The sequence below is a fragment of the Folsomia candida genome, unplaced genomic scaffold (assembly GCF_002217175.1).
Source record: "Folsomia candida strain VU population unplaced genomic scaffold, ASM221717v1 Fcan01_Sc023, whole genome shotgun sequence".
Classification (NCBI taxonomy): Eukaryota; Metazoa; Arthropoda; class Collembola; order Entomobryomorpha; family Isotomidae; genus Folsomia; species Folsomia candida.
The window spans coordinates 2,226,515-2,298,603 of NW_019091215.1; the positions used below are offsets into that span (position 1 = coordinate 2,226,515).

Sequence of the window (72,089 nt, forward strand, 5' to 3'; positions counted from 1 at the left end):
ATGCAACAACTTCCGATACTGCTCCTTATCTGTTTTATCTCTTATAAGTGTAAGAAGGGATTTTACATGTTGCAGATCCCACCACAGCTTATACAAACCGGACTGAGCTAGCTGGCCGATACTAAGGGAAACGACCCAATTCAAAAACCCGCGAGTAATAAATAACGGAATATTAAAAAAAAATATTGGGGACTCTGTATGTCTTACAATGTACGGGTCTCTATGGACCCTAACTCCTGCTAAAACTTGGTCTAAATCTAGTTCCACGTTTATAACCGCAAATGTATCCATAACCTCGTGGAAAGAATTATTCCCAAATTCTACGTGAGAACCCTGAGATATATTAACCCCAGTAACAAACCCAGATAAGGTATTGACTAATCGTGTCCTCGTCTTAAGTTTTGTCAAAATGCGAAACAAATTTGGAGGGCTAACTGAGCGGACGTCCTCTATCATTTTATACTTTAAGACCGACACCAATATTATACCAGAGTCCAAAGGTACCTGAATTTGGCTCGTTGTAATGATTTCAATACTTGAGTCCACAACGTCTTCCAGCGATGAGGGAAGTGCGGGTGGGGTAAGAGATACGAGTGATGAGAACATGGACCCTTGGTAAAACACAGTCCCAAGAAGAAAGAAGGACAAAAGACAAATTACCGCAAATATTGGGAAACTAGATACAACTCGAAAAACATGTGTTCGGTGGTACTGCCCGCAAAGCGAGCATAAAATCCATTGCCAGGATAGGATGAAATATCGAATTGAATGCTTCAAATTTTCCAAATCTCCTCCCGCCATTACTGTAAAAAGGATTGCCACGACTGTGAAAGAAATGCCGAATGCCACCCAGGTATAAGCGTCAAGGGGCATCACAAGACCTTTCAAGCCAACCGAACGAGGCTGTCTAAATGATACCGTAGCCATCCTAAGTTGATACCTCTGCCCGCAGTGAGACAACCATGTAAACTTTGAGGACGCAGGATATAAAAACTGAGGCAGGGATGCAGTCGTGACAGCAAAATTGTAACCGATTGATAAACCAAAATCCCTTGGCTTAGCATTCCGAACACCAGATACGATGATATCACTAAAGTTAAGTTTACCGCCGAGGGCAAGCTGTGCACAAGTTATATATAACGGAAATATTTTCCCAAGTCGCTTTAAGGCGCTGCATGTGTGTATTTTCGGATCAAACATATGACCGTCCCCGCCTGAGTTGCCAACTTTTATACCGAGCAAGTTGAAATTATGAATTTTCCAAGCGGACTCAAGCACCATATGCTCGTTGCCTTCAGACGGCTTTAGTTCAACCAGAGAATGCAACCTGCAGGGAAAACACACCGCAAATATTTGTAGGCTTGAGCTATTCGAACCCCTATGAAGTACGAATAGCCTTGATGTCGAAACTGCTGAGCCATAAATTTGAAACGTTTTAACGTTGATGTCGCTTAAAATGAGCAAAATGTAGGGGGGGTTTCCCCACAGTGACTTAGTCGCCCCCTTGTTTCAGTTAGTCTTCTCTTCTCGAAATGCGTGTCCACCTTCGGAAGAAAGATGACAGAAATTTGAGTTGTAGAGTGACCAAAATATTTGGAAAAAATGTACTGATTAATGCGGCAATTCTTGTAGTATATGCTGGATTTTAGACTATGATTTACAGGAAGGTTGAACACTACTTTGAGAGTGGTTCGACTTCGCAGAAGCAATTTGAGTAGCTTAGATTCCCAAGATTTTAGATGTTCAGGGTTAAAGGTTCCTAATACCTGTAATGTTGATCGTGCTGGGATCAAACGGTCAACTTCTTGCAAATTAAAGTTAGAAGAAATTGTGTGGAACGAAAATAACACAAGGAAAACACAAGTACAAATGTTGCTCGTCATTTTACTGTTGACCTGTCTTGTTGGGTATGAAAGCACGAAAATGATTCTTATATTCCAGAGGCCAACACAGGTTACGGAACATTGAAATCAACCGTATTATTTAAATATGTCTTAGCATTCCTCGCAATTGTGCTGTCCCACACTTAGAGACAAAATGAGTGCATGTAAATTATTAATAACCTGCAACTCTTCGACTTTACTAAACCGAACATGCAACCATATTATTTTTAGAAGTTAAGAATAAATATGAACATGGAAGCTATATCGCGTTAACTTTCTTTCTGAAACATTAGGATTATAATGCTAATATGTATGGTCGGAATTTTATAACTAGATATATTTTTATTATGACTGTATACCAAGAATGTACTAATCATCAAACAGCGACCATAATTCCTAAAGTGAAGATGGTAACACATGCACATGAAGCTTCATTTTGCAACACGGAATTCTGAATTAATATACTGGTCTGCATCAGGTCCCGATCTAGAAATTAATCTGACATCGGCGCCCCGGGCAAAACAAGACCCCGGCGCCCTTAACTCCTCAGGGCGGTTATATCTAGTGTATAGAGGGGCGCCTCGCGGCGCCCCTCTGAGGCCACGCGCCCCGGGCAATTGCCCGTGTTGCCTGCCCCAAAATCGGGGCCTGGTCTGCATTGTAAGATTAAACCCTTTTTTAGAAGTAAATATAGCCCCCCCATACAGGAGGAGCTTTACTAAGTTTACGCTTAATAAAGCCACTGATGAGCCTTATCAAGCTAACAAGGGACACTCACGACCTGTCGTTTGAGTCCAGGGTACCCACTATGTTTTTTAGAATCTACTAGGACCCCTGATGAAGGATTCCTTCATATTTCCGTGTAAAACTCATATTTGGCGCCATGGCGTGGCGCTAAACTTAAAAATTTGCATTTTCGACCAATTTCAAACCCTCATAACTTTTGCAGTTTATGTCGGATTTTTAAAATTTTATGCTTAAAATGATCACAAAAGTCGAAATTTTAGAGAAAAAAATAAAAATAAAAAAATTTTAATTTTTGAGATATTTTTAGCATTTTTTCGACGAACCCAAAATTTCGAAATTTTGCGAAAAGTTAAAAGCGATAATTTTGGAAAAAATTTCAAAGAATACGAAAGTTGAACTCCTTGTCATGATTTTTGCCAAAAATTTTGAAAATCCGTCCAGGATTTCAAAAGTTATGGCGGTTTTAAAATGTAAAACCATCAAATTTGGCGAATTTGGCGCCACGGCACGGCGCCAAATATGAGTTTTACACGGAAATATGAATGAACCCTTCATCTGGGGTCCTAGTAGATTCTAAAAAACATAGTGGGTACCCTGGACTCAGACGAAAGGTCGTGAGTGTCCCTTGTAAGTAACTTTATTCCCCGACAGCTTTACAAAGCTGTCGGGGAATTTTTTAAATTTCGCTAATAAATTTGTTCCTTAACTGTCATAGTTTTCTACCAAGGGATAATGGCCATTTAATAAAGTATCTATTTATCTGTTCTTAAAATTTGGTTGCAGACAATTCTTAACTATTTCCCTTCTTCTACACTTAGATACTTAATTACATACAGCGTGTCTGGTTAAGTATGCAGAAAAATTTTTGGGAAATAATAATTGGGTTAGTAATTTTAAATTCATATATACATAGTTCTACATATATATTTATATGTATATGAACCTATTATGTACGTATGTACATATACATGCATAAGAAAAATGGAGAGGATTTATGCCATTAAGAAGGTCTTGCCTAGCTAAATAGCTTGGGCGTTATTTAATTGTGGTTACCATAATATGTCCTTCTTGATTATTACCTGACGGACAATAAATCAATCCTTAATTCTACTCAGAGTTAAAACTCATTTCGTTGAACAGTGCGAAACTGTTTTTCTCCATAAGTTTTTCCCCTTTGCAAGAACACAGAATCATAGTAAATATATCTACATTCGTAAATCCTTTAAAAGGATCAACGAAAGTTGTTTTCGAATCCAACCAGGGTACAGAATTCTGGAAACTCCTACTCTTAAATATTGACACTTCCAATATTTGACTCAATTTCCAAAGATCTTGTTCATAGATATATGTGGATTTAATATTTATTTAATACGACATGGATTCAAGTATCTATACTGAGGATGTTTTCTAACTGCATGTTCGATTAGGCAGTGAACAGGAGGAGGAAGCTTGAAGGTTCACTGGGTAAATAGATCGAACTTATTTTCTATAATCGAGAATGTTAAGTAGGTTCTAAACTTAATGTATTATGCATTTGAAGGCATTCAACAAAATATTAGTTGCTCAATCTAAACCTTTTGTGTTGATTTTAACTATAGATTCCACACACCTTCCGTAGATATTTTCCAGAACTTTGAATAGGCCGGGCTTTGAGGGACCAACACTTCCTCTCAACCCATGTAACAAATTGTTTGTTATTTAAAATATGCATCTACTGTTTGCACCTTCTCAAAAGCCCGATTTAAGTAATTCAAAAACGTTTATAAGTTGATTACCTGTTCATCTTATAACGAGATTTGGGAAAGATAAATCACTCTTCAGGAAATTCAGTCAGACTAATAAATTATAATGTTCTCCCAAGCATTCAAACGGATTATACGCTCCCTCAAAATTGCAGACTTTTATAACTGTCTATTTCTAACGGTTGACCCTGAGAGTGGTCTCTTCATTCAAACCAAAAAACCGCGACAACTGATAACATATCTCTGGATTGTTTTCCACGCCATCCACCTCTTATGTCAGGCTTTTTACACTTTTTACATTCAAAAATCATGCAGAAGGTGTGCAAAAAAGAACTGTGTAAATGTAGGAATAGTGAGTAGATTAAGAAGACACTTGACACAACATATGTTAACTGTTCTATTAAATGCAGATGTAAATGCAGTGACCGATTATTGTTTGACAGTTTGGGGTCCGAGCAGGAAGTGCGAATTACCACAAATACAATCGAAAGTAAATCAGTCGTTAGCTACTTATTGTTACCCAAAATTATCTAAATATTATACTAAAACATGCTAGAAATGTAAATCTGATAATAATGCTTTGAGCAAAGCTAGAGTAGAGTGCATAAAATTACGCAATGCTATAAATTATGACGATTTGTTAGAAAAATTTAATTTACTTGATTTACTCAACCAATCACTTAATGAGTGATTAGATTATTATACTTTGTGGAATTTATTCAGGATAAAAAAATTCGGAATTAATATTAACGAATTTGATAGTATGTATATATTGAAAGAAACAGGATATGAAATAAGAAGCTCCCAAAACACGCAAATACTCCAACACAATTCCGTTATGTTTACTAATTCAGTTCGATACTATACAATTAAAATCTGGAGTACACTAGAAACAGAAATGATACGACAAATTATTGATAATGATGTGAATATTTCGGGAAATGTACATAGTCGGATCACGAAGTGGTCATGAAAAAGCGAAAAAATAATTTTGTTTGGTTTATCATCGTTTAACTTTAATGTACGGTGTGTCCCAAAAGTCCTTGAGCATCAATATGGCACCTAACAATTCCCATGGAATTTCTACATCTTCTATTTGATTGTAGATATTTTTTGGTCACAATGAGGACAATCATAGGCCATTCTAATGAGTATGCGAAAACCTTAAAACGAGCAATATCCAAGCTAGGTTTACAGGTAACGCAAATTTGGGACATACTCAAACATATCGAGACCATGGAGCAACGAAAAATGTTCTGAAGACCGAATATGGTCACGACGACTTGTAAGACCCCACTTAACAATAAAACATCGAAAAAGTACTAAATTTAATCAAGAAATAATAATTTCCTTCAATAAACTGCGCGACCAAAAAAGTGGTTTTGCGGCAATTCAACAATAATTGATATATCTTCTCCATTAGAGTTCGAAGCCACCCAAAGGTAACAGAATCTTCTAACTAATCGTATTGGGGTCAGACGAAGCTACTTCTTATCTAAAATAACGTTGAAGATGGGTCTAAATACCAATAAATCTTTGGAAAAAACCTGGATTTTCTGCATTTTAGTCAAAATGGTCCCATACCTCGCTAAAAGTTAGGACCATAAATCTGATGGATGGATATTAAAATACACAATATTAGAGATATCGAACGGCAGATAGGATGTCCCTAGCGTGAATTGTAAGGCTGGCAGAAAATTCGAGGTTCAAAATTCAACCAAAGTCTTGGTCAGTTGTTAGTTTTCTGGGGTATGGATGTAGGCCAAGTTGGTGTATCGCAAGGTGAAATTAGAAATCATTCAAAGTATTTAAACGAAAGGCACTTTGGTATACTTTTAAAAAAGTTACATAGTACGAACAATTCTGATTCTGTGTAGCTGAAAGATCGTTGAGATGATTCAGCGTGATACTCAAGGACTTTCGGGACATAGTATATAGATTAAGGTTTCTAATATAAGATAAACGTTATGTAGTTAGTTCTTTACTCAATCGCTTCTTTTAGTGCTAGTTGATGTAAACCAGTCATTAAATTGTACTGATCAAGGAATAATTGTGAATAAATGACTACCAACTAACCAACCAACCTAGTTCATGTACATACATTTGCACATTTGTTCCAGTTTCTACAACTACCATACTATCCAAAACAAAAAAAGCTTACAAAAATAGAACTAATAAAATGTACATAACCAAACATAGTCAATTTAAAATAAAACATATTAGTAAGAATCTACCTCCTGAAACGTATATCGTAATAAATTGTAGACTTTGTAAAGCTATTAATTCATAAATATATACAAACTTACGTAAATATGTATCACATAGTGTCAAAACGAAAAAAAAAATACGGTTAACAAATAATACTTTATTCCATAATTACATTCAGGCAATAAAACAAAATGAAATTGGCAATCAACCGGATCGGGGTTACAATTATTTCAGTTAAACTAGAACAGCCAGATTACAAGACAAGTTTTATACAACCCAAGGTTTTTAACAGTTTTGGAACTAGTCAGTAGCAAAGTTCTAAATCGTCATTACTCATTTATCTTTAAGAAACAAGCTTTTGCTTCAGTTTTATTCCAAATATAAGACAATCCTAACTGAAATATATAATACCATAAAAATAACGCGAACCTACATCTAGCTAAATATTGTCGAATAAATCACATTTAGAGAAAGCTCCTTTAAAGTTTGTAAGCTGCAACAAGACCTTAGCCTAATTGCCAATATTATACCTGAAATCATGTCTATTACAAGGAAATGTACCATAAAAACTTCACTTTCAATATTATTTTTAACCCGCTTTGCACAAGATACTCTTACGTTTGCAGAAGATAATACATCACCATCAGAAGCAACCATTGGTACACGCTCCGAAATTTTGAAAACACTCAAGTATTGCACAACTCAAATACTCTACCACAAGCCTGATTACCCAAACATGGATCTTATTCCAGAACAACTTGAAAATCTAAATTCCCAACTCAGCTTCAATTTTGTCATAGAAAATATCAACAGTCCAACAAACAGATACGTTCTCGCCAATTCTACCAAGTACGATGAGGACGGGATAATTCTAAACTTCCCATACCCAAACTATCTGTTCAATCAGATTTATTCAAATTGCCATCTTGCTCTAATGTTTTCTCCTCCATGGAACCCAATCCTACTGGGAATGTCGGCGTTCAACGAGGATCCTGATTATATTGTAATAATAGGCCGCCAACCTGCACAGTTAGTACAACATTTTAATTATTATTTCTACTATTACCCGTATTTTAAGCTGACCTCAATCATCCTACATTTCAACAAAATTGATTCCGTCATATCTCTCGTATGCCACACTTGTTCCCCACCGAAGGAGATTAGGAGTCCCAAAGATTACAGCACCATTGCAAATAAACTTGTACATATCAAAAAATCCGAGATGCTCAACCTACCCCACTTTTATAAGAGATTGACCAAAGATATGAATCAACATTTCATTAGATTTGCTCCCCTCGGGATTTTTAAGCTCTGGGAAAGCCCTTGCAACTTGAGACATTGTGGTTTGGATACATCACCAGCGACCTGGCCAGTTTCCGATTTAAAAGGTCGACTTAACTTTACCGTGACAAGCTCAATGGGATATTCGGTGGGGTATGTTTACTCTAACAAAATCTTCAATTGGAAAGATATCGAGGAAAAATTTACAGCCAGAGGATTAGTATCTAGATATACTTGGATAAAACATGGAATATATTATGACAACGTTGTGTACAAAGTGTACGCACTGCCAGCAGAAATTAATGCGGACGCGATGCTTAATATTTTTGATATTTTAACCTCTTCACTCTTGTTACTCTTAGGCAGCTTATTGAGCTTGTTCATTTTTTTAAACAAGAAATTTGTTTTTGTCCCGGTTATGTGGACTGTCAGTATGTTTCTCCAACAAAGTACAAATGTTCTTATCAAACCGGAAAAATATAAGGTTACGAAGTTACGAGTCCTTGTCACGCATCTTATCATATTTGTCTGGCTGATTAACGCCTTCATTGCTGGGAGCATGTTTAGTGGAGAATTTTATTCTATCTTCACATCAAATAGAACTCCAGAATTGCCAAGAAGTTTGGCTGAGTTGATCACCTCCAGAAGTGTTAAAGTGAATTCTTTCTCAGGGTTTTTTAGTGCAGATAAAAATAATGACAGGGTGAGTTGCATAAAGGGCTCTGTGCTCGAACAGATGAAAAATGCACCCGGATACTCACCTAGATTTTACAAGCTCATTACCGGACTTCAAAGTAAACTCATATATCGTAAAGATCACAACATATTTGGCATGGCGTATTGTTTCTCACTAAATAAGCCTTTCTATCTTACCAACACAACCACCTATGATTTAGGGGATAATTCTGTATTTGCGGTAGTCGATCCTTCAGAAATGGTTAAAAAATTCGAAACTTTTTTAAGGGTGTTTAAAAAATATTTTATTATCCCTAACAACGAAGCGAACTTGGACACGAATCAGGTACCCTGGGTCACCTGGCGTACCTTGTTTGGAGCTCATTTTGAAACAAATTTAGGTTATTTGGTGGAATCAGGAGTTTTAAACTATTGGGAAACAAATCGAGGTTTATTACGATATATTAACGAAATAAAACGTTATCACAATTTTTACGCGGCCATTGGAAGGCCTCAAGTAAACTATACAAACTATTTTCAAAATATTGTTCTGTCCAAGAAGGAAAAATATTCAGTGGGTCTGTATAAAGAAGGGGAGCCCATTAATGTGGCCCAGATAAAAATGCTTTTCATTCTTTACGCAATTTTCATCTGTCTATCGCTTTGTGCAGGTGTTACAGAGTGCTTTAATAAATTCAAGTTTTTAATGGATTGATGAGAAAACTAGGATTTAAATGGAATTCATCAGTTTTTATAGAAAACCTATTTAGCCACTAGTATTAATTTCGTTTTGTCTAATTAAAACTTAACTTACATAATTCCCTACTCTGATTTACATATTTAGGAAATAAAAATATTTACTTATAGCTGTGGAGATAATAAAATTCTGCATTTATGTATGTAATGACTTGGGTATTATAATTTAGTATTATTATTTATGTATTAACTCACCCGATACAAAAATAAAAATAAAGTAGAAACAAAAAATTGCCTTAGGTGGGACTTATTACTTGTCGTAGAGTTACATAAGTAGTTGAATAAATAATCAAGTCGCTCAAGCTAATTAATCCATCCCTATTTCTCCAGAGTATGAATCCGACGACTGTGTTCAACTAATTGTGCAAATCTAAAGAACCTCTTTCCACAGAAGTAGCATTCACAATTCTTCACCCCGTCGTGCACCCGCCTCACATGAACTGTAAGCTCGTGCTTGCTCCAACTCTTGTATTCGCACTTACCACAAGAATTAGGAGGCGAGGACATGTTTGAGTGTTTCGATATAACGTGACGCTTCAAGTCGTTTGACGCCATGTACACTTTATCGCAGATGTTGCAGGGATAGCGCCGATTTTCATGGGAAGCCTTGACGTGTTTCCACTTCGTGCTGTTGTGCAAGAAGGTACTAGGACAAAATTGGCATCTGAAAGTTGTCCTGATCGATCTCTCCAAGTGGGTACGCTAAGACAATATTTTGAATAGTTGTACATAATGGTCCATATACTTAAGTTAAACCTTGTAATTAGAGTTGCCGATGAGACGAGATGAGATATACCCCATCTCATCTCACCACCATGTGAGGTGAGACGATAGTTAAATGAGATACTGAAAATTTAATCTCATCTTATCTCGTCTCACTTAACTTATGAGATAAGATGAGATGAGATGAGATTAGAGCCGTGCGTAGGGCCGGGTTTACCCTAAAAAAACCCTACCCTACCCTACCCTATAGGGTTTTGGGCGGGCCGGGTTTTTTGCCCAGGAAATTCCAGTCGGGCCGGGCGGGTCGGGCTTTTTCCAGTAGGGTTTTGGGCGGGCCGGGCTTTTTTTGTAGGGCTTCGGGCTTTTTAATTTACCCTAGTGATAAAGTACAATATGGCAATTTGAAACAAAACTTCATAGTTTTATGTAGCCCCAGCTAAAGCAGAATTGTTTATCTGTAATGCTATGGAGTTGTTTTCACTGGTTGGCTGTTTCATTACACGAATCAATTTCATGAATAAATAAATCTCAACTGTAAATCACATCAGTGAGATTAAGACCAAATTATAAATACAGTTCTATTAAATACAAGGGCTTAACTCAATTTTTGTTTAAACTAAAATAACTCAAATTTAGCAAATATTGATAATAATATGCATTGGATTTGTCCACCATTGCATTTTTTATTAATACCTAGTGTGCATGTCTAATCGAGTCTCCGAAAGCCTTAGCAAGTGCTGGTTTTTTAGGATAAATACGTGCAGAACTGCACATGGGTGGGTTTACAGTAAAAAAGCCCTACCCTATAGGGTTTTGGGCGGGCCGGGCTTTTTCTCAGAAAAGCCCTATAGGGCCGGGCGGGCTGGGCTTTTTCCAGTAGGGTTTTGGGCGGGCCGGGCTTTTTTTCCAGAAAAACCCAGTAGGGCCGGGCGGGCCGGGTTTTTTCCAGTAGGGTTCTGGGCGGGCTGGGTTTTTAAAAATCGGGCCCGTGCACAGCTCTAGATGAGATGAAACGAGATGAGACACGTAACAACTAATAGATCTCATCACACGACACTAATCTCATATCATAAATAAGACGTCTCATCTCAGTTTACCGTCATCTTATCTCATCATAGATGTGTCTCATCTCATTTAGGTGCCATCTCATCTCATCTCACTGGCAACTCTACTTGTAATATTATTATTCCTTACCTCATGAGCCCTCAAAGTGGTATGTGACGTACATCTCGACCCACAGGTTTGGCAGGGATAAGGCCTTTCCGTCGTGTGGGTTCCAATATGACGCTCAAGATCACTTCTGGTCTTGAAAACATTTCTACAAAACGTGCACTTGAATCGGACAGGATTTGGGACGTGTTCCATCCTAAACTGATTCAATACTTGCTTCTTGTCCAGGTATGTTTTCCCACAACCAGAAAACCCACAAGGAAACCGTGGCCGTTCCTTCGTACTGTGAACACTCTCAATGTGTCGACGTAGTTCTGATGGTCGTATAAATTCTCGATGGCAAATAACACATTTTTGCTTGGGTCGACCATTGTGGAATGCGAGAAAATGATATCTCTGTCTAGTATTCTTTATGGTTTTTCCACAAATCTGAAAGTATGCAAAATGTTATTTCCGATTTTTTTTATTTTCATACAATCTTCGGAGTCACGCAAAGAATCAATTTCACTAATATTTGTAATGAAAAATATTATACAAAAAATGTTCATTTCCTTCACTTATGAAATCTTTCTGGAATTTTTCAGTTAGATAATTCAAAATTGTTGTTGTGTTGGAAAAATGTTTCTAAGCCAAAAATAAATACGATCACCCCTTCAAGAGATAACTTCTGAATACATACATATAACGCTGTATTAAGTAGTATTCAAATATGTAGACTGTGACAATGGGTTTCTTAACCAACTTACCTCACAGTTGACGGTGACATTCGCCTCCTCAGGTTTCCTCTTGTGTATCCGCTGAGGAAAATTTAGAACAACATTGTTATAACTAGTTTTAGAAATATTATTCCTCGCCTCACCTCATGACGCCTTAGGCAAGTACTCTGGCGAAATCTGGCTCCACAGATTTGACACGCATAGGGTTCCTCTGCGGTGTGTGTGGTCACATGACGAAGATGGTCTGCTCTGCATTTTGACTGCCATCCACAAAGGGCGCAAGGAAATCGGACAGGATTCAGATCCAACAGCTCGGCATTCTCCTCGAACAGTCTGCAATGAAACAGGAAGGGAGAGATTTAAACTCTGATGCTGGGAATTTTGGTCTTATTTGCTCTCCTCTGGCAGTAATAACCCTGATCGTAACATTAAGACACTCAGAGACAGGGTGGACTTTAAGCAGAAAACATAAAAATAACAGTAACTATGAATATCAATGTCACACATCAAGTTCCCAATATGTTATGTCCTTTGTAGAGCTATATGCGTATCTAGAGATGGAATATTTGGCTAAAAAAGGTTACTTTAAATCATTTCATACCAACCATAGGCAATTGTCCAAAAAATTAGAGGACTGCACAAATTCTAGGATTATGTATGCGCTTGCTGTCACCACGAGTAAATAATACTTTGACCATAACTGACAAATTGGTCATCATTTACCATTGCTATTGCCACAATGCTACTATTGCGGGTTCTGAGAAAGTCTGCAATAATTTATGCCATTGTCCACTACGTGTCTCAACTTTCCAGTCGAGATAGTTCATACATGTTACGCGACGCCTCTCTTGATTCAGGGCCGTGTTTCTTAGGACTTTTGACTGTTGGGGGACTTAATGAACCTTTAGGACATTCCATGGTTTTGTCGTAGTTTGACGGATATAGTTTCTAAAATTCTTTGGCCTCTAGACTTGCAGGGAGTGGTTTCAGACCCCACAAAGTATACATATTCTGAATCCCCTCGCCAATACCTTTCCAACGATACCCCATGTATGGGGTAATGTGACCTTTGACATTGTGACCTTTCGATCCCCGAAAAAGGTCACGCATGTCGATTTCGACTTTCTTTGTAATTTAACCTTTATTCTACTACTAATAATTTGCAACGTAGTAAAAATTGGTGAAAAGCTAATGTATGAACATTTCGTCATACTTTTTCGTTATAGCGAAAAATTAATTTCTGAGTCAATTTTGCGTCGCTGTGAAAAGCCCCTCAAAGTCGGAATTCCACCTCAGTTCGAAAAACCTATGGGGGTACTGATCCATAGAGTGTAAAAAAATTTTGTTTTTGAAATTTCATCAACCCATTTCATAGATATGCTGTGCCCTATGTGCACCACATTTATCTCCCATTATTCTCATAACCCCCCAAAGGAAATTTTGGCGCCTGAAAAAATTGCTAAGTTTTAATTCGTTTCATGTGGGGAACATAATCCAATAGAGTATTTGTACTTTTGAAATAGTCGGCGGATCTGCTTGTCGAATCATTTAATTCTTACTCAGAATCAAGCGTTAAAAAATAAATTGAAAAATTATTTTTACATCGTCATCAATTCTGTTATGGGCCTTAGCTCCTTGGCTTGGCGTAGGAATCGACATTTTGAATATTATTTCTGAAAAGAGATGATTCATGATATGTACAATATTTTATTTTTAATGCAAAGCAATTTTAACAATATTATTGGTAAAATAGCCTTTTATTTGAAACTGCTTGTAGGATTAAGCTGCGCATTTCAAACTTATTTAAAACGTCATTAAAGGTGAAAATCTGATGTATGTGTATTTATAAGGAAATTCAACATTTACCAATTTGTACGAGAATATCAAATAAAATTTCATCGAATATCTTAGTAAATAATTACGAAAGCAAAAATTAGTGGAGACAACGGTAGTTGTCAGACTTTCTTAAAATCACCCAATTTTGCGTGGACGATGTATTTACTTCTTTATATACCAGTAAATTTGTAGAATAGTTCCACGGACAATTGGCGACTCGGAATATTAAGTTAAAGTAAGTGCAACATTTCACAATTGATTGGTGTGTTGATTGAATAAAAATAAGTAGTAAATAAAATTTATCTTTTCTTATATCACTTTCAACAAGGAAATTACTTTACCTGGGGTCCAAAATAGTTACAACTATTTTAGAAGTTGAGTTATTAACGTCGATTAATTAATGGGTGTAGATTTCATTTACTTTTGATGAAACTTGAAATTCACAATTTTCCAACCATTCCTCCAGATGTGGATTTAATGTGAAAGTCTCTACCGCTCCATCCAAAAGTTTTGGACCAAAACTTTGTCTCCCTTACTTGTTTTGGCTCCATCCTCTTTATGCGACCAGGCTTGGAAAGCATTTTCATGCAACATAAATTGTAAATACATACCTGCGAGATTTGAGATATCTGTACAATGCGATTTATTTCCTCATAAGTATTTATCTTATTTACTACTAATAATACACTTATCATATTTTTAACTAGTCTTATTTTACAATACGCATTGAGACATTAACATAATAAGGTCTCCAAATAATTATAAGAGGAGCCCTGGAATAAAAAAGGTTTTAAAAGGCTTGATTCATAGGCTGGTAATCTATGTAAACCATCCTTATTTCTTATACATGATTTTTCATTTTATTTTGCAATTTCCAGACCCAACCAATCAAGCATTCAAAAAAATTCCTGATTATTCATCACCAACCACATCACTCTTTAAACGAGAAATCATTAAAATTTATCATAGACGAGAATTCCCCACCGGATTCCCCACCAGTAATGGGGAATAATTGGATATTTACATATGTACGTTAAAAAATTCCCCGCGATGATTCTCTTTCAAACTTTGATAAAATACAGCATGGTCCGTTTCATTTTGAGCATCTGAAATTACAAAAGTTTGAGGGTTATCATCTCCATGAATAATATATATTAAGATTTGAAATTTTTATGGGTTATACCCTAGTATCTGGTGTGTCCACCACCGTTGTCTAATATTTCCTCAACCCGATTCTTAAAAGATTGTGACAGTTTTGGCGGAAACGAGCCTCCAGCATCTCCAGATTCCTAGATTGTGGATCTTCATAGGCAGAATTCTTGAGAATAGACCACAAATTTTCAATTGGATTTATATCCGGACTATTTCCGGGCCACACCCCCTCCCCCATGTGGTACAAGGCAGACTATCCAAAGCCTGTTTTGTTGCCTTTGCCGTGTGGCTGAGGGTTCCATCTTTTTGAAAAATTATTTTTTTCTTAATTGGAAACATTAGAGAAGAGTCCATAGCATCAGAATATGCAGCCAAATTGACTCCCTGTAGTCCTGTCCTGTAATGGTTTCCCCCTTTGGTACTGTATGCAGGTCGCTCACCCCTCTTGCACAAAATCCTCTAGCAACCATCAGTCTTGGGATGTGCTTCGGTCTTAAAACGGGCGGAACGTCATTTTTTCTTCTGTCCTATTCAGGGGGGTCCTTCCGAATAATTCTATCCATGGTTCATCCCCAAAAATAATTCCAGCTCGTCTTTGTTGACCACGTCATCAGAGGTCCAGGAAACCTTGATCTCGCACCATTTCGCCGAATTTTTTTCTATCTCTTATAATTTTTCACTGAGTAAAGGTTTTTTTGGTCTTCTACATGCCTTCCGTCCCCATTTTGTTTTGCTCAGAACACTTTGAACAGTTGTCTTGCTGATTTTCTCGCCTTTATTCCGATACCGTTTTGGATAATTTAGACGCTTTACACACTTATGCAGGCAAGTACTAGATTTCCGGTACATATGGGACTTAATTGATATTTTTGTTGAAGGGGACAACTCTACCGACTTTTCTGGCTTCAAATTGCCCATGAAATTTTTGTTGTTCTTCCAGACACGAACGGTTTCTCGAGAACATCCTATTTCTGACGCTATTTGTATATCAGTCGACCCTGCGGCACTGAACGCTTTCCTACGAGCACGAATTATCTCACAACTTTGCATAACCTTTGTCTTCATTGTGCAAAAAATTTGAAGACTGCAAGTTACTTGTAAAAAAAGATATAAACAATTTTTTCGTTGCCCACGAGAAAAAATCAGATGCTCAAAATGAAACGGACCATGGTGTATTTGGGAGGTATTGCTGATTATTTTGCATTAATAAAGTCGCTCCCGAAATCGTCAATATATAGTTACCAAACCGGTAAGAATCTTCGACATATGGGGGAAAATATGACGCTAATGTAATTATAAAAAGTTCCCCGTGCTAGATCTGTCCGAAATTTTGAAGTAATTGGTACACAGATATCCCTTATTATTTATCAACGATGATTTGAAATCGTTAAAACCGAAAAATTTCACAAATACTTAAGAAAATGATAGCCCAAGTCATCCAAACAACATGTTTCAGAAAAAAGTTTGTCATAAAAGAAGTTGATCTCCAAGCGAAATTGTTTATGCGAACGTACCTAAGTAATTAATATTATTGAAAACCACAATCAAACCTCCGTGCTTAACTAGCCTTCGATACAAATTTTAATTGCTTAAGCGTGACAGAACTTTCCTTTTGTTCCATTAATTGGCATCCGTTCTTATTCTATTAAAATTGGGACACAATACAATGAAACCTTCCGTGCATACTTAAACTGAATTTAGCTACAATTGCCAATGTTTTCAATTTTAAGGGACATCCTCTGCAATTATTACAAGTCTGCTCTTACGCTTCGTAAGATGATGTCGTGCATTCTGCTATTGTTCGTCTTTACTCTGCATCTCCAATTTTCTGCGGGATTTCACTCCCACGTTGGACCACCACCTGTTGAGCCAAGCAGCACCTCAATGGGAACAAACTCTGCACCAGAGTAAAATAAAAATGCTGTTGAAATCACCAGAGTTTATAACTTTTTACTTTTGTCAGTTCTGGGAGACAGGGAGGACATAAGGGGGAGTGGATTAAATCAAAACGAACAACAAATTGGGGCGATTGGGGTGACGCGCAATTCTGTCCCAGGGGATCATTCGCCGATGGGATATTCGTAAAATATGAAGATCTTGGGACTCCCGACGACACCGGAATTAATGGAATCGGCCTTCGCTGCATTTTTCGTAACACTTCGAAAGCTTACGTTTTTAAAACTTTCAGCTCTGCAAACTGAATAATTTCATGCACAACACCCGTACGAAAATTTAATCAGATTTTATGCAGCAATTTGGCTCAATTTTCTGCAGGAAACTGGGCTAATTAGGATTTCTGCCTAATTGACATAAAACCTTTATGCAGGACGGATTGTGCAGAATGTGGCCCAAAGTTGTCTACGGAATTGAGCACTGCAAAAATTTGCAAATACCTCCTGTCAAGGTTTTGCAATAGGGTACTTGTCCCATATTCTGCACAATTCGAGACACGGTTTTCAAACGGGCATAATTTGCCATTACCCCCTGCTTAAAGTTAGATTATTGAAAAATCTCTATTTAAACTATTCTATTTAACTCTAACTAATTTAACTCTATTTAAAACTATTTTAAGTCCCCGATCTCCATTTTTTGCAGCTGACGGCCGAATCGTGGCAGACAACCCCACCAGCTCTGCCGGTATCTGGGGAGATTGGATCGATTGTCAATGCCCCAAGCTAAAGGAATTCGCCGATGGGTTTAAACTCTGCACCTTACCGCCACAAGGAGACGGAGATGATGTCTCGGCCTACGGATTTTTCATGTCATGCACAACATCTGGGGTACACACCTGTCTGTACAGGTCAAATTGGAGTCAAAAGTTTTGCAGCGAATTGATCAAATGCCCTAAACAGTATCCTCGTATTTGTGGAATTCAGACGCAAGTTGAGGGCACATTATTTTGTAAGTGTTGAGGCAAAAGACAAGTAATTTGTTTAGGTTTAATGAATCATTTATTTTAGTTGGAGATGATACCTCGCTAAACAATGTGGATTTCTACTGTTGCGAGGCAAAATAATAGAAACATTTGGATTCATAAAAGATTCGTATGTCCATAATTGATTTATTTCTATACCCAATTTTTTTGGTATAATTCAAAAGCACATTGTTTGTACAGCTTAGGTTGCTCTTTCATTTGCGGGGGATCTTTAATCCTCAAAAAACTGTAGCTGTACCCACCTTCGCTTAATTATAATGAATCCATGATGCCTAAATTTAAGTGTTGTCATTTTATTGATAATGATAGCGAATAAACCTTTATTTTTAGAAAATTAAATAGATTTTGGTGGGTTATTGAGTTTGGAACTGCTGTATATGGGAATTATCATTTAATTACTATTTCAGCGCTTTACATACATAGTGGCAATACATACTTCACTATTAGAAATATGTTACACATGTCCATAAGTAAGTGCCTAATGAGGCTGCCAGTATGTGGTGCAGGGCGCAATAGTTACTTAAATATGGATCCAAAAGAATGCAAAAAGTTGTATCTATTCAGATTCACAGCCCTTAATTGTAAGTACATAGAATGTTGTTCTTTACTTTCTCTAACTTTTAAAAATTACACCGGTACTCAAAAAATTGTTGGGACAAATGCAAACCCGTTAAACATAGTTGTTCCTAACTAAAAACAATTTTTAAATATAGATTTATGTCCCGACTTCAAAATTAAGCTCAAATGACGCTATAGACACCTCTAATACCTGAATCTAACATCCGTGAGGAAATTTTTATCACCAACTGCCGTGCCTTACTTCGGTGCGCATGTGCACACTTTTCCGGTCATCAAGCCCTCAAACTTGTCTATACGCTTCCCTTTTGGAACAGTGAAATCTAAAACATAATCAAGTATCTTGTCCACCGTGCAGTCAGATCCGTCCTTGACAGAAGTGCAGTTGAAACCAGTGACGCATTTATTTTCGTCGTGGGGAATCTTCGAACTTGCATAAGTTTCTGGAAAACAAGCCACACCCTTCGACCACCGGCACACTTTCTTTCCAAGGGTTTCATCAATTTCTGTGACGTAGTTACTCGGTCGATATCTTTCCTTAAGGTTGGCCTAATTGGTTCCAGATAATATGTTATCTTGTCTTATCTTTACTTTTTTTATTTTTACAATCTTATCTATATATAATGATTTGTTTGTAATATATGAAATTTTAATCTATCGACTTACTTGAGCCTTAGACTCTCCGCAGACAAGGGAAAATTTCCCTTGAACCAATGGAATCCACACCTGATAAAAGGTTCAAATGCCTAACCTGCTCTTTCGTTAGTTCCACCAAACAGAATTTATCCAAACATATCATCACTCATGATCCAGGTGCTAGAGTAAAGTTTCAAGTAAGTTACTTTCATTTCACACTACTGAGAAAATATTTTGCGTTTTTCCCAAATGTATAAATCAATTGGTGGTTTAACATACATTAAATTATTGGGATATCCGGATACAAAATTTTGCCCTCATATTTAAGCTACCTTACAATACTTACAATAAAGGTCTACCAACGTATGCTCACAGATTTGGAGCAAACAAACCTCAATCGATCACCAATTTAATTAGTATGAAATTTGCAAATGGAACTATCCGCCAATTCACAGGTTTAGCGGAGATATTTGGATCCTAAGCGGGATAATTGCGCAGCAAATTTCAAAAACCAAAAATTTCCCAGGTGCTTTTCTCCTCTGTTTGTGCAAACATCTCCGCTAAACTAGAGCATTGACGTATAGTTCCATTTACAAATTTGACACTATTTATAGTCGTGGTCGATTCACACTAATTTGGTCCAAATCTTTAAGCATACGTTGGGAGACCTCCATTCTTACCTTTCCCATAATATCACAAACCGACCTTAAATAATGTGTAAATACGTTCTTACGTACCTTCACAGGTTTGTCAGAAAACCCTTAAAAATTCCGCCTGTCTCAGAGAACATTTCCGGATCGTGCACACTGAACGACCTAAGCATGAATGTGCCATTTGCCATAAACAATTTTCACGGGCCAATACATTACACGATCACACGCAGACCATCCACACCACGACGGGACAACAGCATACCCATGCACGTTCCCCAGCTGTGGCAAAACATATTTGAGCAAGGGTTGCATGCTCGACCACGTTAAGGCAGAACACGCCAAGAATCCCGTCCGATTCTTGTGCATCCTGTGTGGGAAAGAGTTTAAAATGAAGCAATCTCTCGACTCCCACATTGTCACCCACACGACTGAAAAGTCCCACAATTGTTCAACTTGTGGAAAACGATTTTCACAATCGGGCGACATGAGGAAACACGAGGTATTTAATTACAGACCTGAAGTAATCAAGACGAGCTTCGATTAGTCATTCCCTCCAGGCTGTCATGCTTCCTGATGGAGAACTTTTAATTAACGTTTCACCGTTAATATTCATTTTTTAAATTTTATTACTTTAAAATATTCTGTATTCTTAACTTAGCAAATTGTAGATTTTATTTTTGGTACAAATTCCCTTCCTCTGAGGGATAAATTCCTTCAAGGGCTATGTTTTCCAAAAATCTAATTTGCGGCTTTGTTAAGTTAAAAATATTTAATATTTTAAATTAGCGACATTTAAATCGCATTAAATATTAACGCCTAAAAGTTAATTTTAAGTTCACAATAAGGAAACATGGGGTGGAATGAGACCAGCCGGAATGACTCAGCAAAGCTCACCTGAAGATATGCATTCAATTTTTGTTCCTTTTTCTTAGAGAACCCACCTGGAAAAGCATTTACGAAAAGAATTCAAATGCAAAGAATGTCCCTACACATGCCTTGCTAGATCGGGCCTTCAAACTCATGTCGAAACTTACCATGAAAAGCAAAAATACCCGTGCAAACTGTGTAACACGACCTTATCATCATCACAAGGTTTGGCTTGTCACATCAAGATTATCCACTCCAAAAGTAAGGAACTACGCCATTGCTGCGGAAAGTGTGAGTACAAATCCTATTGGAAGAATAACCTGACTGAACATTTAAAACGGATGCATGGCGGGTCGAAAACTCATAATTGTTATTTTTGTGGGAGAAAATTTTTCCGCTTCTATGATCTGAACAAGCATTGTCGTCTAATGCACACGCTTGAAAAATAAGGATAAACACAGAATCAAAGTATCCGGGTAACAAATGGCTAATTTTAATAGATCAATATTCAAATATTCGATTTCTCATAAATATCTAAGTACTTGAAAGTCGTTTAATTTTCCTCAACCATTATAATAAAAATACACACTATTTGTTAATTATCAACATGTCGGTCTCGCAAAAGAGTGGTTTCATCTTAATTTTTATTATGATTCAAGTAAGGTTAGTGGTGTGGAGATATGGATGCCATTGGCAAAATAAAATTCAAACTTCACGTTATTCTTTTTAAGTAAGTAATATTATTTATTCATTTTCAATTTAATAAAAATTCAAAAATATACTTATCTTAAGATTTTCATTGTCATTTCATTCTCATTATTTCAGCAATATCTATGTAGAGATGATTCAAAGTGAGTATATTAAGTTCAATATACTAAGCAAGCAAAAATGTGTATACTCCACCGTTCAAATTTTAGTTAACAATGGTCGTGTGACCACCCACTAACCAAGTAGTTATGCCTGCTCACCAGTGTACTCTAGGGCAAAAAGGCATGCCTGCCGTAAACGTGCCGTAAATGCCTAATAGGCATCGCAAAAAAGTATGCCTTTTTGCCGTAAATGCCGTAAATGCCTTTTTCAAAAAATGGGGCAAAATGATAAAATACTCTCATGCAAACTAGTGTAATTGATATTCTGGTGAATAAATAGTTTAATTGATGAACAAAGAGTAAAATCGGTTATTGTTTACTGATACTACATATGAAAACTCGTTAAAACATTAAAAATCACTAGAAGAGTTAAATATGATAGAGAACTTTCACAATTGAAGTTGGATTCTGATTCATATATGTGTAAGTCTTTCAATTTAATTTGCAAATGTAATTTTTAAATGCGTAACTCCTTAGGCATATGTATTTGCTTTGTATATATAAATACGTATGCATGCATGTATGTATCCATTTTTGTTATAGATTTAAAAAAGCTGACTATATAAAAAATTTCTTAATTTCTTAAAATTTATTTGTTTTTTAACGTATAGTATTTAAATATATAAGAAAACTTAAACTTTGTAATGCAAACTCTAATAGTTGGTGGTTTACTTTGTATTGAGAGTTATCTCAGGTTATCAATACATATGCATAAATGATATGCATAAATTTATTTAAAATTAAAAACATTTAGAAAAATATTTAACTTTTATTGTTACATGGTTGAAGTGTCTCACAATTTGGCCATAGATTTTAATTTACGGCATTTACGGCACGTTTACGGCAAAAAGGCACGGTTTACGGCAATCCGGCATTGAAAAAGGCATTTACGGCAAAAAGGCATTATTTTCGGCATGCCTTTTTGCCAAATAGCGTACACTGCTGCTCACCCGTAAATTGAGCGTGTTCGTGGACTTGGTTTCACCACCGGTGCATCTGAACACTCACAAGTGAATGTGGTCGTTGGTGTACACGGTACGGAAATTCGATCTCCATATGCGGGCGTAGGCCATAGTTCTTCCCTACGGTAGAGTAGTTCCAGGGGTGAGAATCGCCTAATGAACGGTTCCGCGTTTGGGTTTCCGACCGGTGGGTGCTTCGTGAAGAGCTAGAATGTTACAATAGTATTATTAATTTACACAATAGAAGTAGAGCTTCAACTTAAGGTGCGTTTATGCTTCACGTCACCGTCACGTCCTCCTCCAAATCCGATTTTTTGATTGGTTAAAATTTTTAATTGTCGTAGTGATAATTTCGTTCAGCCAATCAAAAAATCGGATTTGAAGGAGGACGTGACGATGACATGAAACATAAACACCACTTTAGTAAATATTGTTGTTAAGGTCAAAGTGTGTACCTCTTTATGTGTCGTGTCTGGATCGAATATTGCATTTTTTTGTCATAAGCGCGGCTTCGATATGAATGCATCCAAACTCCCAAACGGACAGACTCGTTCTCTGCAACATAATTAATTTTCAGACGTATAAATCAGCTATGGGAATTTATATTTTTGCTAAAAATTCATTAAGATTCCCCACTAACTGAGGAGTGCATGTGATACATATAATAATTGTTCAAGCAATTTTACACAAATTTATGAAATAAGTTTGTTTGGCATGAAATTACTCACTACAAATTGCAATCAGCTGCTCCGTCACATGTCTCCAACCGGGTTCAATTGTAGTTGAACTTGATGACGTACGGCTAAACGTTTTTTGCGACGAACCACCAGCCACAGTATCATACTCCCTTAACCAATTATCAGTCAGTTCTTGGTTAAACCTGCGCAGCAACCGCCATGCAGTTGGCCATGGTACGTGTCCGTAGACAACTGGCTGTTCGGGTGATAAAGAAATGGGAACTATTCCGGAATCAACAGCTGGTGGAATTATTTGGATTTCGCGCTCTCTCCATGTACAATCGACCAGTGTTGTTCCATTAGTGTTGTCGAAGCTTTTTACAGGAATCCATTCTTCTTACACTTCGCAAGTGGAGACAAAGTCGCTGAAAGGTTTGTTAAGGAGAGATTTTTTTTATTATAAATTAATGGTACGTTGTGTTGGGTATTATGTAGCTAAATTTAGTGAATTGTGTTTTTAGTGGGGTATATGATAACACGCTGGAAACCGATTGCATCCAGTATTTTGAACTCTAATAATTTGTTACAAATCAAAGTCGCATAATTGAAAGTAAATATTTTCTAATTGCTTTCGAACATTGAAATAACTCTGAGTATTTTTAGTCCGGGTGCTAATTAAACAGCCCTACGAAAATGCAAATTATCCCAACCAGGCTGGGTACTTTTTTCGAAAAAGTAGTAATTGTGTTGAGAATTTCCTTGTTTTTTTACCATTTTCAAATACTAATTAATACGTCTATCTATATATGTACACTCAGAGAAATTGGGTGATGATTATCACCAGGTTTAGACGTATATGACTCTACCGGATTGGTGATAAACTTCATCACCACCGGTGATGAATTTATCGCCAATGGTGATAAATGTACTAAAATCAGTGACAAATTCCTCACCACTGGTGAAGAAGTTTATCACCAATCCGGTAGAGTCATATACGTCTAAACCTGGTGATAATCATCACCCAATTTCTCTGAGTGTAGGTGAGGATAACAATTAATGCATTAAGAAATAGCTAACGGCAATCTTAGACAAAAAAAAAATTATATTACGCCAGTTGAAATAGTATAATATTTAGGGGACCACACGTTGAGAATTTTTAGTCGAGATTTCCTCATGTTAGGAAATAAAAACGTGTACATATGTATGGCAACTAATATTACGTATTTGGATGGGACAAATTAAACAATAGTATTTTGGAATCAATTAACCTTTAGATAATGATAACTTATCATTGATAAGTATCCACCAATTATAAATGTCCCCCTTGTCTAATAGATTAATTAAGAAAGGATACAAATTTCTCCTTACTCTGACACCGCTAGTGGTCCAACCTTTCCATAATCTGGTCCAGAAACCGAGAAGAAAATTTCGTTAGATTCAAATGGTCGACCCTTAGTAACCTCAAGACCGGTCCCTTCACAGCCTTTATTTTTGTGGAGTCGGACCGATTCCCAATCTGTTAAAATAAACCACACCTATTTAATGAACCTTCATTTTTATTCCTGGCGTGTGTTCTAAACGGGAGATATATCTTGTATATTTTATTCTGCAACGGTGCAAAATTATGCAAAGATTTTGAAGAGTTATGCAAGGGTTAGAAGATTTCGAGAAAAGGCTATTGTCAAACTCTAAACACGCATCTCTGGTAGAAAATATTCACAACCTGGTCACAATGTTTCACAAATTATAGAAAGCCTTTAAATTGTCTTTCAATTTTCGGAATAGTATCAGACGGCCTAAAATATCAAACTAAACATTGGATAATGTCCTCAAACAAATAATTACTCCTTCAAAGTCATTCGAGGACAAAATTGGATTTGAAAAAGAGCAAATATACCGAAATATGATACCAAATAATTTTGCAAGTGAAGTGAAACAAACTTGTAGAAAGTTGAGGAAATCATGACAAATGGGATTTTTGATTAGGAAAGGGCCCTAAATGGAAGTGGTTTTGTGAAGTACAAAATATTTAATAAGACACCTACCAAATAAGGCAATTCCCTTGAACGAGTTTCCCATCTCTGGTGCAATGTTGACGCAGGATGATCGCGAAAAATTAGAGTAACCATGAAAATCTGAATCCTGTCTTGGGTACCCACCTGGGCCTACGAGGGATAAGTTGCGACAGTCTAGTCGCCAATTATTAGTTGCATTTGCGGAGAGGAGAAAGTTGTTTGGCTCCTTGGGAATGACGTTGGTTGGGATACGAATTGCGTTGGAAGTAACAAACATAGTCAAAAGTTGGTAGAACATTTCGAAAATCTTGACTTATTCGTTGTCACCTGTAAGGAAAAGACGTTTCAAGTTAAATATTTATTACCTGTGGTAAAATATTTGTCAAATCGTAAAACAGTTAAAGTTAAAAAATTAAAGATTTCTTTGGTTGCCTGGTATTTGCGTCACTAAGAAAAATGTATTCTATATATTGTACACTTATATTTGGTGTTTAGTGTATGCTAAAATATTGTGCATTTTTTAAATTAAAAAAATTAGCAAATTTCAGAACTTATTTTCCCAAATTTGCTGCTACCTGCACATTCAGAAATATGTATATAAATAAATATTTATTTATTACAATTGAGACAAATGGATGTATCAAAAGGTTCAAGTATTACCGCGACTACCACGAGTCATGCAGATTTATACATACATAATTTTAAGAAATCCTAGATTTAATTTATTACCGTATCAGAAAACCCGCACCTAAATCAGTTTCAGCACGGGTATTCTAACGGATGACGGTTTTAATGATTACCTTTTAAGTATGAACTCCAGGAAATAAATTTGACACAAATTTAAAATACCGGAGAAATTTAATTTAAAAGTTAAACTTGACGTGGGAGTCTTAACAAGGCGAACAAAGGAGAAGACGTAGAAGATCCTTCCACGTAGGGCCGTGGTTTGCGACTAATTTAGAAAATGGAGTCATCAGGCAAGGAATTGTAATTTGGTCCCACCAGTTCCACGAAATGCTTCAATTATATTATCTACACACATACCATATGTAATTTGTATATGAACCAATATAGAATTTAATCAATGAGGGCTGACAACTTGGAAAAGACTTTCCTCTAACAAATACATATCTCGCTATACTGAATTCCACTCGACCCGTATTAAATAAACGCTGGTGGTCAAAGATTTTGTGCGACTTCCCCGTTGTCTTGGTCTAATACTAACAAGATTGAGATGTGGACTGGAATAGTCTGGAATAAATATGATCGGTACATAAATATATTTATAACTTAACCTTAATAAGGATAGATTAGGGGCCGAATATGGCACAAGGCATGTAGAATATATAATGTAAATACGTATGTAGTTACAACCCATGACAAATCTCAATGCCTAGAGATTGATGTTTAGACTTTTGGACTACATTTTTTGGTTTTGTTTGCACTCATTTCCATGATTCTGGTCCTTTACTTAAATTAAATAAGTCAGTATCTATGTACGTAGCATGTAGACTTTACATATAAATACATAGGTTCCTTATGGTCGTTATTTAAAGGGCATTCAAGAAGTTGGGATATGTTAGGAGCAGGTGATATTTTAAAATTTTATAATTAAATTGTACTGATAAATTTGAATATTTAAATAAAATATGTATACATATTTCTACCTTGAGCGATTTCTTAGAGAAAACAAGACAGAAATATTGTGGTATTTTACCTACGAATAGTAGTATTTTTATTCGGCGAATACAAATTCGTTCAAAAGCTATGCAAGAGACATTTATTAGCTTTATTAAAATACTTTTCAATTCGATAGATTTCTTCGCACTTATTTACCCAGTCCTACCTCAGTACATACGTGACTATATGGAACGTCAGACATCTCTCAGGTTATTAAAGTGATGAGAATAGTTAGGTCTTGTTAGCAAATCTATAGTCATACGCTGGTGTAATTGCTTCTTTAGGTCCTTAGCTATCAATGAAAAGAAACTGAAAATGTTTAAGCGGTTCCAGAGTCCACGTTATGAGATTTCTTATTGAATCAAATTAAACAAGCAGTTCATAACAATGATAAGTAAATACTGATTCAGTACATATTCATGGTTTAAATAAATATTTCAAGCCAGGCTATTTTTTTGAAAAGTCTAATTTAACTTTCTGCCTTCAGAAAATACTTCAGTATATATCAGACATATTATCATTAAGCAAGCATGTTTGGACAAATATCTCTGTAAATGTTTTCACCCTTCGATTAAATAATCAATAAGAGCTGTCCATTTTCTCAGAATTTGCTTCTGGGTGGAATATCTACTATACTTGAATTAAGTGGAGCAACTTAACACTACGAGTTAAGTATTAGACAAAATTATCAAATCCCAAATGCTTACAAATATATATTTTCGAGTTCTGGGAAAAATAGAAAAACAATAAGGATGCCACGGTATATCAGTGAGATGAGCTTTCTAAAACCTCAAATCCCACATAAGTGAGATTATGGTTGATTGAGAAGAGATACATGGAATCGAGGCGCATATTTATATACACATATATTAGATCTAATGCTCCAACTCTACACCCCGTTGGAGAATGGTTTCTTACAAGACCACGGCACAATTTCTTGGAAACTGCACACAAGCAGCAATATGTCCATGTCTACATATTTAGGTAGGATAGAGGTTCAAGCACAATAAATTTGCACCCAAACGTCAACAAGTTGGCACAAGTAATAAGTATGCACATTAAACTTCTTAATTTTATAAGGGTCCATAAATTGTAAAAAAGCCTAACTGGTTCCCAACAACGATTTTTATACACGATAACACGATACCATTATCATCCAAATAGTATAATTTGCGGAAAAGTGGCAAAATAAGTCTAGAATTAACCTCAGATTTTGAATTTATATAATTTTAGTACAATCCACCTGTCCTTCGTATTTTAATCCTAAATATTTGACGTTAAACCGAAAGCACCAAATAATCATAAGTTACCCGATGAACGCCTCTACATATTCCCTGATGTGGATAACGTGATCGGAGTTCCAACTAAAGATAATCCAACCCTTTCTCTGGGTCTTTAGAATTTCATAATTAAATAGGTTCCAGTTTTACACGGGTTAGTCAATAACACGCTTACTAAATATGTACCACTTAACAAATTTAATCTATTGTACAAATCTTAACTTTTTGCTATCCATGTACTCAATAGTTCAGAAAAAAGGCAAAGTAAACAACCAACCAAACAAATTCCACAGATATAAAATCCCGTAACAACCTTGGAATTATAAGTCAATTGTGATACCCCATTAAACCTTGGATATGTCCAATTTGCATAGTGACGAAACAACTTGGGAGGATTAGCTATACGGAACCAAGCCTCCCAATGGGCATGAATTCCAGACGAAAACATTATTTTTAGCCTCTTTTCGACATAACTTCCGCGAACGGGGTAAATCAACCAGGCACAATATTTTGTTAAAAATGTTTCAGAACCACTCAAGTACTTTATGTTGGCTTCATTATCGTTTAGGAATGGGAGCAACAAAGCTAGGTTTTCCTTAGTGTCTAGATACGATATTTTCTCACATGTCGAAAGTTTCGCCAATAATCGATCTGTTTCATTGTACTGAATCGGTTTGATGGGAGAGGCACGGATCATGTTATATGCTATCAGATCAACTGGGTTTCGAAAAGCTGGTATTTTTTCACCATCGTCAGTACCTTTTCCGTCTTGAGATTTACCCATGGCGTCCTCGAAAAGGTCCACAAATCTATTGTATCTGCAACGTGTTAAGGTTTAGATGGCTTAGAAAAGGAAACATGAGACTCTTGTTTAGACATTTGAATAAAGCATCAATCAATCAATCAAGTCTAGAATTGGTAATCCGTATTCGACGGATCGAACCGGATAATCCGGCAATTATCCGACGTATGTAACTAATAACATGGATCCGCTGAATCCGGTCCGACCCGATCCGTCGGATCCATGTTATTAGTTATGGATCGATAACGGATCAATTTCGGATCGGATTTTATCGGATCAATTTCGGATCGGATTTTATCGGATCTACCAACCCTACCCTTGCCAGCGACTAATTATATGACCGATATCGTAACCTCGGACTAAAAACTTTCCAAGTACACAAAATTACCTGGGTGCTCTAAAAGAATATTTAACTTTAAGGCGCAGCTGGATCATGAAGTGGATATAGGGTGGAAGTATGGGATCCAACAACATTACGTCAAAAATATTCAGCGGCATTAACGCTTCCATTCCTTCAGTATCGAACCAAGAGTTCCACGGTGGTACATACGTCATAGGGAAAATCATTTCCTTTGTAAACGATGATTTGTAGCAATTCGTTAGCACCGTTCCAGTCATTATAACCCACACTCCGATTAGTACCTGCACCCCGAATATTGTCGACTTTGTGCGAAATCTATCCTGGAATAATTTCAAATCCCCTAACACTGAATTCTCAAAGACTATACCAATTGCAACGAATGCTCCCTGGGAACTAATTGATCGTGGCAGAACCATCAAAACAAGTACGGTAATTAAGAACAAGAATAAAATGCACAGCCACGATGGCACATCAAACGGTGTCGTCAACGCGCTTAGTACAAATGTATCAGATTTTACTTTGTAGCAAGATACGAAGTCGTAGATTTGTACCTTTCCCAGAATAAATGAGAATCGGGCCCACCCTGTGGGTAATTCGATAGGAAATGGTGGATCATAACAAGCCGTAATATTTAGCTTGGCAGTCTCCGAAGCATCCTGGAATGTCCAGAAATGGACGAAGTGATTAAAATTTGCTAGCTTCACAATTTCATAAAGTTTTCGTTCTTGGGATCCTTCGTTGTACCAGTTTTTTAAACTAGTTTCTCGATCCTGTTTTCTATAGGGGGTTGCTGTGTCGACAAAATATTTGTTTAAAATTGTTACAGCTGTTCCTACCATTTGTAATTTGGCAAAGCAGTCTTCCACAGTATGAGGAGAACATTCTATCGGATACCATGGTTTAGAGGCTTGACCAAACACCGATAACCCGATATGATGGTAAATGTTGTGATATTGTATTCGTAAAATATGCACAGCTGGTTGTTGGATAGCTCGATCCGGCCAATATGCAACTAGATCAATCGCTTCGATTAGTATTATCTCCAAACCCCACAAATATCTCAATCTTGCACCTAAATTTCGAAATTCCGTGTCAAACGCATCTTTCGAAGTTGTTCCTAACACCAAAAATTGTTGCCCCAATGATGCCCGAACTATATGGCTTGCTCGAAAATAATCCTTAAGTATTTCAAGTCCAGATAAAAAATCAAATAACGCCCAGCAATGTCGTGAGGGATTTCTTCTTCTTTGAACTGAAAACATGGCTTCGATTACTTCGACCTTTTGTGCTGTTTGGTTCCGTAGTATAATCGTAGTGCGGTCAAAGTTGTGGTTTTGTTTGTTGTCAAGAATCACTATGTTTGTGCAATTGTCAAATATTTGGAGATAGTGCTGGATTCGAACTGTATGGAATTTGGGATCATTGCTCACAAATCGGGTAAGAACCGGTGCAATTAGCTCGCTGAAAACTGTAAATGATATCGGTAATAGATTGAAGAATAGAAATTTTCCTCTCATTTTATTGAATTAAATGTGTCTGAATATTGCCAAATCTTTAATTTCGTCAACATAATTTGAATGATATTTCAAGGGAATTTATATTTGCGTGTATAACGAAATGAATAGGGATTCATTTGCTTACGTCGGAAATATGTGTGCTAGGAATGCAGAATAGAATTCATACCCTGGTTGAAATGACTCTGCCGAATTCTGCAAGAATCGCTCAATTCAATGCAAACAATATTTTCTGCACAAATATTCAAGCATAATTATGCAGAACGGGATGTTAAAACGTGTCTACATCTCTCTGCATAAAACAATGTGCATAATTATGTCGAGGACTTATGTCGTACATTTTGTGCTGATATTTTTGTGCGGATTTGTGTCGACAAGTTTGACGAGAATTTTGTGGAGTTATTTTTAGCTCTATATTTTGGTATGCAAATATGTGCACGAATGCTTGATTAAGACTTTGCAAGTAATTAATATTCGCAATTCGTAATTACATCTCTTCTGAATATTTCGTGATCGCAAGTACCAATTTAAATGATTTAAATAAAATAATTGAGATTTTATTCACATTCAACTGTATTAGCAAGGGGAATCACAACATCAAGTTTTTCATTCATGTCATAAATAACAATAAACTTTAAGTCGTCAACATCATTTATATTAAAAAATTTAGTTGTATCAGATATATCTATAACTTTATAACTAAAAGGTAATATTGGGTGCTCAATTGTGGTGACTTTTTTTACAAGCACAACGACGGTAGTATAGTCTTGAGCGGTAATAAATCTCTGAACAATGTAAATTTTCGAATTAATTTGTACAAATGAATTCACCCTTCGACGTATGTCGCGATTACAGGAGTAATATATTTTTCTATATAATACACACATGCAGTAGCAAATCCCACTATTACAAGTAATACCTATTCTAGTTAGTTGTTGCTTTTCTCTATTACTAAATTCATAAGGCTTTTTTGACCCCAACAATGTGTACGATCCAACCTTCAACGAACTAGAATAAAATTTTTGTCGATTTATCATTGATACGAAAAAATCTTTGACAACTGTATTTTCAACAGATGTCTGACCAAGAGACAGTAACTTTTCAGCAGTTTGTATCTTTTTAACAATTTGAAGCCCCACAAATGTCGTTCCCATATAGTTTTTTCCAAGAACCCCGTTATAATTTTCAAATTGGAATAACGAATAAGCCCACAAAGGACCCCACTTCCTCACACAATCAACCACATGAGAAGCTAGATGAATATTAAAAGTGCAGAAAGATAAACCATATAAATCTGGTATTAGATTACAGAACTCTTCAACTAATTTTGCAGAAATCTCTAACTCTTCTGTAGAAATTGTACGTTTTGATAAAATATATATCGCTCTTGCAAACTTTGAAAAATGTTTCACAAAACAATCGCTCAAAATTCCCTTCAGAAGTGGCACTGCAATGATCATCCATGTCTTCCATTCGTGTGCCTTCCAATATTTTACGTCTTTTAATTCTCTTACAGTCCGCTGACATTCAAATGGTAGTTTGCAATTCTTAATTCTAGAGTCAATTTCAGATGATTTTTTTCCAATATAGAATGGCTTATCATGATACTTCGAGTCCAACCAAGCACATGTAAAAGTTCGTACAATACCTAATAAACAGGTATGCATATAGTCGAATACGAACCCGTCTATAATGTCAAACTTTGGAAGGAGAATAAGTAACGATGCGGACTTTACTCCAAAAACTGATGACGAATTTTTACCGGTCTGGAGAACTTTCTGCACATCCTTCAGATGTGAAATAAATTGGACATGTGTTCTTGGTGCTGATTGATCTCTGGGGTTAAACACCCACTTGTGACATATTTCATTTAACCACATCGTCTCTCCTTTAGCCAAACACCACGGACAACTATATTCCCCATTAAATTGGTTGATTCCTTGAATTTGGCACCGAGCGACAGAATCTGCCGCAAACATGGGAAAAAATACCTTGCTGTTATAATGCACATCGTTAACATCGCATTTAACTCCATCCTTAGATAACTCCCTGCACTGACTCACGAATGCTTCCAGGAAAATGTTAAAATTTGGCTTGCTTTCACCAAACCAAAGGCCAACAAGTAGTGTATATTTTCTGCGAATTTTATATTCTAACTCATTTATAGAGATCAGCAAAGGCCAGATGCTAAAACGAGACGAATTAAAGATTGTGACACCGTCCGTATTCATGCAACAAGTTATATCACTTCCCGACAATTGCAAATTTCTGTATGCAGATCCGTCCATGATATCGGTGATTCCTGACTGATTGCTTTGGCTTCTTTTTTCGAGAGACTTTTGGAGCGACAACTTCACCAGGGTTTCTTGTAGTAGCGAATGTAATGACGATCGAATGTCAAATGTAAAAAAATATCGCTCCAATTTTAACAAATACGTAGAAGTATATTCCCTACAGCACTTTTCACACTCGAAAGAATTTGACGTTTCAACTAATCGACAACTACAATCTTCACAAACGTAATGTTTCTTGGCAGTCTTAAAACTTAAGCCCAGTGACTTTTCTAACAGGAACATTGATATTGGTACTTGACTTCGTTTTGGCACATGAAAATTGATGAGACTGAGCAGGTCCGTCGCAGCTGAATTAGAAAGTTTATGGCGAATCACAAATCCCATTATCAGGAGGTTACTTTCCATCGAAGTCACTTTTGCTTCTTCAAACAGTGCAGAATTAGTAGGTATTTTGAAACCCTATAAATAAGAATTGTTATTCATAATTACAAAACATTGTAAAAGTTTTGAATTATAAACCAAATTTTACTTTATCGCCAAGGTCACTTTCATCACTGGAATCCTCATCTGTACTTGCATTATTACGGCTCGGGGAACTTCTATTCTGGTCATCAGTGGATATTAGCCCGTTGATAGAAGACAGGGTGTTTATTACAGAATTATTAGTAGACGAGAATAATTTATTGCTCAAATCCTCCTACAATTTTTAATATGCAATTTTATAAGCATTCAAACTAATTTCACAAAGGTGATAAATTATCACTTACCTCGGATCTAATTCTGTGAGAGGTTCGTCTAGGAAATTTAAACCCCCCGTCGGCAGGTGATGACCTGAAGTAATTTTTATAATTCTTCTTGCTCGACATTTTAGTAAATGTGGATTTCCACTTTCAGTCTCAGAGGTGAATGGTGCGCGGCGAGTTTGATTGAGACTGCGCTAGGTTGGATGTGTGGCTGACTGAATTTCTATCAGGTATTATTTAATTAGAAATTGATGTCTTGCATAATAATAATTATTAATTTTACTTCTTTATTTTTTAAAGGTCGTTACGATGAGCTCTCTTTTGGTGGAATGGGTTAAAGAGCCCAGAACATACTCTGTTCTGCCGTCAGATAATCTTGTGGATGGATCTCTTCGTGCAAATTCTTCCCAGCTCGTTGGAAAGGTGGCTGATGTAATGTTTGGCAAAAAATCGTATTCTGCTAAAATCCTCCAATTCGGTAAGTAGATTTTAAGCAATTACCAATATTCTTCTATTTTAATTAGTTAAATTAATTAAAATATTTAATTTAGGTGATGCTTGCAGTCTTAGCCTAGAAGCAGATAAACTGGCTGAACTAGCTTTAAAGGAGGAAAATTTGGCAAACGAAGGTCAAAAGATCAAGGGTGCGGGTAATTGTATGATATTCTGTGTCATATTTAATCGTATGTGGTAACTAATGTACTGTAATATGCATATATTTAGGTCGGGCAAAGAAAAAGAATGGACAAGCTGCTACTGCTGATCGACTTCAGAATATTAATTTCGTTCTGAGTTATGTGGACCATTCTTCCCAAGATGAAGTTGAAAATGTTCTTGGATCACACCAGCCATCCAGTAGCGACGCCGGGATATTATTGGAGTCGAACATTGAAGAAGGGAGTTTGTTAGTTGACTATGAAGGTATTGTTTACACATTATCTTTTTGTCCGGCTTGCACCTTTAATTTGTTATTTGACTTATTATAGCTAAGTACAGGGCTCTCAAGGAAAAGTATAAAGCCAAGAAAGCAAGATGTAAAGAACTTCGTTTGGAAAATAGGAACTTGCTTGAAAGATCAGCTGCCAATGTATAACACAGTATTCTATTATTTTTTGGTTATGTGACGACATATAAAAGGTATAATTTAATAGCCAGTATTTAATATTGTCCTCAGGTGGAGATTTATCCTGGGTCCGGTGTATATATGAACCCGGAAGAACTGGCGAGCATTAAATTGTTGTCGATGGAGCCGACGATTCTGGCGAGAAATTTGTTTCGCCGTCTCTTCACTCTTGAAGAAGTTTCAGGTCAATGTTTGTTTGGGAAAAAGTGCAACGCTAACAAGAATGTCCATTCACGTCCTCCTGTGGATGCCGTTCGCCGTAACGCCATTATCAGTGAGTATTATTAATAAATATCTATGTTTAACATATTAGATAAAAATATATAAAACGCAATTTTTATAATTATATACAAAAATAAATAAACACCTATTTTTTGCAGATTATGTGTTACAAGAAGAGGGTGTGGCTCATGACCCACCTGCGGACTATTCTGTGGCAGAAGCTAAACAATATATGAAACGCAAAAAGTATATTCAACGCGAGGTAAATAAATCACTATCCGCTTTCATGCGCGAAGAGGCCAAGAAAGGACGTTAATTAGTTCGTATGTATGCTTATTATATTTCATTTATATTAATGTACTACTGGTGAATAAAAATGTAAAGTACTTTTTGACAAATAATTTATGCGTAAATATTTCTGCACCAAATTGGGCCAATTTGTGGCATAAAATTTAATCCATAAAATTTTCTGCATAAATAATTCTGCACAAACCTTCCTGTACAATGTTTTGTTGCTTGCCATTCCTGCAAAAAAATCTGTGCACCAAATTGGGCCAATTTGTGGCACAAAATTCCACACAGTTCGACAGAAAATTTGTGCAGAAAAAACTAAGATATTTCAACCAGGGTAAGCAAAGTATGATTGTAAATATGGAATGTTAATTAAGAATGTTTTCTTAATCGAGCCTGTTAATTCTAAGCTCTGCAGAGAACTCTTGTAGAGCACAGAATATCAAGTCGCACGCGTTCGACTAAAACGTCTCAAATGAAATTACTGCACAAGCACCACAAATGAATTTATGTCTACGTGCCTTCAAGCACAGAGCCCTTTTCCTCGGTTATGTAAAACATAGGAAGACAATAAGTGTCGCAATTATCCGATCAATTTCAGTACAGTTTCAAACGATAGCGTGCCCCCAAGTTTAGAAACCAGCAGAAAATTATAATTGGGTTTTATTATAAATTATGTGCTCGGTAACTTATATGATTATAGATAATGTCAATTAACTTTAATGGATACAGTACCTAACCGGAATTGCAATTTTGTACTGTTATTAAGGTACAACTTAAGTAACTTGGTTTACTTTATATGTAGAAGGATGATTAGGGCAAACCAAATATTAAGTTTGGTGGATTTATTACGTCAATATGTAACGTCTTTCCGTTGTTAGAATGTAGTAAATTGCAATGCTTTGTAAACATATAGCTTTGACTCGGCCCACAAGGTCACCGGAAGGTCATAGGCTAAAAATGTTGACGCCATTGAATTCTGGGTGAAATTTCCTTCTAAAATGATACATCAAAATTAAACACAGGTCACCCAAACCGATTTTTCAAAATCATCTAACCAAGCTGAAATTTGGTACAGAGGATGTTAATAGATGAAGTAGAATTCTAAAAATTTTCATTCTATGGGACCTTGTGGATTACCCATACCGATTTTTAAGAATCGTGTAATCGAGCTCAAATTTGGAATGGAAGTTGCCAATAGCTTCTAATTAACGAATGCGAAGTTGAATTGGAAAATTTTCCAGATGGAAGGGCGCTAGGGTGCGTTCGATTTATGCCGCGAACGTGCAAACGCGTTTGCCGGGAAAAGTTGCTCAGAAAACCGGGAAACTGACAAGTTAACCCTAGACAAGCAACCTAGGGATAGGGATGGATCCGGGGACCTAGGGCAAGGTTTTTAGAATCTGTCCCTAAAAAAAGGTCCGACAAAAAAAATTCGGACGAAACGGAAATTGTGCAGAAATTTTTTTTTTGGGAACCGAAATACATGACCTAGGCCTGAGTCAAAATTCCCGTGAAATTTTCACAAATCGCACCCACGGGCGCTAGGGGTCACCCATACCGATTTTTCAAAATTTTCCAATCGAGCTGAACTTCGGTATGGTGGTTCCGATGATAATAAAAACTAGTAATATGAAGTTTCAGATTTTGCAAACCAAACCCTGGGTCAGGCTCCGCACAGCTGTACTGATTGGTTTTATTGGATCAATTCATTCTTCTCCATTGCTACAACCTGCCTACATTCGTTTCCTTTACTCATTGTACACATATAAATTAATGAACGGCTTCAAACCATTCGTACTATTTACACGTTATTTCAATAACTTATATAAAAATATTTATAAACTGGCACCAGGCGCGGCGGAAGATGATTTTGACCGGGGGGACATTCTCAAAAATTCTCCAAGCCGCTCGCCCCTTCGGCGCTCGCGAATTTTCGTTGTTTTGATATACACAAACGCATAATGAAATGCGAAATTTCAGACACAGCTTAATTTTCTCCGCGTGTCACACAACAATTTTTTTTTTCTCGTTTGTTCAAACATCGTTATTAGTATACCAACAACGAAAATTCGTATTGCAAGTAGAATAGGGGTATATTATTTTTCTACTAAGCATTTTTCTGCAATAGTTTCAATACGAATTTTACTTCTCTACTTTAATCCACAGTCTGAGAGAATTTAGACAACGACCACATATATGAATATAGAATTCGCCCAGGTTAAATCTACTTAGGAACAAGGCAACGAAATATTAACTAGGCTTCAGCCCCGTGTAGGACACGGGGCCGTTGATTCTGATGAGATTGGATCAAATCAAAATCCGGTCATTATCTTATGCAAAGATCGGAGCAGATCAAGATCAGATCGAGATGTAGGGGGATGGGTTGGTGACTACACTGCAATCTGATCACATTCAGATTTTATGGCGATCGCGATGAGTTATCGCCGATGACAAATTAAGCTGAATAGGTGATAATTAATTTAGAATCATGGTTTAGGTATCAAATCTTTAAGAACAATAAGTAAATTAATGTCTTGGCGATAATCGATGGTTCTGAAACCTATTAACTTTCATCATGTGTTAGTCAAATCAAGTATGATATTTTTCGTTAGATTAAAATTTACAGCTATACTTTAGAATTTTTTATTAGGGTCTTCTAAGCTATCACTAGAGTCGGTTACCTCACCACTGCAGGAATATCAAATTCTTTTGAAATTAGCGTTTCCTCGTTCTATATTTATGTACATTCCGTGGTTAATTGTGGTAGAGCGCATTCAACGAGAAAATTTTGATGAGTTTTTCTTGCCACAAAAGCAAACTAGATTTTCAGCTTATTGTGAATTTTTGGCTATCATATCTGACTGATTTGGTTGATTTGGTTTTCCGATTCGTATTGATGTTTAAATTTCGCGTTAGACACACGATGCTTCCAAATTTAAACATTCCCGCCGACAGAGATAAACGCCAGGTGAAACAGACATACATAATCAGTTTAAGTCAGTGCTTAGTTCAGATTCAACTATGATAGAAGACGTAATTGATTTAAAATGTAGTGAATATTTTAGAACCGCAAATCCCCAGAAATATATTTGCTGATCCTGAACCCTTCTAGCATATTCTGTTTTTATTTATGCTAGATAAGGCCTTGAATCCTTGACTAACCCTAAAATTATTTTGTAAGATTATTATTTTGTAAGATTATTATTTTTACTTTTACCATTTTAGTATTATTATATTGATCGGATGCGGATACGATCACTTCTATTTAAATTTTGCATCAATTCGTCAGTTAATTCGTCATTGAGTTTTTTAATTAAAAGCTCCCTGATAGAGTTGCCGGTGAGACAGGATGAGGTGAGATAGACCCCATCTCATCTCATCTCACTACCTCGAGAGATGAGCAGTGGCCGCGGAAGCGTGGGGACATGGGGACAATGTCCCCACGGTTTTTTTATTTCCCCCATATCTTCCCATGTTATAGTAGCCCCGCCCTCGCCTATCCTACAATGTTAAAGTCCCCACATGTCCCCACGGCTTCCGCGGCCACTGGAGATGAGACCAAAGCTAAATGAGATACGCAAAATTTAATCTCATCTCGTCTCATCTCATTTAACTTGAGATGAGATGAGATGAGACGAGATGAGACACATAAGAACTGATAGATCTCATCAAACAAAAACTCATCTCATTTCATAATTAACACGTCTCATCTCATTTTACCGTCATCTCATCTCATCAAAGATACGTCTCATCTCATTTAGCGACCATCTCATCTCGTCTTATCTCATCTCATCTCATTTATAAATGAGATCGTCTCATCTCACCGGCAACTCTACTCCCTGATGCAAAACTGTTTTTAATAATCAAGCCCCTTAATTTAATACAGAACCAACTTCCAGGTTACTGACTTATAATTATTTCAATTGCAGGGCATATGTTGCAGTCGAAAAGTTACTAGTAGATAGGTAGGAATATCTCCGTGGATTAATGTTATAATGTGTGCCAACGAAACCGTAATATTAGTGTACAAAACCGCATCGTGTAATAAACCGTTACAAGCGAATTGTAAACAAGAGGTGAAACCAGGCAGAAATGTCCTTGGGCCATGCCCACATCATCTTTCGGTCATTTTATACCATTGTCTCAAATTCGCATCGCATTTCGCCCTGCGTCGACATGTCACCCGCGTAATTTAAACGTCCTCGACCACATCGTTCGAACGGCACCTCACTTGGCTAAATTCATTTGTTTGACCTTTGACCTCGCCCATAAGGTCACTCGAAGGTTTTAGCTCAAAAACATTAACGCCATTGAATTCTGGGTTTAATTTCCCTATGAAATGATGCCACATGAGGAAACCCCACAAAAACGGTCGCGACCTTTTTGTGATTTATGACCTCCATCTTCGAACCTGGCCTGTATTTTTAGCCCTGGATTACGTGGTAAAAATTTCAGATCGAAATTCGCATCCGTTCTAAAGTTATCGCACGAGCAGATAGACGGAAGGACGGACAAGGCATTTCCATAAAGGGGTTTCACTCCTTAATACATAAATGACTCAGGTTTTATGATTGCGAAATTGTTTTATTTCAAGTAATAAATATTTTCAAAAAAATTGCAGTACAATATAATTCACAAGAATGTATGTATGTACTACTAAAGTACGTTGTATTATAAATATAAAATGTGTTTTTACAGTTTTTCCTTCCCACACAAGTATTATAATTACGTATTTTGACGCCAATTTTTTTCTGGGGGGACATTAACGTTGTCTGTCCCCCCAGCAAATTTTTTGGGGGGACAATGTCCCCCTGTCCCCCTGCTTCCGCCGCCACTGACTGGCACAAACAGGGGTTTATGTTTATTAAATTCGTTCGTATGTTATAAATTCATCGGTCCATCAAAAACTTCTGTTTTTTGTGTCGTTAAAATTTCGCACTAACACAAAACATCGCAAATATGTCTGTAAATTTTTGCAAATACAACAGAAACAGCGCAAATAAAAGCTTTACATAAAATTATTTAACACTTAGGAACACATTCTTCACCAGATTCTCCACGATAATGTATGCTGTCTTTATCACGAAATATCATGCACAATGTTTGTTGCGCTTCCAAAATTTGAGTCTCTTTCAAAGCATGCTCTTCAACAGGGCGAATATCGAACATATTTTTAATCCTGGTCTGAACTGAGTCTGAACTGCTATCATACAATAAACCCGATTCAACGACATCCTTTAAGCCAAAGTAATGAATCTCAGGCTTATTATTAAGCCTAGGTTTAAGTGTTGATTCTATTCGGCTTCTCATAGATTCCGGGCAGGACACAAATATTTTTTCAGAATTTTGCTGGATATTTTTTTTATACACAAAGTCGATGAAATCGTTTAAATTATCAGCTGCCCAATAATCGTCAGTTGTTACGTATACTCCGTATCTTTCATTATTTAAATGTTCTGTAATTACTTCATGTCTACAAGAAGAAGGATCTCGAATACTCTGAAAATTAAATTTTGCAGAAAGCAGTCCAACAAATTCGCTATACAAATTCATTTCAAGATTCGATATTTTTACTGCATCTATCAAAATCTGGTAAATCCTATCGATATCACTCCCGTGGGGTACAATTACACTATATCGTATATCACTTTCTACTCTAAGCACGTTTTTACAAATTTTATCCAACATTGTAAATAAGATAGCAAATATTGTATGTGCATCATGTTCCTTATTATACTTAACAATGGGACCTGGCTCAGGGACATCATCAAACATGAACCATAAAGGAGACATATAATTTGATACAATAGTTTCAATATTGTAAGTCGCCTGCTGAACGGTGCATCCAATTTTTACCGAACCTGGTCCGGCCGGAAAACGAATCGTGTTAGGTTGTGGTCCGTATATTTTCCGAATCTTATTCTTTTCCTCCAACATGTACGCACTAACTTCATTCCAATTAAACGCTATGACCACATGTGGCACATCTTGCGTGATGCTAGAAGCACTACATTTAACAGCTAGATCTGACATTTTGTTTGGAATTAGAGTTGGCACAGTTTTCCCCTTATCCGAAGCTTTTTCAGTTTTACAATTTCGCAAAATTTCCATCTCGGCTGTATTCTCTGTTGATTCCAACTCATCCAAAGCTTTCGCATTTGCCGAAACTTTAAGCGCATCCTTCACCAAGCGAAGGTCCTCATCAGGTCTGCTTCGTCGCAGAAAATCGTACAACAGCCGTGCCTGTTCTTGCTTCTCGGGCACAAGGTTCTAAAATTAATAAAAACTGAAATTGACTTCCGGAATAAAATAAGATTTTTAATTACATACTATTTTCACACTTAGGGCCTCAGTAATAACCTTCTTGATTTGCAGATTCGTCAACAAAGTCTGCGACACATCAGTGCATGAACAAAGCAAAGAAAAAAGTGACGAATCTTCCAATATTTTCATGATTAGAATCCAAAACTATTGGATGGACCAATGGAAACCCTCGATAATAATAACTTCCAAATATTTTTTTCGGTTTGATTGTCCATTCACTACTGAACTGGTACAGACATATACTTCATATTATGATCTATGGTATGGTTGCTGAAGTGGGCTGATTTTTGCTTATCAGTCCAAATTTGCGAACAGAGTGATAAAAGTTCGTTCATGCATCTACTCCCTTATCAATTTGACCTTATTTGTAACGAGCTCCCACTTTTTATTTATTACAATTTACATAACAATACATTATACAATATTTTATGTGTTGTTTGTTTAAACTGGATTACACACCTGTTATGTGCAGTAAGACAATTTTTTTAATAAGCGTAATTTTATGCATAGCGTACATTTATTCAAATAATTTGATCCACGAGCCAGCAATACCTTGACACTGTAATTATTCGAGTGACTTCATTCTTATAAATAATTAATAATAATAAGCACTGTCTGTTGTAAAGAAATTCTGGACGAAATGAATTATTCATCATGGTAGCAATGTAAGTCCGGAAAATTACAGAACCGACTCAATAATAATCATCAGACTTATAAAGCATTCCTGGACAACAATTATTTTACCGTTAGTTAATAGAGATGTGAGGGAGAACCGAGATGAACACGAATACTTATGGTTCGCTTCCACATGACTCATATGATGATCGGTTAGTTTTCGTTGATCCTCCTTACACAATGTTAAAAGTTGCAAGTATAACTAATCCTAAGTTTACTTACCATATCATGCTATCTGAATAAATAATGTTTGACAGACCCGCAACTAAGAATTTACACGTATCCATATAACAACCGAATTTTGGCGTGAAATTCTCAGGAGTAGCATGTCGCAGGTTATCACCACCCGATTTTGATTCCGCAGATATTCAAGGGCAAAGTTTTAAAATTTTCCCCATTGCTACAAGTAGGAAATTTGATTCGGTATTGGGGAATAAGTAGCACTTAAATACTAAATTCTATAGTAAATATAAAATATAATCTGTACTTTACAAAAAAATAAACCAAAAATTTTTTTTTCAAAAAAATGCAATCTGAATTGGAAAATATCTTTGTAATTCCTTTAAATGAAACTACAATTATATTATTCATAATTCAAATTCAGATTGTAACCATTTTTGATAAATAATATTTTTTACATTTATTTTTTTGTAAAGTACAGATTCCATTTTATATTTTATACTAGTAGTAAAGCCCGTCGCAAGGACGGGCGCTAGATCTATCTATATAATTGGCTGTGTCTGTCTGTAACAATAAACTGTTGTAGACATGGGTTGGTGAATTTATTTAGGTTGTTAAGGAAGCGTTTACTGAATAGTTAGATTGTATTCACCCAGGGCAAGGGACGTGGACCCCCTTCCTTGTGTTGCCCCACTGACTTTCACTTGGAAAGTACTGACGGTACATTTGTATTAGCCACCGCTAGCTCGCCCGCTGTTGGATTTATTTAGATAGTGAATATTTTCTTAAAGACAACATTCTTTGTGAAGGTTTTGTTGCATCCCTCAATTAATTTGCCCTGATCCGGGCCAGGGTCAATTTTGATTTTCACATCAACCCTTCTACGGGATCGTGACATTGCAACATATAGTTGTCCATGGCTGAATACTGGTTCAGGAAGGTAAATGCCTACCTTTTCCAATGTCTGACCTTGTGACTTGTTTATGGTCATGGCAAATGCTAGTTTGATTGGAAATTGTCTGCGTCTTAACACAAAAGGTAAATCTGTGTTGGTCGGTGCCAAATCAATTCTTGGGATAAAAACTATTTGTCCCTCAGCTGAACCGGTTAAAACCTCAGCAATAATCAAATTTGGTTTTAATTCTTTGACAATGAGACGGGTACCATTGCATAAACCCCGTTTAGTATTAAGGTTACGGAGCAGCATAACAATTGCTCCTATTTTTAGGTTTAATTTATGCGGGGGCATTCCCCCTGGACTTAATTCATTCAAGAATTCAATCGAGTAATTTTGCTGGTCTTCATCCGATTGGTCATCAATTGAGTCAGAGCTCAAATATGTATGACATTCGCCCTCAATGGTGCTGTTTGGCACCATGCCCTGGTGACAAAACTATTCTCAATATTTTGTCACAGTGTACCTGGTGACAAAACTATTCTCAAGTTGCCCCTATCTTCTAAATGTTTTGGCACCATGCCCTAGTTACAAAACTATTCTCCAAATGTATATCTAGATTATACAACCATATTATCAACCCCCAATCATCATATTTATATTGACTACTTTGAGGTGAAAGACCCTTCGTAAATCTAGGTCTGACTTGGTGGGGGGTATTTTCACTGATTGGGGGGTGGTTCACTTTATGGGGGGTAATTTCATCAAGTTCTTTCCTTCAGGAACAAATTATTTGCTAATTGAACGTATGTAGTAGTTAGTTAGGCTTGTTGTTGAAAAAATAGAATAAAATCCACAAATGAATAAGTGGCCTGTAAACAAATACCAAATCCCAGCTGCTGGATATACGTTGATTTCTCCCAAGAGAGACACCCTATATACAGTGTCGGACAGATGTCTACGTCCACATAGTCGCGTCAATTTCATTTTCAAATTGTCACTGAACTACTGAACCAATTTTCATCATTGATATATCAAATTCTCACAAATTTAACGTAATTTCATAAAACATATGAGTTATTTCTGAAAATTCTGGGAAAACTGAGAATCATAGTGCAGAGCGAGAGAGGACGAAATTTGAGCGGACAAAAGTCTACGTCCACTTCACTTTAATTGTCAACAGAAAAAATCTCTCCAATTTATAAAATCAGGTAACTTAATAAATCTATCAATAACATATGCCGCATTAATTTTTAAATAATTTTCTTCCAGAAAAATATGATGGCGTCGACACGCAAGGAAATTCCTATCGCTATTCGAGATCTTGTCATTCAGGACTGGAAGGGTGGACAAAAAGGGGGGCTGTCGCAGAGACAAATAGGGACCAAGTATAAATTAGCAAGGACAACCATCCAGACAATCATTAAGAACTTTAGAGCTAATGGTTCAGTCCAAAACAAGGTCAGAAGTGGTCGAAAACCGATTTTGGCTCACCGAGAAGTACGCCACGTGCTCAACAAAGTCAACGTTACACCCTCACTTAGTGCTCCAAAGCTATCTACCGAGATCAAGGAGATGTTCGGCAAACAGGTTAGTCCTATGACCATCCAAAGAACACTGAATAAGGGAAATTTGAAATCCCACAGAGCAGTCCGGAAGCCTCTTATTGTACCGAGGAATGCAACCAAACGAGTGAAGTTTGCCAGAGACCACATTTCCAAGCCACAAACATTCTGGGACATATTTTATGGACTGACGAGTCAAAGTTCAATGTCTTTGGGTCAGATGGGCGTCGTAGAGTGTGGAGATATCCAAAAGAAGCTTTGAATCCAAAAAATCTCAACCCCACAGTTAAGCACGGCGGCGGGTCGGTAATGGTGTGGGGATGCATGGCTTCAAGTGGGGCAGGAAAAATGGAATTTGTTGACGGAATTATGGACCAATACAAGTACCAGGGAATACTTGACCGTAATATCCAGGAATCTGTTCGAAAACTTGGACTTGGACGACGATTTGCCTTCCAACAAGACAACGATCCGAAACACTCTGCCACGTCCACCATGGAATACTTCAAGAAAAAAAAATTCCGAAGCTAGAATGGCCTCCCCAATCTCCAGACTTGAATCCCATTGAGCATCTGTGGGACCACATTGAAAGAGAAATAAGAAAAAAATCTTTTTCAGGAATTCCGGGCCTAAAATCCAGAATTCGTGAAGTTTGGGAAACCATTTCTGAAGATGTGACCAAGAATTTGGTAAACTCTATGACTCGACGCCTTGAAGCCGTCCTTAAAGCGAACGGAGGCCCAACCAAATATTAAAAATTAATTGTTATAACATTCCTTATAAATTACAGTTTTTTTGTATGTTTTCTCTGACTGGACGTTGATTTTTGTCCATCCAATTGTTTTCATTTTGAATTAAAATACATCTCTGGCCTAAAATAAATTTTTTAGCGGAAAACTAATAATGTGCTATGAAATTACGTTAAATTTGTGAGAATTTGATATATCAATGATGAAAATTGGTTCAGTAGTTCAGTGACAATTTGAAAATGAAATTGACGCGACTATGTGGACGTAGACATCTGTCCGACACTGTACTACTATGCTATGCGGGGAGTGAGAGATCAGCAGTTGAGCCACCACCACCACAGTGTAGCAAGCGAACAGTTGGGACACGGGTGAGAGCCGTAGCCTCCGAGCAGGAAGGGGCTCGCCAGGAAGAGAACATATACAGAGTTGTGGTTGGTCTCTACTGGCTACGGTCCATTCAGTCACGCAGGCAGTTAACAATGTGGTTTTATAAGGAGTGATAACCAAGTTCAATGCGTAAATTCACCCAGGCCAGGGGACGTAGACCGCCATGCTTTTCCAATATCTAACCTTGCTGGTCATACCAAATGCCAGCTTGGTTAGAAATTAACTCCGCCGTAAGACCAAAAACAAATCTTTATTAGCATAACTCGCAATCAAGGTTTTATTACATTTAATCTCCTAACTACATGTCTAAATTCTAGAGTTTATAATTGTTTCAAAAGCAACAACGAAACGGTTTGACTAATACAAAATTCCTGAATCACTAAAGGGGTCAAGGCTTCCACAAAATTATCTCCAAACTCTATTCTTATCGGACTAATTGCTCTCAGCCTTTTCCTCTCTTCCTTCCTCAAACAGACCCTCTTTTATTCATCTATCCAACCTTTGCTTATTTTATTCATTTCCGCAGCAATTGACAGGTACGACATCGTCGTGGTAAACACTACCATATAAATTACAACAGACACCAATGTAATCGAATGGCTAAGGGAATTATCGCTATTATACTATAGCCTACCAATACTTGAAGTAAAGGGCAGAATAGAGTTAACGTTAAAAATATACGATCTTTGATTATCGAGTTGAATATTTTTTCCAGGACTTTCATTTTAATGTAATATGACAAAATGTTATTATATCCTTGAACAAGTTCTTTGCAGTACAGCCATAAAGCAGCCATGCCCGAGCCCGTAATAGAGATGGTATAGTGGGAACATGCAACCGAAGCCGTTCTATATGCGATAAACTCCAGAATGGGAGTACCGAAGCGTATCAGCTTCCATAAACATGGCCAATTTTCTCCTGAATCGCAAAATAGCGATGACGGCAAGGATGCAAAGCAGGGCCATACAATGCTTAACAGTGCCAGTAAAACAGGTGCTAGCCAGCATGCAAAGTAATACACGAAATCCACAAGAACAGCAAAGCATTTGGATATCACAACCTCCCCCGGTAGAATTTTATCTGCACAATATAAATAATTTATAATTGGGAAGATATTTTATGCTGAAATTTGTCTGGTACCTTTCTGAGCAAGAAAGTTCAAGAGCTGACCCGGTGTAGGATCTCGATTAATGTCGAGATTAAGCAAGAAGCCTACAAAGTACGCGGCTGTCAAAATCATTCCCGCAACAGCTTGGGTAATATCAGATGATTTGGTTGCCACTGAGATGGCTTGGCATATAAAATAAAATGTATGGAATAGCATCCAGATATATGTTATTGTCTGCTTTTCCTTAATAGTAGGGACAAATAGACCTTTTTCTTTATCATACGTTAGAAAAAGGCAGGAGTAAAAGTCTGCAGTATTGAGAAAGCGTTTGATACCGTGGAATGCTTTGGAAAACATTGTTCGGTAGATTTCTAAACTAACTTTTAGAGTTTATTTGTAACTGTTAGATTACTGGTTTGAAGACAACTGCACTATGATGTGTTCCTGACTTGGACTATAACTTAATTTAATTTTGAACTAAAACGTTCAGAAGCTCAAATATTTGCACACGTGCACTTATCTTTAGCATCAGCAAACCTAATAGGTATCCAGTTTGCCCATCTTGATCAAACATCAATTCATGTTTGGCAATGGAAAATATTTAGAAGGGAAGACAAGACCGAAATCAATACCAAACATTATAAAATATGTGATTATTATCAATTGTCCAAATATATTGAGAAAATAAAGTTATCTAGAACTGTGTCAACCAACAATGTCCGTCTGAAATTATTCTAATTATCAATTGTGTATGTTGGTTAATATTCCTTACAAATATACTGTGTAGATAAATTATCTCCCTCTTATTCTCGCGAGTGATTTTTGACTATAAATTCTGCTATAACTTTCGCATTTGTTACTTTTTTCAAATTATTTTTTTGGCGACATGGGACCGAAGGTCTGGCCGTCTCGTGAACAAGAAATAATCCAAATACAAACATGATACACTGAAGGGTACAGTATTACGTAAATCTCTGAAAATTTGAAAGTGTCCCCAAAGACGGTTGGGCTATGGAGAAACAAAAAATATTTTACATACAAAAAACGGTCATGACGATCGACTGTACTCTCTCTTACTATAAAAAACTAAATTCAGTCAAAAATATAACGGAAATTAGGTTGTTCTAGTAGAAAAACTACAAAAGTGCTAAACTTCACAACACGGTGCCAAAAGAAGAAGAAGCATATTTCCAAAACCACTGTTCGAAATTATCTGAAAACAACCAGTTGGGCGACGAAGGCATCTGGGAGTCAGGGGAAAACACTTTTAAGCTAATATAATATTGCAGGTCGGGCTCAGTTAGGAAGATTTGTTTAAAAAAGTGGATTTTTGACCCCTGGAACGCGTGGACAAATGTGATCGTCAAACATCGTATTCACTGATGAGAGGTTGATCTAACTGTATGGACAATCTAGCCCACAAAATTTAGGAACTTGGACAACAGAAAGGGAGGATGTACCACCGGTCTTAAAGGCGATACACGACCGCATAATCTTGGTAGTATATAAATTTAGTGGTTGTGGGCAACAAAACTACATTTCGTTCCTCTGGGTCAAAAAGTCAATGGCTTGTATTATTAGAAAAACATTTTCCATGTATATTTGGAGGCTATTATCTGCAGTATCAGTCCTAGTGTAAGGAATGCAGATTCCGAAAAAGATGGAGCACCAGCACACAACACAAAATGAACAATGAAGCTACTGATCGAGGACAACAAAACTATCTGTGGAAAGGGGTGTGACTGGGAAATTCTCCGAATAGGAGTCCGATAGATAGAATATGACCCAACTAAAGGATTCATGGCACCAGGACCTTTGTCCATCATCAAGAATAGAATTTCACCACTGTTTCGAAAAAATTGAAAATCACTTCCGGTTTTGCTTTTTCAATACCCGGTCGCAAGCTTCATAACAAGAGTGGAGGAAAAGATGAATAAGGCCGGTGGACACATATCATATTAGGGTACTTAAAAATATACGACAATTCAAACATATAAATCAAGCCATGTTTCTATGAGCTCATAAAAATTATATCAATTTAAGAGGGAGATAATTTATCTACACACCGTATGCATTAGTTTAATGGGATGCTAGATTTTGCAACATACTGCCAAATTATTAGGTACCTCGTGAACATGCAATAACCACAAAATAATTTTTATTCAATTTGATATAACCTGTCTGAATAAAACTCATGTGTAATGTGTGTAAATTATGACGCATTGAAATGTTTTTACTTAGGTTATCTGGTAAAATTACGTTGTAAATTTTCTCCATAAACTGATTATAGGGTCCACAATATTTTAATTTAGTTTAGATCCCAATTCCTCACTGATTATTTCTGAATCACAATCGTATTTGGGGGAACTCAAATATTTTTACATGTACCATAATTGTAAGATTTTTTCTGTTGACAATTAAAGTGAAGTGGACGTAGACTTTTGTCCGCTCAAATTTCATCCTCTCTCGCTCTGCACTATGATTCTCAGTTTTCCCAGAATTTTCAGAAATAACTCATATGTTTTATGAAATTACGTTAAATTTGTGAGAATTTGATATATCAATGATGAAAATTGGTTCAGTAGTTCAGTGACAATTTGAAAATGAAATTGACGCGACTATGTGGACGTAGACATCTGTCCGACACTGTACGCTCGTCACAAATATAGTCACAACTTGACGACAAGTGAATTTTACACGGAAGTTCCTACAGTTTATTGAATAAATAATATATTCTGGTTAGTTCGATGTATGTATGTGTCGACCCTCAACTCATTGGACACCTCGGCATCTTCCCTTGTAAGGTAAATTTTGATACGAAGAATCAATAAAGCAAAACAACCTAACTCAATACAGCTTGAAGACATTGACTTTGATCTTGCAGCAAAGTTATGAATAGGACCTATACACACACACACACATGATGTACACAAGATATATAATATGTGTCTCAATGGTAATAAGTGTGTTCATTCGTACGTACGTACCAGAGCTGGCCAAATTACTTGGTTTCCAAATTACAAATTCCAAATTATAATTACAGGCAGAATATTTTCTCAATTACAATTACAATTACTGAAAAAAAACTCAATTACTAATTACAAATTACAATTACATCTATAAAAAATTTTCTCTTCAATTACAATTACAAATTACCAATTGAATTACAATACAAATTACTAATTACATGTGAGATTTTTAAATGAATATCCATCATTTAATTCAAATAATTTCAATACTTATTCACTTTTAACAATCAATTACTTTCAAAATTTCGGTCTCTGAAGCTTCTAGATGCGCTTTAGATAAAGAATCATGTTTGCATGATTAAAAAGACGCTCAGCCGTGGTGTAGCGCAAGTTTGACATTTTGAAGGAATTGATTTTGCCATCACAATCTCAAAATATTTCCCAAGCAGGATAAGTGAATTATTCTGTCGATCAGGAGTTTCCATTTTAACTAATAATTTTAGCTTTGCAAGCGTGTAAGGATTTATGTACCGTAGTAATTTGTTCGGTTGTAACGAAAAAATTTACAAACACGAAGCAATATATCTTTTTTAATCCAAAAAGTGAAATGCAATTTTCAGCTTGAGTGAAATATGTAAGCCCGATTTAACAAAATCGGTGATTTTTGATTGCTTCCTTTAATAATAGATGGTGTTTTAGTAATTGTAATTGAAGAAGTAATTGAATTACAATTACACCTTGTTGAAATGTGCAATTACAAATTACAAATTACCAATTACATTCCATTAATTTAGTTCAATTACAAATTACAATTACATTTTGAAATGAAGTAATCGAAATTACAAATTACAATTACTAATTTGTAATTTGTAATTGTCAATTACTAATTTGTAATTTGTAATTGTAATTTGTAATTGTCAATTACTAATTTGGCCAGGTCTGGTACGTACATGAGCGAATATATATGTCAATATTGTATTTATGTATATACCCATTATACCAAGAGCAAGATGAGCGACAGGGATTAGAACCTCAAGCCTTCATGATTTTGGTTCTGGCTAAATTCAATGTCACACTGTGAGGTAAATACATGCTTGTGTAATAAGGGTTCTATTAACATAGATGGTTGTGTACTACCCCGAAGTAAATAAGATGAGTAATAATTTTTATACCTTTTATGCAATAAAAATTCACCAGGTCAAGACTGAAGCTAAATATTAAAATGTGTGATACATGGTAGGCATAATTATAGACCGTGTAGACGGTTGTTAAAGTTAAAAATTTCGAAAATGGACCACAAAGCGTGTCATACCGTTAAAGCCAATCTGGGCGACCTGGGCATTATTTAATATTTAACTTAACTTTAAATTGCATCTAAACATTTTGATCCATTTTGATCCCATCCTCTCGCCGAGACCTTTCCAACGATACATTTATGGGGCTACGTGAGACTTGACCTGGTGACCTTTGACACGTTAAAACAAGGTCATGCAGGTCGAATTTCGGTCTGAGGGTAACTTGAACATTGTTCAGGACCATCAGGGGTACAACATATGAAAAAATCAGCCAAATCGAACCGACGAGCATTTTGCCATGCTTTGTGTCCGGTGTTCTTTGACATGACCGTTGACGAATATATTCTTAATCGTAATATGTATTACGAGTGGAGTTTAGACTCCACCCGTAATACATATTGCGATATCACGATATACTCTAAAAATGGAAACTAAATTCGTCAAACTCTTTGTTATACTGTAGTTATAATAGAACTATTTATTACGAAACTATTGAATTTGTGTAGTGTACAGAAACTTTCAACTTTGCTTTGAACATTTATAAATAGTTTTACGACATAATATAAACATGCACTTGTCTTCTTTTGCAGGTAACCAAATGCGTATTGTTGTAGGTAATAATGGTTGCATTCGTTAGGTAAGGTCTATAAATTATGACCCACTGGCTGTAAAGATAGTAAAAAGATATTTCTTACCCAGTGTGACATAATTTATGCACCATCACGTACAAAGTGTGGTTGCATACTCGAACGGCATTGAATTTAATTCAATAAAGTTCAAAGTTTAAATAAATAAAATAGATGGCATTTCTTTCGCATAATCTTTATATGCGACACAAGTTGTGTCACAGCAGAAGTATGTCTGTAACATGCATTTACTAAAGTTGGGTAACATAACGTTACTAGCATTACGCCATATTGAAACACACCAATTATTAAATACTTACATATTTGAACAAACCTGGTAGAGTCGTAAGTATACTCGATACAGGTTTTGATTTTATAGTAATTCCCTACCGGAATGGTAGTTGGTAGTAGTCAAAGTTGTTTTGAGTGAGAAATTTTCCATTGTGTGGAAAAATATCAGGAAACTTTGCATCTAAACTAACCTAACCAAACATTACCAAAGGGTTACCAGCTTGCTGATATTGTAACCTCGATTATAAAAGCTTGCATCCATATTTGAATCGCTAGACAAGATTGTTTCCTATGATGAGGGTAAGTTGGACAATAGTAATTTACCAATTCGTCCACCTATTTCAAAAAAGCATTGAAAATTTCCCGAATTTCGATTTCGACCCAAATTGCCTGCTTCTTATTGGCATTACGACAAATCAAAAGTCGTCCAATGAAACGTTCCTCGATACCAAAGTATTATACGAAAACACGGAAATTTTCGCAAATATGGGTGGAATCCCGGTAAAACCACTACTCTTAAATTATTCGCGACATAAAGACGAATTTCCATCGTGTAGATTAACCTGCTTTCAACTCGTGGTGTTCAGCAGGACTCGAACTATTGTGCAGTTTTATGACGAAGTGACAAATTGGGGAAATCGTAATAACGTCGTGATCTATTTAACGCTAACTCTGACAAGTTGGAGGACCCTGTTGCGTTAATCTTTTCGCAATTTTTTGTCTGTTATGCGGATCCCGATTTACGTAATTGTTGTGCAAATTGGCGAAAATACGGGGGATCACCTTTTTATCCATACGACGTTGAAATTTTTTTGAAAATCCACCCATGATTTCAAAAGTTATGGCGGTTTTAAAAATAAAAACCTACAAATTTACGGCCCCAAATATGAGTTTTACACGGAAATAAGAATGGATCCTTCATTTAGGGTCCTGGTAGATTCTAGAAAACATAGTGGGTACCCTGGACACGAACGACAGGTCGTAAGCGTCCCTTGTAAGAATTGATTAACTCATGAACAAAGGTTAAGGATTGATTAATCCATATTAATTGGTGATTAAGGATTATTATAATTTTTATAAATTGCAAAAATTTTTGGATTCTCACCAGGACAGAGCAGATCGAGTTTAGGTTTGGCCACGGGTGGAGATTTCCAGCGCTGATGGAACGTTTTAATGTGCAGGGCCAGGTACGATTTTCTCGCAAATTTGCGCCCGCATCCGTCCCACTCGCAGACGAGGTGGGAAATCTCTTCGGGATTCTTGTGAACATCGAGGTGGGCCTTGTAGCCGCTGTGGAGCACGTACGTGTTGCAGATGTGACACCGAACCTTTGGGGATGTCCCCAGTCGAATACTTTCCTCCTTTTCAGCCTCATTTTTGTGCGTCCATTCGTGTTGAGCGTGACTGTAAAAGGTCACTGAGCGACCACAGATGCGACATGTGAGCCTCCCGTTGGAAGGTTTTGAAAGCGAGGTGTCCGACTTATCTGCGCTCCCCAGGACGACACCAGAGGTTCCAGCGGCAGGATCTAAATAAGTACATATTAAATTCTACATAAATTCACAAAATTGCAGAATGTTTCAAAAATTGAGCTAAATATTTTAAAAACTCTTTAGAAATTACCGAAAATATCTCTAAAATGCTTAAAAATTCCCTAAAAACGCTAAACAATTTCCGGAAACTTTTTCACTTTCCTTTAAAGTGTTTGAAAAGTCGTTTATGTAAACACCTCAAAAATTGCTTAAAACTGCTAGGAAACTCCTTCAAAGTGCCCTAAAGTTCCTTAAAAATGCCACAAAATTAGCTAGAAATTCTCTAAAATTCCCTAAAATATCCAAAAGCATTAAAAATGTGTGATAACTGATTTAAAATTCTCTAAAATTCCTTCAGGAACCCAAAAATTCATTTCAAAAAACTAAGAAATTCCTTAAAATACCCGAAAATTTATTTAAAATGTTCGCAAATTCCTTAATAATATCCTAAAATTCGCCAAAAATGTCCAAAAATTCCTTGAAAATGCTCCAAAATTCTGGAAAGGTTTCAAAATATATTCGGATGGTGTCACACCCAACTTATTAGGCACATACCGTTTTCGACGCTTATCTTGGCCCCTTTACATCGGTTTCCTTGGGTTTGATGCGCTGCGAGCTTGTCATGTCCGGAAAATTCTTTTCCACACTTGTCACACGATATGAGGCCGAATCCTACCCCGGACTGGATGACTTGTTCTTTCTCCTCGGGGGATTTGTGATGGTTCCATACATGCAATTCGATGTTGGACACGGTTTTTCCGCAGATTTCGCAAACGTGGGTGGGAAGCTTTCCGGCGGAGTGCATTTTTCGGAGGTGAGTTTGTAAACTGTAAATGGCAAACAGGATAAATTTTATTAAGGGTGCGGTTAATATGACAAGGGAACCTTAATTGAAGTGCCTTCTGGATTTTGCCCAAATTTGTAAATCTAATTCGCCTGAAAATTGCTTCAAAATGGCAGAGTATTTGCAAATATTTTGCATGGCCCTGAATTTGCACTGTAAAATTTTGTTTGGGTGAAATTATCAACGGAATGAGACTAATTTGGGTAGAATTTAGATGGGACAGTACAAAAGGTTTTCTTGTCTAAATTTATGGGATAAGTTAAATTAATTTTTAACGGTACATGGTATACGAGGTGTAGTCCTTTTCGCATGGTTCACATCGGAAAGCGTCTGAAAATTGGGAAAATTGTGGTATAAATTTGAAATGAATTTTACTGATGATCTCAGACGTAACATTGAACTCTGGAAATTTATTTTAAAATTCTTGACGCCAAATTTTTTAGTCAGTAAATTTGTAATTTGTCAATAGAAAGTCGCAGAGTTCCAATAAGTCCCATTTTTCTAATGTTTGACATTCGTTTCAGAAACCGACAAAATCTGGAGTGTAATTTTTTTAAATGGAAACGACCCACAAATTTGTCGTGCAGAATTTAGAAATAAATTTGACAAGAAATGATTCAAAATGTGTTGAAAATGAGTCCTCGATTAAAACATAAAAGAGAACAGCAACTTACTTAAATGTTTCGCTTTTATGTGCAGTTTGATTAACCTTCTGTTATCGGATTTTTTTGATTTACGCGATCCCGAAATTACAAAGCCGCACGCGAGGCAAGTATAGGTCTCATTTTTAACGGCGATTTCATATCCGTCGTACATTTTTCGATTGGCGACCGATGTGGCGATGAGGGGGCCGAGTTTTTGCCAAGTTTTGGCGAGTTTTGGGCGTTGGTTCAGGTGAGATTTGTCTACTTCGGGGGAAGGAGGAGGAATTTTTTCTGTCTTGGCGTGACTTCCGGTCTGCTGGGTGTCGGGAACGACTTCTTGGTCCATAGTGAGGCTGTAGCCGAACAAATAAAAAATTACTAATGAGTTTTTAGTTTTGTTAAGGGGCTGTCCGTAAATTACGTAACGCAAAAATCGCGATGACCCCCCCTCATTACCATAGGCACGATAGCCCCTGATTGTTCCATGTGGGGGGAGGTTCGTAAATTATATGACGCGAGATGGGGTCTGACATCGTGCTATGTGAGACATGCTAAATTTCAAACAAAGGTTAGACAAACACCTTACTTTCTAAACAGAATTACGTCATCATTTTTGTGGTTGGGCGGTTTAGATAGTCATATCTCTCTCATGTTTAAATTTCATATCTCTTAATGTATTAAGTGAAATAAAGGATTTTTGATGATGTAATATGTGGATACCTCCAAACATTGGTTTATGATATTGCCTTCATGGTTTCATATTTCTCACCGAGTTATGATATATTTAAAATTATGATGGTAATGTACTTATTTTTTGGTTATAATGGTACCTTGATTATAAAATAATACTCACGACTCGCAGGTCCTCCCACTTTATAGAAAACTAGTAAATTATGGCACGGTCGTCACTATTGAATTTAGTAATTCGACCAGAGGTTAGTTTTCCGCAATTTCAGACGGAAATGTTGAAAAGTTTTGAATTACAAGGAATCAATTTTAGCACAAATTTAACCTTCACTTGTGTAAATATTAACTCGGAAAATTGGAAAAGTTTGAATAACTTTACCAAATGTAAATCTTATGCAATCCAGCCACGATTGTCAACGTAAATTGCAAATTTAACTGAAACTTAAGACTTCAAACTTAACTTTGTAACTGCAACTTGTACACTAAACCAATAAATGTGTTAACTTATCACATAACAAATGAGTAACATTAATGCTTTGAAATTCTTACAAATTGCAATCCTTACAAGTATTTTGCATGTGTTTTTTTATTTATTTTGAAAACAGCTGAAACTTTACTCCGTCAGTTGTTTATTTCAGCCACATGGTGAGGAAGTGAATGGGCACAGGTCCCGGAATGAATGAAAGCGAGTAACAGTAACGTGAGAAACTGCACTGCACATATGTTAAAATACGGTCAGTGAGAAGTGGGCCTCTACTTTGCTCCCTGCAGAGAAGGGCCCACTTCTGCTCGCAATAATTTTCCGTTTTCTTTTTACCCCTCATTATATGCAAAAATTTGTATGAAATTACAAAGTATGATAAAGTATGTAGATATGTATATGTAAATTACAATCTAATTCCAAGTAGTGATTCGTGCGTAAATGCATTACATGGACATGATTTATGTACCCCACCAAAAATAATAGGTGGGATCCCATGGGAAACTGTTCACCTGAAACAATCCCATGGGCGTCCACGGGAATTTTTGCTTAATTTATGCTGACCTTGAGATTGTTTCTGGGAGAAGGACGTTTTCTCGGCATGTTCCTCCTGAATTGCCAAGCCATTTGTAATTTTGTATGACGTAAAAGGTGTTTTGACAATTCTTCTACTCCAATCCATTTTTATTTGTTGAATTTCAGTTCCATCCTCAATTAATTTCCTCTTTTGCTGACGCATAACAGCATAGTCCCTTCTCATGGAGGGGGGAAGGTCGTCATTTATGAAGTTTGGAGACATGACATTGAAACGATTTTCAAAGACTTCATTCCTGTCATCAGTCCCGCAGAGCCCCCTCCTATAGTTTAACCAGTCAGGAGCACCACGCACCACGGCATCCAAAAAATAACCAAAATTACATCAGGTAAACTCCTTAAATTTGAAAAAAAGGAAAAATTTCAGGTTCAAACTATAACACTTAATTTCAGGATACTTAATTCGATATCTTTAATGCGATTAAATTTTTAACCTTTTTCTACGTTGGATTGGATGGGGTGAAAAACTCGAGATGGTGGTGGCACAATGCTTTACGACCAGTTGAGTAAACAGGCCTGCTTGTTTGTTTAGTTACGAAAAACCAACATGCCACAAACTTATAGACAGACTTTGAAGATAATTTGAACGATTTATGATAAAAATTTAATTTTAAGTTAAAGGTCATCCTTTTTCCTGTAAAGAATGATCCTTCCTTGACATGTAAGTATATTTCTTTGATGAATTTAAAATATGTTTGAATGCGAACAATTTCAATGATGCATTTGAAGATATGGGTTTGATTTGAGCTTCTGAGAAAGTTGAAATAAACTGACAATGCGATGGTGCGAAGTGCAACTCTCTGATTTTGTTGAAATTTTGGAATCATGCACTTCAAGTCAATACAACCAACGTTTCTTGAGGCAGTTTGTGCAATAGTTCGAATTCGTCAAAATATTTGAGGCCAAAGTTCAAAAAATGAGAACTTTTACCAAGCGAATAAAGTAAACTTCACTTCCATTCGCAAAATCGCCAATTTTTCAACTTTGGCCTCAAATATTTTGACGAATTCGAACCATTGCACAAACTGCCTGTAGGAACGTTGGTTGTATTGACTTGGACCACTCAATTCCAAAATTTCAGGAAAATCGGAGAGTTGCACTTCACATCATCCCTTTGTGAGTTTATTAAATACAATCTTAAATCTAGATACACTAAAAACTCAATACCGGCGTGGGGCTGCTATTATCGAAATGGCTGAGTCTGGAAGCCAATATTTCAAATGTTATTATACGACCTTAATATGAGTTCTTGCATAAGTCGAAATAAGCTGACAGTTTTATCTGCACATTAGTCATAAATATTATACATACGCCGAGTCAAATCGAAGACAGGAAATCATTGCATTAACTTCGGCCAGCTCGTATCCATGAATTTTTTGTCTGGAAAATTTCGCAAAAATGTTATCCACCTATGTGGGACTCTTGCTAATCTTGCAAAACGTATATTTCGACCATTTCCCACTTTTGTATAAACTCCCCCTTGAAATCAGACGCGTGCAAGGGAAAGGAATTAGGGTGGCAAAAGTGACGCGTCGACTTGACCTGGTAGTCTCACTCTTCCCCGGATTTATCTTCGCTGCAGCCGTGTTCCTCTTCATTGTCGCGATTTGGCTGAGGTTCCCCTTGGTGAGTAATCCGATGGGGGATCCGGTAATCTTGGCGTGGGCGTTGCTCTGTGTCATTTGCTTTTGCGGCCTCGTCTTCTACACGGTGTGGATGTGGGTTTATCAGAAGGAAGCGGTCGTCATGTGTAATGAGGTACTACGGTGTGAAGAAAAACTGAGAAAAGGTATGGTTTACTTGTTAAATTATGTTCTTTTTGTGCGCATTTCCTGTGGAGAATGTATGTCGCAGATTTTGACAAAATTATCTGTAGTGTCTATCGGCACTACTTTTATGTCCGCAAATTTGGAAGGAATATTTGAATCCTAAGAGAAGAAAGCGTGGCCTAAAGTTGGCACACTTCATACTTTGGAAATTTACCGAGCGCTTCCTCCATCCAAATCTCTGCCCAAACCGGGGCATTAGGAGATCGTTTCTTTTTGCAAGTAGTGTACCCTAAATTGTCTTATTAGTTTGCAATCATGTGAGCATACCTGTTCACTTTCATTCATTTGAGTGATGATAATGCTGAATGATAGTATAAATAATGGTAACTTCGTTGCCAGATGAATGAAATGAAATGAAGGATTCCGTCAGTTCAGAAGAATGAATGGGAACAAAAGGATTTTTCACGCCTTTCAGTTTTCACCCTATGCTTAATATTAGAAGTAAGAAATGAAGTCAAATAATATAAAGTCGAAAGAAAGTGAATGATTGTGAATGAAAATCTTCTTTCAGCAATCGAGTTGACTTTTGATTGAAAATATTGTTTTTGAACAGGTTTGCATTCAACTTCGAACCACCCAACTTCGAACTCGCCCCGTTTAGAGAAGGCGTTCTTCCTCTTAGTCAAACTCACCATTTGGACTGCTTACCTACTCACCCCAGTTGCCGCGATTGTCACGACGTGCATCAAGATGGACCCACTGCTCCCATTTTTCGAATTAACCCTCTCCATGATCCCCCAACTCCGCAAAATTTTTCTCTATTTCGCATTCAACTCCAAAATTCTCTTTCAACTCGCCATGTTTGCAACGAGGGTCGTCTGCGTCACGGTGTTTGGATATGAGGCTTTCCGTTTCATGGGATTTTGCATCGGAATGACCATTGTTTTCGGGAACGTGGTCATTTCCTTGCTATCAAACTTGGCCCACTTAATGGACAAACTTCAATCTGCAATAATTCACCGTGGGTTAAGGATCCATATAAAATTTTATAAAGTTGTGCTCATAATATTTCAAAGTTTGGAGGCCCCAATGAAAGCCACGGCGAGTTTGGCCATCATCGCGGGCACGGTGGCCGTCTCTGGCTGCACATTCCTCGTGGTCCGGCTACACGGCGTGAACGAAGTTTATTTTACACTTTTCAACAGTTTGGTCATTGTCAGTTCGGTGATTTCGACGAAAATAATTTTGGATACGTTAGGAAATTTGTATGTTACTTCGGTCAAGGTGTTACTACATTTTAGAAAAATTGAGGCCTTCCCAGAAATGGGGGGGCATTGGAGGAAGTTGTACTTGAAGGAGTTGCGTTACCTAAAGGCAATTTCCATACCGGTGGGGCTGGGAACGGCTCGATTTTCTAGAATGACGCAAAAAGTGAAGACTCAAATATTGATGCATATGTTTGAAAATTGTATTAATTTATTGATTGCATTTTGATGGAGACGACGGAACTGAATTTGTGGTCATTGATTGTATCGATATTACTTATGATAAGTTGGGTATTGTTGTAGACGCTTTCGCATTGACTTGAGAAAATTGTGAATGGGCGAAATATTGGTAAAGCTACGCTAGCCCAGGAATTAATTTGGTACCCATAAACGGGAAATTCATGCAAAAATACATCGTAGGACTTACAATATAAGTGTGTGCACTTAGCTATTATTGAATAATGTGAAGGCTTGACGTGTTTGAAGTTTAAATTTCTGTCTGCTGCGTATAAATTATCCATTCACAAAATTAATCCGCAAAAAGATTCACCTTGTGAATTTTTCATTCACCAAATCCGACTGCTGAATCTTAGAATAACCGAGTTTTTATATTTAGGATTAGTGGTACGGGGTTTCAATTTGTGGTATGAATATAGATTTATTCAAGTGCTGTAATATCGTAACTGTAGCAAGTAAATAAATGTTTTACTTGCTACAATCCCGACGATAGAAAATGGATCGCCTTACCATATACTGGAAGCATGGCCAAAAGATTTTCAAAACTTCTAAGAAACAATTTAGAGATAAATATTGGCTATTATACTGGAACGAAATTATCTACATTACTTTACAATTTTAAAGACAAGAAAGAAAAACCAAATAGCGGAATCTATAAAATAAAATGTAAAACTTGCCCCCTCACTTATATTGGAGAATCAGAAAGAAATATTGACAGAAGACTAGAAGAACATGAAGCCCATATTCGTCATGGACGAGTACATTTGTCAGCAGTCGCCCTTCATATGGCAGAAAACCCGGGTCACGAGATTGATAAGGCCTCATTCAAACTGATTGAACGAGAAACCCGTTATTATCCTAGGAAAATTAAAGAAGCGCTATATATTAAGAAAAATCCATCCAGCATGAACATCAAGGATGGAAGGAGAATAAACCCTATTTGGTTACCAACTATTATTCCCCTCATAAAAAATCCATGAATTTCCTAGGAAAATTGATTTTGATTTATTTTAGCGAACACAAAATTTTTGAAATAGTGTTCTGTGAGAAAAACAATTGTAAATTTATGACCCTGAGGAAGACAACATTAGCTGTAGAAAGCTTGGTCGAGTAAAAAATAAAACTGTATAGTTTTGCAAAAATCTAGTCCTCAAAACCGTTTTTAAAAAATCATTTAAAAAAACAATTGTGCGAGTTTTTAATTTTGTCTGCATCCGAAATATAAATTTCTTATGCCAGATATTAATCCAGTACAAAATCCCACAACAAGGTTTGATCCTAGCAATCTCGGATCAAGAATACGCCTTTTTTAATAATCCGAGCAAAATTTGATTTTTGCGAATACTTATTTAAAGCGGTTGGCTAGTTTATTCCACGATGCTTTTCACTATGAAACCTTCATGAATAATAATATGAATTAATAAATTATTTTAAACGAGATAAGAGTTATACATTAATCATAGATAGTAGTTCAAAACAACAGCTCACAAATGGTTGGTTCTGTTTACTGCTGTTGTCTGCAGAGTATAGCCTTGAATACAGACGATGTGGTGTGGTGGGGTTTGTAGAATATGTTTATGTCCAAATTATGAATTTGTATAATTATAAAGGCCATATGGTAACATAGATTCAGTTTAATGTAAACCTACCTACCTACCGCAGAGTTTTCTTTCGCATAAATAATAAATATCGATTGACGATATTTCGATTGTTCGATTTTCATATCGATTGTTTATCACTTGTAACAGACATTACTCATTAATATCACACAACAGTCTTGTTCAGTGTCCCGGATCGGTTTACATACCCTGTCTGCCCTGTCAAACTGTAATCAAACTGAGACCAGGGTTGAATTCGCTACGTGAAATTGAGGTCGCGTGGGACTCCCAGAATTCTAATCTTCACCAAGAAATAGTGCAAGTTTATGGTTTAGAAGATATCCAACATCACGGAAATTGTCACTCAATTAGGCGAAATTTTGATAAAATTTATTCTCTAAGGTTTTTTCAGCTGTCAATGTTGAGAGAAAAGTTTAATTTCAGTTATTTACATTCCGAGTTATGGAACGTTTGGACTTCGAAAATAGTTATGGAGCGAGAAGCTTCTCTTCCATGTTATACGATGAAACGATGACAAATATCAAAAAGTATTTCTCTGTTTACACCGTTAATTTCGAAATGATCAAGTTTTCCGTCGTCACCGTATTTCCTTCTGTGGCGAATAATTTTGTCACGTTTCTGTTACCCTTTTATCTCACGACGTGGATTCTTTTAGTAAGTTCTTCAATCATGGTGGCAACCTTGGTTCCAAGTTCAGTTTCTTCGTCAGGATTCTGGATTTACGACCGACTTGAGAAAATTCTTTTCTGACAGTTTTCCACGTTGGCGCCATGCCTATGGGGAAAACTTGGAAGGGTGACTTAACAACAATATTTGCTAGCAAGCATGTCGCTCTGATTGTTTCGACCTTCTGGTTTTTGGTGTGCTAAATTCTCATGGAAAATTTGTACCAAGGATCGATCTTCTCTTTCTTGACGGTGCCCGAATTACCAAAGGTACCCGTCACGATGGCAGAGCTGTTACCTTCTCAGTTACCCATGCTACCGGTATCGCACTTTGCATCATACAATATTTCCCTTACCAGCAGGTACGATTCGGTGCTGAAGGATGCCATAATTCCTGAACTGAAAGTGGCAATGGTGGGAAATTTGGGGTATCAAAAGTCGCTTGATGCTTTCGACAAGAGACCTACTTTCGTCAACCTGTTTGAAACTGAAAGTCCCATAGTTGTTCAAAATATTTCTATTCTATCAAGGTCAACCAGTTCGAAACAAAAGGTACTTTTGCAATTATTGATACCTCGGATAATATAAAACTGTTGACCGACCCGAAAAAAATTCTGGATAAGCGGTACGTCTTACAAGGTCAAGATGATACAGGGTTCCAAATGGTCACAGTGATGCACGGATTAAGGAATTTTATATTTCCCCGGTTTTACTCAGTGTACAAGAGATGCGTAGAAGTGGGTTGATTGAAACATGGCTGCGCGCTTACAAGAAGTCAGGGTGGCGACGGCGGATGAATAAATATTGAAAAGAACTATACGGCAAGTACATAGCTCAAATAAATAGTGGGGTCCCGTTTCAGCCAAGAGTTTCATGAATGTACGCTAGTCTCGGTGGAAGCACGCATATGTTTGCCATTTGTGGAGTATTGATAGGTATGTATAGCGGGGTTGATTGCATTTCTAGAGGGCAGGGACAGACTTGGAATTTTTGCAAGGCGTGTGTGTGGATTTGTTTGTCGGATTATGTGTACCGGTGCTGAATTCTTAACAAAATTAATTCACGATATGTTCCTTTAAAGGACATTCTTACGTAAATTAGCGTAGGGCCTTCCCAGGCCAATCTCAAACATCATACTTGGGGATACCTCTCCTCGGTTCTACTCCAAGCCACTCCACTAATTAAATTTGGTTCTGCCGCTGAGAATGACTTGATTTGTGGAAGACGCAAAAAAATATTGGATTAATTGACAAAAAGTGGAATAGATGGATGTCAGCAAAATGCACATGTCGCTCCAAAATCTACAGTCAATCATCTGTGTTCAATCATGTTGTCTACGATACATAACTTTAGGTAAGTTTATTACAATTGAATGTCTATTTTGGAATTTCTGTCACAAATTCTAATAGATTTTCTAAAACTGGTTTACCTCCTTCTGACCCACATATAAAGGGGTGAATGAGACATACACTCGATGTGCCAAATTTTCTAATTATTCTTAACAAAATGATGGAATTATCAATCTTGTAATTTGCAGTATTAACAAAAACTTTGCAGCCTCAAATCAATGTATTTTATTCAGTAAGAAAGCATGAGATTAATCGTCTCTTCCACAATGATTGTTGGTATCGTCATTTTGATCCATCTGCTCATATAGCAGAGCACAAAGTCGTTCACCGCGAGAGGGAGGCCTGTTTGTCTTACGGACCGGATCTCTCTCAGAAACAACTTTCTATTGAAACGTCGCCACACTCGTCCCGCCACTCGTTTCAATTCTTTCACGTAGGTTAGGGACTTGTCTGAAAATACGGCCATTAAACTTAGCCCTAGGAGAAAGGCGGCTCCGATTGTAAGAGCTCCATAGACGAGGAGGAGAATCATGTACCACGGGGCCCCATTGCGGATGAGGGATATCAGGCCGATGTTCAAGATGATGGAGAATCCTGTGACTAAGGAAACAAGGAAGAACCCACCTTGACTTTGGAGGCTGTGAGCGGTTCCCATGATGATACGGATCTAGAAGACCACAAATAAATATTTCTGCTCCATGCCAGAGTTATCCAGCTATGTAAATTTTCTGCACAGTTGTAACTGAGAAATGAAATAACATTTCACGAGGACAAATATTTGTCCTCCTGAAATGTCGGTGCACTAAACTATTTAAAAATTGGGATAGATTAGAACTAATTAAATTTTATTTGTGGGATATCGTTACCGTAATTCGTTTGCTTTATATATTTAAATGAAACCTAGGGACATTTCTTAGATGCGGGTCGATTCGTGTGTGATTCTAGCATTGATTTTTCGGTGTCAAGAAAAATAAGCTTTCGATATTAAATGCCCTAATTCTCAACTAGACAAAAAAATCAGAGCAAACGACTCACATATTCAACTTCCGTGCAAAATTAACTTTCCTAAGTTTTTCCGACATTTTGCAATATTTCAGTGTCTACTGGAATTATTCAGCTTAAGTGCAGAACACTTGAATTGATGAAGATTCTCAAAAACCAGCAATAAAAACTGACCTGACGATAGCCACTCAAAGAGTGATCCTTGTTTAGCCATAATCGTTCAATTACCAATTGCAACGTAGCGTTCATCAATCTTACGCCAAAGTTTACGACAAAGCAAATCAAATATAGGAATCGAATTACTTCCATGCACGCCAGCAACGTCACGATATACCGAACAAAGAATAGTGTACTTCGAACCAGGAGCGCGTCACCAAGCCGGTGTTGATTGATTACGGATTTGACTAACAGCACGATGTGATTGGCTGGATCAATGCCAAACCAGACAAGGGTTAGGACTCCGACAGGGGTAAGGTAATACAGTATTGGGAAACAGGTCCGAGCAAAGAGGCAAAGTGGATCCATGGAGCGTTTCCTACAAATTCCATCAAAAACACTTTATGTATTACAACTTTAATTTTCGTCACCCTATCAACGCATAATTAGTCATTTTATAAGAAAATTTTTAATCCGGGTGAGAGTATAAGGTCGTCCTGGGAAATTGTGGTTGTGCGGGAGGGTCGATTCCGGAAAATCATTGATTTTCTTTCTGCGCACACTGGTCCGGAATGATGATTTTCTTGTCCAAAACCTATACTCACCGATTCAAAAACAAACTACCCTCCTTAGTACCTTTGACATAGAAGATCAATTGTGGAAAGTTTCATTTAATTTGTTCAACTGCTTATGGAGAGGCGTATGCACAAACTTGCCTTATAACATAGGGCTAAATGGGAAAAACTTCAAGTTGAAAATCCTGTCTTGTCCTGTGGTATTTTGAGGAACCGAAAACGTACTTATATTCCTACATATCTCACCCACAAAAACTGCTGCCACCAGCTACCCGAATTATATACAGACAGAGAAATTTGAATTCATGCAAATGCAAATTGGCATAAGCCAAATATCCGGAGTGTTGCACTCATGGGTACGTATGCAATTATCTAGAGTTCTAATTCGCACAATACGTTTGAAATGTCTTACCTATTCTTTGGGGAAGTGAACATTGTCAAATAAACCACTCTAAAAAAATATTAAGGAAGGGGGAGTCCGATGAAGCGGTGCACGCTGGTCCGGAATTTCCGAGGCAAACATCTACTCTCACCGATTCGACAACAATCTACCCTTTTCATTACATCCGACTTACACGAAAAGTCTTGGAAAGTTTTTGAAAGTTTGAGTAGTTTCAACGCGTAATGCTAGAGGGCTTGCTCAAACTTGGGTTATATCATTGGACCAAATGGGAAGAACTTCAAATTGAAAATCGTGTCCAGTCCTGTCGTATTCTGAATAAAGGTGAATCTGCTATCAAACCTCTATATCTGTGCTGTAAAACGTGCTGCCACCAGCTGTCCCATTTACAAATCGACAGAGAGATTTGAATTCATTTGCAGGTTCGACCCATAAATATTTTGAGAAGTTTGTCATAATTTAATAAACAATCACCTCTTAATGAAATCAAAATATCTAAAAATTTTATCATACTTGCATTCTGGTAGTCTGTGACCTGCGTGAGAAAAAAATTGATCACGATGCCGCACCCTCTGACTTCAGGGGGTGTGGTTATCTTGACAGCACTAAAAGCAACATAACATTTGAACGAGCATACATGTTGCAATTCTTATTTCACCACATATGGTCCAATTACATAACTTCAATGTCGCGACCTAACCGACCCACACCCAGTGGGTGTGGTAGGAGAAAAATGAGATTTTTACTGAAATTTAATCCCTAAATGAATTACAGCCAAATTAAGTGTTTCTGCGAATTCGGGGGCTGGATTGAGGTTAGTCGAAACAGAATCTATGTAGTTTAATGCATGCGTTTGCTGAAGGTTATTAAGCACCAATACCGTAATATCCGGAATTTTATTTTATGGAGCAGGAACATAATTGCAATTGAAATTAACAAAATATGGATTCTTTATGGCTTTGTGGCACAAAATTTGTGCAGATCGTTCTAGTTGATGTCAGTTCAGAAATTTATTATAAATGGTCAGTAGCAGAGTCCAAGTCCTCGGATTTTACGTCGGAGCCCCGAAGATATTTACTCGATTTGAGACGCGTCAGAAAATTTCATTCACTGATAAAAGTTAAAACGGTCAAAAATGTGAAAATTTTAGTTATTGGGGCGGTTTAATCGTGGTTGAGAACACGTACATTTTTCGTTTAGTTGGGGGCCCAATTGTCGTACACTTCTTATGCAAGCAGTATTAACGACGCACGAGTGTTGATGTTCAACAAATTTAGATCGGATTAATTTCAAGTCAGGAAAATATGAACACAATCTGCACACCCTTAATTCTCAGTTTTTTGTTATTAACTAGTGAATGTAACATTCAGTAAGTTTTTTGAAATCATTCAAATTTTAAGCTATAATATCAGGTCTTCTAAATGTGTTTCGAACTCGTGGAATTTTGACTCAATTCAAAAAAGTGTATAACGTGGTTACGTACCACATGCTTAAAACAACTTTATTGATTTTCTGTAACATATTGTTGTCATTGATTAATGTTTCGAAAATTTTAAATTTTGGCCACGTCTTTGGATTTTTTAAACCCAGACATATTTAACACATGCATCAACTCTTAAAATTTTGAAAATACATTCTTGAAAAATCGAGTAACGGAGAATACTTTTTAATATATATTTAAATATCAAAACCTGTCACGATGCAGAACTCGTATTTAAAATAAAATATGCGCCTGGTCTGTTTTATTCGACTAAATAGAGGTAGGAATCTTTGAAGCAACGGCATATTGAATGAATATTTATTAATGCTAAGTGCATAGTAGGACTGCCAATGAGTTGTTAATGAGTCGAGAATGAGTTGGCCTTAAATTCACTCTGAAAATTCACCAACTTGTGTGAAATTGAAATTTTAAGCATTTTTGAATTCCCAGATAATTTTAGGGTGCAATAGTATAAATTCCAGCGAAATAAAAAAATTGCAAATTGATAATTTTCAGGCCAGCTTGTCTACAACTCATTAACAACTCATTTACGGCCCATTTTTCAACTCATTAAGAGTTTGGTTTCAAACTAACTGGGTTACAGTTTGCATATTTATTTGAAATTGGTATCAGTACATCCCAAATTTATCTGGGAGTTCAAAAATGCTTAAAATTGCAAATTCGCACAAGTTGGTGAATTTTCGTAGTAAATTTAAGGCCAACTCATCTTCGACTCATTAACAACTCATTGGCAGTCCTAGTGCATAGCAAACTTAAAGAATATTTTACCCCGCAGCTACGGGGTAAAATCAGTCGTCGTTTTGAGGGGTGAACCAAATGTCACATTTGAAGCCTTCTAAAACTTATCGATATAATGCAATGCATAATTCTGGATTTTTCAATTTTGAATTCAATTTGGACTTCTGAATTGGTGTTGAATTGGTTCTGAATTGGTTATGAACGGTGTTTTTGAGTTTTTTAACCGCTAAATTCCTCCTCCCACACGGCAAAATACTTCCAACGAAACCAAACTTTTGTATTTATTTGTTCAAGTTAAATAGTTAATCTATAAATTTTAGTGTGCAGTATTGTTTATTAAAAAGCAAGCCGTAATTCTCTTTATCTAGAATTAGATCGAAAATACTAGAAAAAATTGAATAATCGTGCAAATTTCTTACCCAACTTTCCCCAAACTTTGTACATATTCCATCCTTTTGAACATGGCGATCAACCAGTTTTCACCGCTCCTTAAGTCACCCACGTACCTGATGCAGCCAAAGTATGCTCCCCCACAGAGACAGAAGCCAAACGTGGTGACGATATAGCACCCGAATTTTTGTATGCAGGCAACAATCCCCTCGTTGGGAGCAATCCCTCTGGAAATATTGAATTTTAGCGCCCACAACCCGAAAATTCCTGCCAGCACGGCGATTGCCCCCAACACGAAGGGAACTCGGTCCCAAAAATAGAAATATTTTCGTCGAACAAGAACAGTCTTTCCGTGTCTGGGACTCCATTCAATGGCGAGTTTGTAGCCGAAGGGGTATCCATCCAGGAAATATTTTTGGTACTGGGATAGAACTCTACATTCCTGAGAAAAGTAGTGAAAAGTTGGGGGAGATTTATTTGCAACCATTTTGAATTTTTAGACGTCAAGTAGAGAGTAGAACCATTAAAGAAATATTGTTTTCAAATGAATGCTTGCCTTAGTTCGTTGAAAATGTTTTGCCAATAAGACATGAGCAAAGGCTAATCGGAATTTTTTAGTTGGCAAAATTAATTGAAGTCGACCGAGTACGAGATAAAATTCCAATTTAATCCAATCTTGCTTGGAAAACATTTAACTAGTGAGTTACATGTGTGTATTGGGAAAAGAAGCTAAATGGGCGCAAGTGCTGTTACGGTTATTGCAAATTCATTAATTTTGTGTTATTATAAAGATGGAACAAACAAATTGTAAAACAAATGACAAAGATATGACGAAATGGCTCGAAGTTAAGTCTGTCTGTAAGCAAGATAACGCAGGAACGAATGGAGATAATCGAAAGCGGTTTGCGGCATCATACATAGGACCACAGGGGGAGGATCCTATCAACTTTTGGGGGCTTTTACCCCCCCCCCCCCCTGCGCCCAGGGAGTGTGGTCGGGGTAAAATGAGATTTTTGCAGAAATTGTATCTATAGATGATGTATAAACAAATTAGGTGCCCATACTCCGTCATGGGTGTGGCTGGGGTAAAATGAGACAAAATAAAATCGATGGCTGGGGTGAAATGAGATTTTCAGTGAAATTTAAGCAATAGTTGAAATAGAAAGAAATCAAGTTCTCACACTCCGTCATGGGTGTGACTGGGGTAAAATAATACAAAATCTATGCCTGGGGTGAAATGAGATTTTCAGTGAAATTGAAGCAATAGATGAAATAAAAAGAAATCAAGTGCTCACACATTATCATGGGTGTAGCTGGGGTTGAGACAAAATAAAATCATTGATTGGGGTGAAATGAAATTTTTATGGCAATTGATGGGTAAAGTGATTGAAATCATAAATCCTCTCCTCCGGGGAGGTTTCACCGAAGCTACTTCCGTATGTGCGTCCTCCATCCGAATTAAAAGGTTAATGAAAATAAATAGACTATCGAACAAAGAACAAAGAAATAATGTCTTCATGTTTTATTTATTGATCCGATGTGTTACACTGACTTTGTCCGTCAAATTTTTTGCACAACAATAAAGCATCCATCCAATATTGATTGAAGCAAAACGATGTTTTATTTAGAAAAAGAGGTATCTTTGTAAAAAGCCCTTTATCCTTGGTCGAACAGTATTACGACTTCATTGCTCAACTAACAAGGGACACTCACGACCTGTCGTTCGTGTCCAGGGTACCCACTATGTTTTTTAGAATATACTAGGACCCTAAATGAAGGATCCATTCTTATTTCCGTGTAAAACTCATATTTGGCGCCGTGGCGTGGCGCCAAATTCGCCAAATTTGTAGGTTTTTATTTTTAAAACCGCCATAACTTTTGAAATCCTGGGCGGATTTTCAAAAAAATTTCCAAAAATCATAAAAAATAGTTCAACTTTCGTATGCAATCAAGTTTTTAAAAATATTGATTGTTTCAATTTTTGTCAAAATTTTGAGATTTTTTTACACAGGCAAATTCGGCGAAAAAATCTTTAAAATGTCTTCAAAATAAAAATTTTACATTTCTCATTTTAAGTCCAAAATTTTGAAAATCCCACAGAAACTGCTTAAGTTATGGCGGTTTTAAAAATAAAAACCTACAAATTTGGCGCCACGCCACGGCGCCAAATATGAGTTTTACACGGAAAAAAGAATTGATCCTACATTTAGGGTCCTAGTAGATTCTAAAAAACATAGTGGGTACCCTGGACACGAACGACAGGTCGTGAGTGTCCCTTGTAAGATTATTATTTTGTAATTTAGTAATATTTCTATTGCCGGAAATTTCCTCAGCATTCTTGTTGCTAAAGGAAATATTGGATTACATAATTCAACAAAAAGAGAAATAAAGCCACATGTTGCATAATCTGACACGGAAATTTTAGATTGAATTAAAATTTTATTGCTTTTAAAATTATGAAGTTTTGTCAGTTAGTATTACAGACTATTCTAAAGTACTACTTTATTTGAACATATGTTGTGGTGTGCAATAAAAAAGGTTGCCGAAGGAATAATAATGATAACCAGACTTGTGCATGTTTGTCAGGATTGTAATGTGCTGTGGAATAATGGGTGAAAAATGTGTTTTCAATTTGTCGTGTAGTCTTGCTGACAATGCGATGACGCTCGCTCCGATTTTGATGAAACCTTGACAATTATGTAGCCTTAGATAAATAATTGCACATATATTCGGAGATTTTTCATAATGCTCAGCTTAAACGTCTTTATAATTAGACATTATTAGGCATTAGACATTATTATTATATAATTAGTCATTATAACGGTATAATGGTATAATGGTACTTGTGGCAAAAAATGTGCATTTTTCTCGCTCAAAATAAAAGTAAGATAAATTTCACGTTACCATAATATCATACCATTATAACTCCAAATACGTGTGCAATTATTTGTCTAAGGCTACACATGTAATTATCGTGGTTTCATTAAAATCGGAGCGGGAACGCTGGCGTCATCGCATTGTGAGATGAATTGTAATTCCAAATTAAATACGTCGTCATCCTCAGTTTGATAAAGCTTGCATCAAAGATAATTAATATGTAAATAAATTTATTTCGTAAATATGCAACCTTGTAACTTCCTTCTGTAAACTGAATACCCAGAAGCATGTGTGTCTGTTCAATTATT

General features: G+C 36.7%; 2 protein-coding genes across 7 annotated transcripts; both read right to left on the minus strand.

Annotated features, from left to right (window-relative positions):
• Positions 1–9,262: 9,262 nt before the first annotated feature.
• On the minus strand, positions 9,263–12,260 carry LOC118438607 (zinc finger protein 195-like). The gene is made up of 4 exons (XM_035859103.1): positions 12,045–12,260; positions 11,932–11,982; positions 11,210–11,614; positions 9,263–9,994 (listed from the first exon to the last, which is right to left on the minus strand). Exons 3-4 carry the CDS (start codon positions 11,378–11,380, stop codon positions 9,611–9,613), a joined length of 555 nt encoding a protein of 184 aa, XP_035714996.1. The 5' UTR covers positions 11,381–11,614; positions 11,932–11,982; positions 12,045–12,260; the 3' UTR covers positions 9,263–9,610.
• Positions 12,261–21,347: 9,087 nt separating this feature from the next.
• Positions 21,348–56,825, minus strand: LOC118438573 (zinc finger protein 184-like). Of its 6 annotated transcripts, XM_035859064.1 has the most exons (10): positions 55,933–56,228; positions 55,507–55,829; positions 55,114–55,162; positions 54,544–54,815; positions 53,562–53,984; positions 25,110–25,406; positions 24,433–24,580; positions 23,116–23,489; positions 22,843–22,942; positions 21,348–22,593 (listed from the first exon to the last, which is right to left on the minus strand). In XM_035859064.1, the coding sequence occupies exons 1-6, from the start codon at positions 56,007–56,009 to the stop codon at positions 25,393–25,395; spliced, it is 1,158 nt and encodes a 385-aa protein (XP_035714957.1). In that variant the 5' UTR covers positions 56,010–56,228; the 3' UTR covers positions 21,348–22,593; positions 22,843–22,942; positions 23,116–23,489; positions 24,433–24,580; positions 25,110–25,392. The 6 variants fall into 6 exon arrangements, with proteins under 6 accessions (XP_035714957.1, XP_035714960.1, XP_035714959.1 ...); XM_035859067.1 differs by lacking the exons at positions 21,348–22,593; positions 22,843–22,942; positions 23,116–23,489; ... (1 more) ...; positions 25,110–25,406; positions 55,933–56,228 and adding exons at positions 40,024–41,662; positions 56,330–56,825; XM_035859066.1 differs by lacking the exons at positions 21,348–22,593; positions 22,843–22,942; positions 23,116–23,489; ... (1 more) ...; positions 25,110–25,406; positions 55,933–56,228 and adding exons at positions 40,024–41,662; positions 56,307–56,825.
• Between the last annotated feature and the right edge of the window lie 15,264 nt (positions 56,826–72,089).

What these genes read in the sequence shown, in the direction of transcription:
- LOC118438607 (XM_035859103.1), bottom strand. Translation starts at nt 11,380, where the DNA reads ATGGAACACGTCCCAAATCCTGTCCGATTCAAGTGCACGTTTTGTAGA. An exon ending in CCACTTTGAGGGCTCATGAG is followed by an intron (nt 9,995 to 11,209) that starts GTAAGGAATAAT and finishes ATATTGTCTTAG; the next exon opens with CGTACCCACTTGGAGAGATC.
- LOC118438573 (XM_035859062.1), bottom strand. Translation starts at nt 41,845, where the DNA reads ATGAAAATATTGGAAGATTCGTCACTTTTTTCTTTGCTTTGTTCATGC. An exon ending in AGGCCCTAAGTGTGAAAATA is followed by an intron (nt 41,663 to 41,722) that starts GTATGTAATTAA and finishes TATTAATTTTAG; the next exon opens with AACCTTGTGCCCGAGAAGCA.